The 72,089-nt window shown below is 40.3% G+C and overlaps 3 gene segments (V, D, J or C); all 3 read right to left on the bottom strand.

Annotated features, from left to right (window-relative positions):
* LOC110564703 (Ig kappa chain V-V region L7-like) overlaps nt 1-1,411 on the bottom strand; it is a 7,006-nt gene extending 5,595 nt beyond the window's left edge. The window contains 1 exon segment of the V gene segment in view: nt 1,348-1,411. Within this exon segment, the coding sequence occupies nt 1,348-1,396 (49 nt within the window).
* A 596-nt stretch (nt 1,412-2,007) lies between these two features.
* On the bottom strand, nt 2,008-9,745 carry LOC110564706 (immunoglobulin kappa variable 4-1-like). The segment is given in 3 exon segments: nt 2,008-2,059; nt 9,102-9,411; nt 9,598-9,745. Coding segments are annotated over 3 exon segments (411 nt in total).
* Nucleotides 9,746-39,500: 29,755 nt separating this feature from the next.
* Nucleotides 39,501-61,342, bottom strand: LOC110566533 (immunoglobulin kappa variable 1D-17-like). The segment is given in 3 exon segments: nt 39,501-39,710; nt 61,005-61,099; nt 61,284-61,342. Coding segments are annotated over 3 exon segments (351 nt in total).
* Between the last annotated feature and the right edge of the window lie 10,747 nt (nt 61,343-72,089).

Below are 72,089 nucleotides of genomic sequence, written 5' to 3'. Positions count from 1 at the left end.
ATAATAAAAAAATCAGATGCATTTTTACAGTAGACACAGACATATATACCAAAGCATATCATATGAGCAGTTAGTTGCCCAGAGTTCCTCATCTTTCTGAATGCTGATAATGCATCAGGGTCTTTCATATTTATATAGCCATCTATAATTGCAGTAATTAACTGCTTATTATATAAAAACAATTCAGAGAATCAATGAAACCAAGACCTGGTTCTTTGAAAAAATCAACAAGGTAGACAAACCCTTAGCCAAACTAACTAAAAGGCAGAGAAAAACTATACAAAACAAAATCAGAAACAAAAAGGGAGGTAAAATGACAGACACTGAGGAAATTCAAAGACTTATTAGGTCTGACTTCAAAATTATATACACCACAAAATTTGAAAATCTAAATGAAATAGGCAATTTTCTTGATAGATTGTTTACCAAAATTTGAGGATTATTAATCTAAACTAATAACTCATGATGATGTATTCTTTGTAAATGATTTTAAATTATATCTTATTTTTTAACAGATTCATCATACCCTGAAGGCATAACAAAGAGATATCTAAACCCAGCATGACACTGTAAACTTCACTGATGCTTCTTGCTTGTACTCTATCCTCTCAGTTCAGTGCAACACCACAACTTCTAAATCTCTTAACTTAGTTTCTTACCTTTTATCTATACACACCAGTGTTGCTAAAACTATGGAAGAATGGAGGCCATCTCTTAATTAATTTTCTACTGGTGGTTGCATCAATTAGTTATACATAGCAGATCTCAGGCAGAAGGGGGAAGTGTGCAGGCCAAGGGCTGTGTGTGCTGTAGGCAGCTGGTAAGACTCTCAAGGAGGTTTGTGTTGGAGGATGAAGCACTGTGGGAGGATTGCTGTCATACTGCAGACAGTAATAAACTGCCAGGTCTTCAGCCTGCACAATGCTGATGCTGAGAGTGAAATCTGTCCCAGATCCACTGCCTGTGAAGCAATCAGGGACCCCAGTGTATCAATTGGATGCATAGTAGATTAGCTTTTTAGGAGGCTGCCCTGGTTTCTGTTGGTACCAATTTACAAAGCTACCCACACTCTGACTGGACTTGCAGCTTAGGGTGATCCTGTCTCTGACAGATGAGGACATAATTTTGGGAGACTGAGTAATCATAATGTTCCCCTCAGCACCTGCAACCAGAAATGGACAATGGGTATTCACATATACACACAAAAAGTTCTTTATACAAATTTTGGGATCAAAAATGCCTTTTCTAATGGCATTGCCTGCTTACTGTTAGATTTCTATTGTAACTAGCTGTTTTTTCTACAAATGAATTATTTTCATGATATTCCAATAGTCTTTAATGTCTCACCAGATATCCATAGGAGCAGGAATATGAAGAACTGGGTCTGTGACTCCATCTTCGTGTCACTGCCTGTCTGATGTTTTTCAGTTCTTGCTGCAAAGGCCTGGTTTATAAAATATGAGCAGATGGGCTGGCTTGTAGGGACCTATGCAAAGTAGTCATCAAATAAGAAAGGAAATAGCCTGGGGTCTGCAGTGTGAGAGTATCCAGGTTAAATCTACAGACAAAACTATCATCCAAGAAAATAAGCAATCATGGGGGCAGGGGGAGTCAAGATAGAAGCTCAAGGACCAACTTAGAGCTCTCAAACTGCAAATAGTGAGATAAAATTATGACAGTCTTCCATTAAAAACCAAAGACCTTAAGAACAAGTGAATTTGACAGAAATAATACTAGAAAACTTTTGAAAACAATCCTAAGGAATTAATAAATATTCTGATCAACAACAGCAGAAAAAAAAAGTCCTTAACCAACATTTCGTTATTCACAAAGTAAAACACTTAATTATCTTTTAATATTATATTAAATAGCATTCATCTGAATTATGAATTTGGGGGTACCCCTTTAAGCAACCAAAGAAAATTCCTTGGCAGGAAATTGATGTTTGGAGAAGTCATGGAATTCGCCTAATGTCACACACAATCCAAAAGATGCAAAATCAAGATTCTAATCCGGTGCCTGAATTGTGGTTTTGTTCATCATCCATGGCCTCTTACATCTAGAAAAACATGCATCAGAAAATGCTACTGAAAACATACTCCTTATTAGATTTCTGGGTATGAATAAGGACATTAGCATGTGGGTGGCATGCGGATGAGTCCATTCCAGTCTGAAGGCAGTATCAAGGTGCTTAAGAACACACAAGCCTACAGTATGATCTTGACTGTGTGAATTTGCCAAGACTGATCCCTAAGAGGTCACTTTTTGCTAACATACAGCCTGGCCTGTGTGCTCCCCTGATTATACACCAGCCTGGCTAGCTGTCTGACTCTGCGCACGATCACTACTTTTATAACCAAGAGGTGTGTTGATAAAGCTGACTTAGATAGGGTTACTATTGCTATGATGAAACTTCATGAACAAGGAAAATAGAAGAAAGCATTTAACTGAGGGCTTGCTCAGAGTTTCAGAGGGTTAGTCCATGGCCATCATGGCCAGAGAATGGTGGAAGGCAGGCAGGAAAGGTTGCTAAGAATGTAATCTGATTCACAGTCAACAGGCCAAGAGAGATATTCTGGGTATGACAGTGGGTTTTTGAAACTGCAAAACCCACTCCAAATGGCACATCTCTTCTAACAAGGCCACAACTCTTCTCAAAGTCACACCTCATAATCCTTCCTACACAATCCACCAAGTGCAAAACAAGACAATTCATACATATGAGCCTACTGGGGAGGGGGGTATCTCATTCAAATCACTCAAATTCTTTTATATTTTCCATGAAATTATTGTGATGGCTCCTGGTTGGTTTGTGCAGACACTTAAGGTCTTCTTCTGGTTCTCTCATTTAAAAATACTTTCCTTGTTGGGATCAGTAACCAAGCATTTCTAAGGCCAGCTCCAAGGGACCTGACAAACCAGTTATCAGGCATTTGCAAAGCCACCAATACCACCAGTTGACCACCCAGAACTACCTGCACATGATCTGGGTCACCTTATAAGAGAACTATCAGAGCCTCTCCCCTCTCTCTTTCTCTTTCACCTCGTCTCTCTGAGACCCCATTTCCCTTCCCCTAATAAACCTCCCACATGTAACCAGTCTCGGGGTGTTATTTATGAACCCGCCGTGTAACCTTCACAGCCACACGTTTCCTAACATTCCTCATGCCCCTTCACATAGCAACCTCAAGTTTGTCTTGGAGATTGTTATCCTGCAAGCAGTAATCAATAAATCATTTGATTATAACTGAACTGAGTCTGCTGTCTTGTACCAAGGATCAGAAACCCTGTAATACTGTTACATAGAATAGTGCCCACTGATCATCTCCCATGAGATGTCTCACAGAAAAAAAATAACTTTAAATTTTATGCTAGGAAGTTCTCTAATGAAACCTGGAAGCTGGAAATTCCCCCATAAGAAATTTATGACTTAACATATTAACTTCTTTGAATTGGCCTCCAGAGTTCACTTTCATATTCAATCACAATTTTTTTTAATATATTTTTCTGAGCGAATAAGGTAGAAATCAGGAAGAATACTATTTTGTAAGCCAGGCTGGCCTCAAACATGCATTCTCCTGCTCAGCTTCTCAAAAGTTGGGGTTACAGGTATGCACCTTTATGTCCTACTAAAAAACAAAACCACCTTGTAAAGTATATAAGTCTATGTGTTTGGAAAAGTGTGTTGCTATGTATCCAAAACTGTATTCAATATATAAGCCATAGGACCTGTCCCAGGATGGCGACAACCAGCACACACTGTATCTGAAAGGCAAAGGAAGCAAAACTCCATCCTTTGCCCTGAGAGGCAGCTGACGTGAGAACATCAGCACTGAGGCTTTCTGGGGCGGGGGGGGGGGGAGACAACTCGTGAACTGGACCAGTTTGGAACTATGAGTTCATGGACATCGCCAGAGACTGAAAGTGGTGAATATTCAACACCACTGCACTTTCCCTTGCCCCAAGAACAGGTCTCCCTGTTCAGAAGAGGTGGGCCTCCCTGCTCAGCTGAGCCTCAGTGGGTGCCCCAAGCACGATGATCTCCCATGCTCAGTGACTGAATCACTGAAATGGCACAGGCAGGCCTCCCAGGGCTGCAGCTGCAGCAGGATGGCAGCTAGTTCAAGCACGAACCTTGCACTCTGGCACTCCATGACTGAAACAGCACAGATGGGCCTCCCAGAGGTGTGGCTCTGGCAGGGCAGCTGATATTCCAAGCATGAACCTCTGCACTTGCTGACAGAGACTACAGAGGCAGCTACCCCAAGTACAGGCCTCCCTGCCCGAAGACAAAACAGTGGACACCAATGAGCCCATGGATCTTCTACACTCTCATTTGCCCCTGTAGACCCAAATCTGAGAGTAGAGAACAGGGGGATCCTCTGTGAACCTTTAAGTGAGTGCTTGCAGAACCCCAGATCCAGGGTCTCTCTATGATAGCAGCCAGACATCGTATCCCTCCCACCCATCCACCCACTATGGGCAACATAGGGATCACTGAGACAGCATTCTAAACACTAAAGTCCCTGTTCCATGGGTCTGCAAGTAGAATCCAGGCAAACCAGTAAAATCAGAAAAGTCCCAATCACAAAACATCCAAGAAATCAAGGATGCCATGAAAAGACATTTTTTTTGCTTTTTTATTAATTACAATTTATTTACTTTGTATCCCCCCATAAACCTCTCTCTTCTCCCCTCCTAGTCCTACCATACCTTCCCCTTCTCCATGCATGCCCCTCCCCAAGTCCACTGATAGGGGAAGTCTTCCTCTTCTTCCTTCTGATCTTAGTTTATCAAACTCATTCTATGAAGCACAATCACTTAATATCTAAACCACACAAACCCAACAAAGATAACTTCAGATCTCTCTCTCTTTCATGAACATTGATGCAAAAAAAATCAATAAAATACTTGCAAACCGAATCCAAGAACATATAAAAGATATAATCCACGATGACCAATAGGCTTCAACCCAGGCATACAGGGGTGGTTCAGTATACAGAAATCCATCAATGTAATCCACCATATAAACAAACTGAAAGAGAAAAACCACATGATCCACTTCTTAGATGACAAAAAAGCATTTGAGAAATTGCAACACCCATTCATGTTTAAAGACTTGGAGAGATCAGGGATACAAAGCACATACATAAATATAGTAAAGACAGTATAGAGCAAGCCTATAGCCAACATCAAACTAAATGGAGAGACACTTAAATCACTCTAAATGAAATCACAGACAAGGAAAGGCTCCCCACTCTCTCTGCATCTCTTCAACATAGTACTTGAAGTTCTATCGAGAGCAATAAGACAAATAAAAGAGTTCAAGAGGCTACAAATCAGAAAGGAAGAAGTCAAAATATTATTATTTGCAGATAACATGATAATGTACATTAGTGATGCCAAAAATTCAACCATAAGGATAGAAGTTTCATAAGAACCAAATATATCTGGGCACAGGGGCCTTTTCTGAGACTGACACTCCACCAAGGACCATGTATGGATATAACCTAGAACCTCTGCTTGGATGTAGCCCATGGTAGGTCAACAACCAATTGGTTTTCCATAGTAAAAGGAACAGGGACTATTTCTGACAGGAACTCAATGGCAGGTTCTTTGACCTCTCCATTCCCCAGTCCTACTAGGCCACAGAGGAGGACTTTGCAGCCAGTCCTGAAGATACCTGATAAAACAGTGTCAGATGAAAGGGGAGGAGGTCCTCCCAAATCAGTGGACTTGAACGGGGCAGGGAGGAGATGAGGGAGGGAGGATGGGATTGGGGGAGAATGAGGGAGGGGCATACAGCTGGGATACAGAGTTAATAAAATGTAACTAATAATAAAAAATACATAAATAAATAAAAAAATTCAACCATAGAACTCCTTAGCTGATAAACACTTTCAGCAAACTGGCTGCATAAAAAATTAACTAAAAAAAAAAAAAAATCAGTAGCCCTCCTGTATACAAAAGGCAAAAGGGCTGAAAATTAAATTAGGGATACTACACCTTTCTCAGTAACCACAAATAACATAAACTACTTTGGTGCGACTCTAAACAAGCAAGTAAAAGACCTGTTTGAAAAAAACCTTCCAGTCTCTGAAAAAAGAAATAGAAGAGGATATCAGAAGATGGTAAGATCTCCCATACTCATGAATCGATAGTATTAATGTAATGAAAATAACCATCCTGCCAAAAGAAATCTACACATTCAATGCAATTTTCATGAATACCAACAAAATTCCTTACAGAACTTGAAAGAAGAAATCTCAATTTCATATGGAAAAACAAACAAACAAACAAAAACCCACAATTGATTTTAAAATCCTGTACAACAATAGATTCTGAGGAGGTAGCACCATCCCTGATCTCTAGCAGTACTACAGAACAGTAATAAAAAAAGAAAAACTGTACATTACTGGCATAGTAACAGAATGATAGATCCTTGAATCAAATTGAACACCCAGATATAAATCCATAAACCAACTGATACTGATTTTTGACAAAGATGCAAAAACCACAAAATGGAAAAAAAAAAAAAAAAACTACAACAAATGATGCTGGTCTAACAGGAGATCTAATAGAGACATATTAATCACCCTGAACAAAACTAAAGTCCAAGTGGATCAAAGACCACAACATAAAATCAGGTACACTAAATCTGTTAGAAAAAAATTGGGGAAGTGCATGGAACTCATTGGCAAGAGACAACTTCTTGAACAGAACACCAACAGCACAGGCTCTAAGAACAACAATCAATAAATGGGACCTCAAGAAACTGAAAAGCTCTTTAAAGCAAAGGACACTGTCATCAAAACTAAGAGATAACCTACAGACTGGGAAAGGGTATTTGACAAACCTACAATGGCAGGGGGCTAATCTCCAGAACATATAAAGAAGTTAAAAAGCAATAAATTGAGTAATCCAATTTTAAAACAGAGTACAGAGCTGAACAGGATTCTCTATACAAGAATATCGAATGGCAGAGAAACACATAAAGAAATGCTCAACGTCCTTGGTCATCAGGGAAATGCAAATCAAATTGTCCCTGAGATTTCACCTTACAACCAAAAGAATGACTAAGAACAAAAATTCAAGAGAAAACACTTGCTGGAGAGGGTGTGGAGAAAGGGAAATCCTCCACCACAGCTTATGGGAATGTAAACTTGAACAACTACTTTGGAAAACATTCTGACACTTTTCTGAGAAATTAAGAACAGTGCTTCCTCAAGATTCAACTTTAGCACTCCTAGGCATATACCTAAAATATGCTCAAGCACACAACAAGTACATTTGCTCAACCATGTTCATAGCAGCTTTATTTGTAATAGGTAGAATCTGGAAACATCCCAGATGTCCCTCAACTGAGGAATGGATACAGAAATTGTGGTACATTTACACAATGGAATTAAAAAAAAAAGTTAAAACAAGGAAATCATGACATGTGCATGCAAATGGTGGGAACTAGAAAAGATGATCCTGAGTGAGGTATCCCAAAAGCAGAAAGACTTATATGGTATACACAAACTCATAAGTGTATATTAGACTAATAATATAACATAAACATATTAAAATCTAAGGAAGCTAAGCAAGAATGAGGACCCAGGTTAAGCTGATGAATCCTCACTCAGAATGGCAAACAGTACAGACATCAGAAGAGGAAGAAAACAGGGAACAGGACAGGAGACTACCACAGAGAGCCTCTGAAAGACTCTACTCAGAAGGGTATCAAAACATTTCCTGAGATTCATAGCCAAACTTTGGGAGGAGTGCAGGGAATCTTATGAAAGAATGGGATATAGTAAGACTAGGAAGGGACAGGAACTCCACAAGGAGAAAAACAAAACCAAAAAATCTGGGCACAGGAAATTTACTGAGACTGACTCTCCAATCAAGGTTCATGCATGGAGATAACATACATGCATAGATGTAGCCCATGTCAGCTCAGTCTGTAAGTGGGTCACCTCATAAGGGGAACAGGAGGTATCTCTAAAATAAAAACAGTGGCTGACACTTTGATCACCTTCCCCTGATGACAAAGCATTCATACCAGACCACAGAGTAAGACAAAGCAACCAGTCCAGATGAGACCTGATTAGTTAGGGTCATATGGAAGGGGAGGAGGTCCAAACCTATCAGTGGACTGAGGGAGGGGCATGGGAGGAAGAGAGAAAAAGAGAGTGAGATTTGGAAGAGACAAGGAAGTAGAACATAGCTCAGATAAAAAATGAATGAATTGTAAAAAATTAATAAAAATCAGATGCATATATGCAATAGACATATAGACCAAACAGACATATAGACCAAAGCATACAACATGGGCAGTTGCCCAGAGTTCCTCATCTTTCTGTGTGCTGATAATGCAAACTGGGTCTTTCAAATTTATACAGCCTTCTATAATTGTAGCATTAAACTATTTATTACATGAAAAAAAAATTCAGACATTCAAAAGAAACCAAGAGCTGGTTCTTTGAGAAAATCAACAAGATAGACAAACCCTTAGCCAAACTAACTAAAAGGCTGAGAGAAACTATACAAATCAACAAAATTAGAAACAAAAAGGAGGCCATAATGACAGACACTGAAGAAATTCAAAGACTCATTAGGTCTAACTTCAAAAGTCAATACACAATAAAATTTGAAAATCGAAATGAAATGGGCAATTTTCTTGATAGATAATTTACCAAAGGTGGAGGATTCTTAATCAAAAATAATAATATCAGGATGATGTATTCTTTGTAAATAATTTTAAAATCTGTCTTATTTTATACAGATTCATCATGGTCTAAAGCCATAACAAAGAGATATCTAAAGTCAGGATGACACTATAAACTTAACTGATGCTTCTTGCTTGTACTATATCCTTTCAGTGCAACACCACAACTTCTAAATCTCATAACTTAGCTTCTCCCTTTTGTCTATACACACCAGTGTTGCCAAAAATATGGAAGAAAGGAGGCTATCTCTTAATCAATTTTCTACAGAAGGTTGCATCAATTAGTCATGCATAGCACATCTCAGGCAGAAGGGGGAAGTGTGCAGGCCCAGGGCCGTGTGTGGTACAGGCAGCTGGTGAGACTCTCAAGGAGGTTTGTGTTGGAGGCTGAAGCACTGTGGGAGGATAGCTGTAACCCTGCTGACAGTAATAAACTGCCAGGTCTTCAGCCTGCACACTGCTGATGCTGAGAGTGTAATCTGTCCCAGATCCACTGCCTGAGAAGCGATCAGGGACCCCAGTGTATCTATTGGATGCACCATAGATTAGCAGTTTAGGAGGCTGCCCTGGTTTCTGCTGGTACCAAGCTACCCAACCACTCACACTCTGACTAGACTTGCAGCTTAAGGTAATTCTCTCTCCAACAGATGTGGACATGAATTCAGGAGTCTGGGTCATCACAATGTTCCCCTCAGCTCCTGCAACCAGAAATACACAATGAGTATACACAAAAGGAGTTCCCCATAAAAAATAATGGCATCCAAAATGCCTTTTCTAATGGCATTGCCTGCATAAACTTGGTTTCCTATAGTAAACAGCTGTTTTTTCTACAAATGAACTATATTGATGATATTCTAATACTCTAATACTCTTTAATGTCTCACCAGACAACCAGAGGAGCAGGAATATGAAGATCTGGGTGTGTGACTCCATCTTGGTTGCCCAGGCTGTCTGATGCTTTTCAGTTCTAACTGCAAAGGCCTGGTTTATAAATTATGGGCAGCTGGGCTGTCTTGTAGGGACTTATGCAAAACAGTCATTACATGAGGAAGTAAATAACCAGGGTACTGGGTTGTGAAAATATAAAGGTTAAATCTTCAGCCAAAAATATCATCAAAGTGAGTAACCAATCACTGGGGGAAAAGTCAACATTGAAGCTCAGGGACCAACTTTGAGACCAACAATCTGAAAATATCGAGATGCACTCATGACAGGCTTCCATTAAAATCGAAAACATTTAAATAAAGTGAGTTTAATAGACATTTACTAGAAAACCTTTGATTACAATCCTCAGGAAACAATAAATATCCTAATCAACAACAGCAGAAAGAAACAGGAGAAGCAAGAAGAAGAAAGGAAAAAAAAGGGGGGAGTAGAAGAGTAGGTGAGAGAAAGGAAAGAAAAGAGAGGATGGAGAGGAGAGGGAAATCTGGATTGGAGAGGGATTGAAATGTCGAGAGGAGAGAAAAGTTGATCAGATAAAGGAAATACATATTAAAACGGAAAGGTTTGGGAATAGAGTCAGATCAGCAGTTATGAGCATTTCAACTCTTATAAAACACTCATGTTTGATTCCAACGAATTGTTTGATGATTCTCAGTCATCTGTAATTCCAGTTATAGCACACACAAGGTACACATACATACATGCATACATACATACATACATACATACATACACATGTAAATAGGTACATAGATTTTGAGATGTGAGCCATGAGCTTCTGCTCCAGCTAAAACAAGGTCTGCCACCTGCAGCCTTCAACTGCTATCACGGATTCTAGTTCTCTGAAAGCGCCAATAAACACTTTTTTGAAAAGTGGCTTTGGTCATGTTTTTTTTTAATTAAATTTTTATTTTTTACATTAATTATATTTTATTTGCTTTGTATCCCAGCTGTACCCCTCCCACATCCCCTCCCAATCTCACTCACCCTCTCTCCTTCATCTTTTCCCATGCCCCTCTCTAAGTCCACCAATAGGGGAGGTCCACCTCCCCTTCAATCTGAACCTAGCTATTCAGATCTCATCAAGACTGGCTGCATTGTCCTCCTCTGTGGCCTGGTAAGGCTGCTCCTCCCTCAGGGATGTAGAGAGGGGGGTCAAAGAGACAGCCATTCAGTCCATGTCAGAGACAATCCCTCTTACCCTTACTAGGGAACCCATTTGGATACTGAGTTTCCATAGACTGCATCTGTGCAGGGTTCTAGGTTACAGCCATGAATGGACCTTCATTAGGGCATCAGTCTCAAAAAATGCACCTGAGCCAAGATATTTTGGTTCTGTTGCTCGCCTAGTGAAGCTCCTGTACCCTCCAGGTCTTACTAACTACCTCTTCTTTCATATGATTCCCTGCACTCTGCCCAAAGTTTGGTTATGAGTTTCAGAATCTGCTTTGACACACTGCTAGGAAGACACTTTCAGAAGCCCTCAGTGGTAGGTCCCTGTCCTGTTTCTTCTTTTCTCCTTCTTCCAATGTCCATTCTATTCGTCTTTATAAGTGAGATTGATCCTCTTAGCCTGGGTCCTCCTTCTTGTTTAACTTCTTTAGGTGTACAGATTTTAGTATGTTTATCCTATCTTATAGGTCTAGTATCCACATGTAAGTGAGTATATTTCCTTGTTTTTAATTGCTGAGTAGTACTCCACTATGTAAATGTACCACAATTTCTGTATCCATTCTTCCGTTGATGGTCACCTGGGTTGTTTCTAGGTTCTGGCTATTACAAATAAAGCTGCTACAACCATGGTTGAACAAATGTCATTGTTGTGGACTTGAGCAACTTTTGGATATATACCTATGAGTGCTATAGCTGGATCTTGAGGAAGTGCTTTTTCTATGTGTCTGAGAAATGGCCTCATGTGTTATCACTTGAGTTTTCAATCTTAGCCATTGTGAAAGGTGCAAGGTGAAAACTCAAGGTTGTTTTGATTTGCATCTCCCTGAAGACTAAGGACATTGAGCATTTCTTTAAGTATTTCTCTGCCATTCAATATTCTTCTATTGAGAATTCTCTGTTTAGCTCTGTACACCATTTTTTCTTTTTTTTTAATTAATTGCACTTTATTCACTTGTATCCTGCATAATCCCCTCCAGATCCCATCTTCCCTCTCCCTTCTTCATGCATGCCCCTCCCCAAGTCCATTGATAGGGGAGGTCCCCCTCTCCATCCTTCTGATCTTAGTCTATCAGATCTCATCAGGAATGGCTGCATTGTCATCTTTCAATAAATGGGACCTCATGAAAATGAAAAGCTTCTGTTAAGCAAAGGATACTGTCATCAAAACAAAATGACTGCCTACAGATTGGGAAAGAATCTTCACCAACCTTTATCTGACAGAGGACTAATATACAGTACATACAAAGAACTAAAGAAGCTGAAAAGCAGTAAACAAAGTAATCCAATTAAAAAAATGGGGAACAGAGCTAAACAAAGAATTCTCTGTGGAGGAATATACAATGGCAGAGAAACACTTAAAGAAATGTTCAACATCATTAGCCATTAGGGAAATGCAAATCAAACCAACTCTGAGATTTCACCTTATACCCATCAGAATAGCCAAGATGAAAAACTTGAGTGACAACACATGTACCCCATACCCCATTTTTTCTTTGGATTTTTTTTTTTAGCCAATACAGTATTTATTTAATTTTTTTGAATTTTATTTTTTTCTTATCAGTTACATTTTATTAACTCTGTATCCCAGCCGTGTCCCAGTCCCTCATTCCCTCCCTGTCCCTCCCTCCCTCCCTCATCTCCACAGTGCCCCTTTCCAAGTCCACTGATGGGGGGGACCTCCTCCCCATTCATCTGATCCTGTTTTATCAGGTATCTTCAGGACTGGCTGCAAAGCCCTCCTCTGTGGCCTAACAGGACTGCTACTCCCTTCGGGGGTGGGGAGGCCAAAGAGCCAGTCATTGAGTTCCTGTTAGAAATAGTCCTTGTTCTCCTCACTTTGGGAAACCAATTGCTTACTGAGCTACCACAGGCTACATCTGAGTGGGGGTTCTAGGTTATATCCATACATGGTCCTTGGTTGAATGTCAGTCTCAGAAAAGACCCTGTGCCCAGATATATTTGTGGAGCTCCTATCTTTTCCCCATCAGACTATCTCCCCTTCTTTCTTATGATTCCCTGTACTCTGCCAAAGGTTTGGTCATGAGTCTTTGCTTTGAAAACACTGCTAGTTAGAGTCTTTCAGATGCACTCAGTAGACTCCTGTCATACGTTCAATGCACATCCCATCTGTCTTTCTAAACAAGGATTGATCATCTTACCCCATGTCCACTCTCTTGATTATCTTTTTTAGGTGTAAAGATTTCATTATGTTTATCATATCTTATAGGTCTATATAAGTGAGTATATCCCATGTTTGTCTTTCTCCTTCTGTGATATTTCACTCAGAATGATCTTTTCTAGATCCCACCATTTGCCTGCAAATTTCATGATTTCCTCCTTTTTGATTGCTGAGTAGTATTCCATTGTGTAGAAATACAACAATTTCTGAACACATTCCTCCGTTGATGGACATCTGTGTTGATGGACATTTCCAGGTTCTGGCTATTACAAATAAAGCTGCTATGAACATGGTTGAGCAAGTATCCCTTTTGTGTACTTGAGCGAACTTTGGGTATATACCTAGGAGTGGTATAGCTGGGTCTTGAGATAGCACTACTCCTATTGTCTGAGAAAGCACCAGATTGACTTCCAAAGTGGTTGTACCAGTTTACATTCCCACCAGCAATGGAGGACTTTTCCCCTTTCACCACAACCTCTCCAGCATGTGTTGTCACTTGAGTTTTTCATCTTGGCCATTCTGATGGGTATAAGGTGAAATCTCAGGGTCGTTTTGATTTGCATTTCCCTAATGGCTAATGAGGTCGAGCATTTCTTTAAGTGTTTTTCTGCCATTCGATATTCCTCTGTCGAGAATTCTCTGTTTAGCTCTGTTCCCCATTCTTTAATTGGATTACTTGGTTTTCTGCTTTTCAGCTTCTTTAGTTCTTTGTATATACTGGATATTAGTCCTCTGTCAGATAAAGGGTTAGTGAAGATTCTTTCCCAATCTGTAGGCAGTCGTTTTGTTTTGATGATGGTGTCCTTTGCTTTGCAGGAACTTTTCAGTTTCATGAGGTCTCATTTATTGATTGTTGCTCTTAGAGCCTGTACTGTTGGTGTTCTGTTCAGGAAGTTGTCTCCTGTGCCAGTGAGTTCTAAGCTGTTCCCCACTTTTTTTTCCAATTGATTTAGAGTATCTGGTTTTATGTTAAGGTCCTTGATCCACTTTGCCTTTAGTTTTGTGCACGGTGACAAATATGGATCTATTTTCATTTTTCTGCATGTAGACATCCAGTTGGTCCAGCACCATTTGTTGAAGATGCTGTCTTTTTTCCATTGAATGGATTTGGCTTCTTTGTCAAATATCGAGTATTCATAGGTGTGTAGGTTTATTTCTCGGTCTTCTATGCAGTTCCATTGATCCTCCTTTCTGTTTTTATGCCAATACCATGCCGTTTTTATTACTGTTGCCCTGTAGTACAGCTTGAGATCAGGGATGGAGATGCCTCCAGATGATCTGTTGTTGTACAGGATCGTTTTGGAGATTCTGGGTTTTTTGTTTCTCCATATGAAGCTGAGAATCTTTTTTTCAAGGTCTGTAAAGAATTGAGTTGGTATTTTGATGGGAATTGCATTGAATCTGTAGATTGCTTTTGGCAGGATGGCCATTTTCACAATGTTAATCCTACCAATCCTTGAGCACGGGAGATCTTTCCATCTTCTGATATCTTCTTCGATTTCTTTCTTCAGAGACTTGAAGTTTTTCTCACACAGGTCTTCACTTGCTTGGTTAGAGTCACACCAAGGTACTTTATGTTATTAGTGGCTATTGTGAAGGGTGTTGTTTCCCTAATTTCTTTCTCAGCCTTTTTGTCTTTGGTATATAGGAGGGCTTCTGATTTTTTTGAGTTGATTTTGTATCCTGCCACTTTGCTGAAGGTGTTTATCAGCTGAAGGAGTTCTCTGGTTGAATTTTTGGGGTCGCTCATGTATACTATCATATCATCTGCAAATAGTGACACTTTGATCTCTTCCTTCCCAATTTGTATCCCCTTGATCTCCTTTAGTTGTCTTATTGCTCTGGCTAGGACTTCAAGTACTATGTTGAAGAGATATGGGGACAATGGGCAGCCTTGTCTTGTCCCCGATTTCAGTGGGATTGATTTAAGTTTCTCTCCATTGAGTTTGATGTTAGCTATAGGCTTGCTGTATATTGCCTTTACTATCTTTAGGTATGTGCCTTGTATCCCTGTTCTCTCCAAGACTTTAAACATGAATGGGTGTTGGACTTTGTCAAATGCTTTTTTGGCATCTAAGGAGATGATCATGTGGGTTTTCTCCTTCAGTTTGTTTATGTAGTGGATTACATTGATGGATTTCCTTATGTTGAACCACCCTTGCATGCCTGGGATGAAGCCTACTTGGTCATGGTAGATGGTATTTTTGATATGTTCTTGGATTTGGTTTGCAAGTATTTTATTGAGTATTTTTGCGTCAATGTTCATAAGAGAGATAGGCCTAAAGTTCTGTTTTTTTTTTTGTTGGGTCTTTGTGTTGTTTAGGTATCAAGGTGACTGTGGCTTCATAGAATGAGTTTGGTAGTGTTCCTTCTGTTTCTATTTTGTGGAATAGCTTGAGGAGAATTGTAGTTAGCACTTCTTTGAAGGTCTTGTAGAATTCTGCGCTGAAGCCATCTGGTCCAGGGCTTTTTTTGGAGGGGAGACTGTTAATGACTGCTTCGATTTCCTTGGGAGATATAGGGCTATTCAGTCTTTCTACCTGATCTTGACTTAGTTTTGGTAGATGGAATCTTTCAAGAAAATTATCCATTTCATTTAGATTTTCAAATTTTGTGGCATATAGGCTTTTGTAGTATGACCTAATAATTGTTTGGATTTCCTCAGTGTCTGTGGTTATGTCCCCATTTTCATTTCTGATTTTGCTGATCTGGATAGTTTCTCTCTGCTTTTTAGTTAGTTTGGCTAAGGGTTTGTCTATCTTGTTGATTTTCTCAAAGAACCAGCTTTTTGTTTCATTGATTCTTTGGATAGTTTTATTTGTTTCTAGTTGATTGATTTCAGCCCTTAGTTTGATTATTTCCAGCCGTCTGCTCCTCTTGGGTGTATCTGCTTCTTTTTTTTTTCTTGGGCTTTCAGTTGGGCCATTAAGTTGTTTGTATGAGATGTTACGAATTTCTTCTTGCAGGCACTTAGTGCTATAAATTTTCCTCTGAGCACTGCTTTCAATGTGTCCCATAAATTTGGGTATGTTGTGCCTTCCTTTTCATTGAATTCTAGGAAGTCTTTAATTTCTTTCTTTATTTCTTCCTTAACCCAGCTGTCATTGAGTAGTAAGTTGTTCAGTTTCCATGTGCGTGTCGGCTTTTTGTTGTTCCTGTTGTTGTTGATGTCTAGCTTTAGTCCATGATGGTCAGATAGTATACAAGGCATTATTTCAATCCTTTTGTATCTGTTGAGGCTTGCTTTGTGACCCACTATATGGTCTATTTTGGAAAAGGTTCCATGCGGTGCTGAAAAGAAGGTGTACTCTTTTGAGTTTGGGTGAAATGATCTGTATATGTCTATTAGGTCCATTTGATTTAGGGATTCTGTGAGTGCTTTTATTTCCCTATTTGGTGTCTCTAGTTGATCTGTCCCTTGGTGAGAGTGGAGTGTTGAAGTCTCCCACTATTAAGGTATTAGGATCAATGTATGATTTAAGCTTTAATAATGTTTCATTTACGAATGTTGGTGCTTTTGTATTTGGGGCATAGATTTTCAAGATTGTGATGTCCTCTTTGTGGATTTTTCCTTTGATGAGAATATAGTGGCCCTCCTTATCTTTTTTGCTTAACTTAGGTTGAAAGTCTATTTTATTAGATATTAGGATGGCTACTCCAGCTTGTTTTCTGGAACCATTTGCTTGAAAAACAATTTTCCAGCCTTTTACTCTGAGGTAGTGTTTATCTTTGTTGCATAGGTGTGTTTCTTGGATGCAACAGAATGTTGGATCCTGTTTCCTTAACCCTTCTGTTAGCCTGTGTCTTTTTATTGGTGAGTTGAGTCCATTGATATTGATAGATAATAGTGACCAATGCATGTTAATTCCTTTTGTAATGGAGTTGGTGATCTAACCCTGTTTCATTGCTTGTTTTCTTTTCATTTTTGTTGGGATATTATCTGTATGCCCTGTTTTCTTGGGTGAATTTGTTTTCATTGGATTGGAGTTTTCCTTCTAGTATCTTCTGTAGGGATGGTTTGCTGTGTAGATATTGTGTAAATTTAGTTTTGTCATGGAATATTTTGTTTTCTCCATCTATGTTGATTGAAAGCTTTGCAGGGTATAGTAGTCTGGGTTGACATTTGTGATCTCTTAGAGTCTCCATGATACTTGCCCAGGCCCTTCTGGCTTTCATAGTTTCTGATGAGAAGTCCGGTGTGATTCTGATAGGTCTACCTTCATATGTTACTTGGCCTTTTTCCCTTGCTGCTTTTAATATCTTTTCTTTGTTCTGTAGATTTAGTGTTTTGACTATGATGTGACGTGATGTGTTTCTTTTCTGGTCTAGTCTATTTGGAGTTCTGTAGGCCTCTTGTATATTTATGGACATCTCTTTCTTTAAGTTGGGAAAATTTTCTTCTATGATTTTCTTGAAAATATTTTCTGGACCTTGGAGTCTGGAGTCTTCTTTTTTGTGAATTCCTATTATTCTTAGATTTTGTCTTTTCATAGCATCCTTGATTTCTTGGATATTTTGTGATTGGAACTTTTCTGATTTTCCTTTTTCTTTGAGAGAAGTATCCATTTCTGCAAGTGTGTCTTCAGCTCCAGAGATTCTCTCTTCCATCTCTTGTATTCTGTTGGTGATGCTTACTTTTGTGATTCCTGATCTTTTCTCCAAGTTCTCCAGCTCAAGGGTTTTCTCATTTTGTGTTTTCTTTATTGATTCTAATTCTGTTTTCATGCCTTGCACCATTTCTTTCATGTGTTTGAATTTGGATTCCTGTCTCTCTACGATGGTCTCTATTTCTTTTTTCATTTCCTTCTTATATGCCACTAATTTTTCCTCTACATGTGTATCTATTTGTTTGGCTATGTTTGCCTGTGTTTCTTTAAGGATATTGTCTATTTCTTCTTTCTTTGCCTCCAATTGACTGGTCATCTCTTTGAAAGACTTGTTCATTTCCTCCTTATGAGCCTCAAATAATTGGGCGAGCATGGCTTTAAAATCATTTTCCTGTGCTTCTGCTGAATTGGAGTATCCATCGATTTTGGGGTTTGCTGGTGAAGTCATGATATCCTGATTTATGTTGGAAGTGTTCTTTCGCCTACTCCTGGCCATTGGCTTATCTGAAACCTTCCCTGTTTGTTTTTGGATTCTGCAGATCAGACTGGTGCTGTCTCTCTCTGGTGTCTGGAGAGTTCTTCAGGAAGCTGAGCACTCTCAGCGTGTGCTGAGGACTAGCTGTACAGGCAGGTCTCTTGGCAGAGATCTTGGTATCCGGGGCTCTCTGCTCTCTGGTTTGGCCCTGCTTCTTTGATGTGTTCCACCAGTTCTGTGCTGCTGTCACTGCCAGGTTCTGAGGTCTTACTGCAGCTGGAGATTTCAGGGTGGTCACTTCAGCAGGGATGGGGTAACCAGGCTCTCTGTTCTCTGGTTTGGCCCTGGTTAGTCTTAAACTGGAGGAATGTGGTGCCCCGCCAGTTCAGTGCTGCTCCACCACCACGTCCCGCTGTAACTGGAGACTCTTTTCTTTGGATTTTTAATTGGGTTAGTGAAGATCCTTTTCCAGTCTGTAGGCTGTTGTTTTGTTCTGAAGACAGTAGCTTTTGCTTTACAGAAGTGTTTCAGTTTCATGAGGTCCTATTTATTGATTGTTGCTCTTAGATGACATTTGTTGCATATTGTTGACATGGGTGTTATGGGTTTCCAATTTGTAATGTTAAATTTACTCATAAATATGAGATAAAAGTCTGGAAGGTAAAGTCTATCAAGACATAGTCATACTTCTTTAGTATAGAGTGAGGTTTCCAGGTGTCTATATTTGAGAGCAGTTTGGGAGAATTCAGAGTGGTATGTGACCCATGAGGAAGAGGTAGAGGTGGACATGTAGCTTAGAAACAAAATTATTACATGTACAATCTCATTTACAAATCTTCTATTTTAAACATGAACATTTAAACATGAATTCACCTTTAGTGAACATTTGGAAGGGGAACTACGTGAGGGAAAGAAACTTGTAGTCAATGAAACATGGAAAAGAGAGAAAGAGGAGGGTAAAGGGTGTGTCTTTTTAAGAATTATTATGGCTATGATAAAACCTCATGACCAAAAGCAACATAAAAGGATGAGAAATTTTGTTTTTCTTATACTTCCAGGTAACAGTGCATCACTGAGGGAAGTCAGGGCTGGGATTCAAACAGAGAAAGAACCCAGAGGCAGGAGCTGAACACAGGCCATAGAGGAGAGATGCTTACTGGATTCCTCCTCATAGCTTGCTCAATTTCCTTTGTTGGGGAACCCAGTTTCACCATCAATGGCTGGAGTCACCTACAATGGACTGCATCATTCCCCCATCAAATAGTGAATAAGAAATTGCCCTACAAACTTGCCCTACAAAAAAGCCCAGTACTACTAAGGCTTTTTCTCTATTGAAGTTTTTTCTTCTCAGATGATTTTAATTTGTATCTACTTGTCATAAAATCTCATCAGTATTTGGTATAAATATGATTATAAACATAATCTTGAAAGTAGATTGCTTTTATAGAATACAACTTTATGTATAATATGTATATACCAATACATTTAATTTTTCAACAATGACAGGATAAGGAGCAGGGTGGCAAGTCACCCTGAGTCTCTGCTTTCTGAGTCTCTGCTGCTGCCCATGTGTTTTCTGTCCATATGTAGAACACATGGAGACTGTGGAATTTAGACAGGTGAATGCACATAGCTTTCATTGTGTACATATTTAGTGTCTGCCAGATATTTGATATATTCCTGTCTTGCTGTAGTGTTTGTTTACGTAACATAATTCCTCATGATATATGTAAGTACTTTCATTTTCACTAAATAACTAGAACAGAACCTAATTTAATACATAGATAATATCAGAAATTTAATAAAGAAAAATAATGTCAGTACTGGAATTTAAAGATTATCCATTTTAAAGATAAGGATGATTAATATGAAAAGAAATGTAATTATTTCTAAAATACTTATTCTGCTAATCAACACAGCCATAAAAATGAGAATTTTTTTGTCAAATCACCTTTAAAATCATGCTATCAAGAAAGGCAAAAGTAGTGGAAAATATTTATTTAATCTTCACTCAAAGTAGTATCTCCCATAAAAGATTAAAGGACACATTGGCCCTTGTATGCTCTCCTAGACATTCAGTTTGTATTTTACTAGGGCAAGGATGTCTAACTGACCATTGTACAGATAGAAGAGAGATTACTAGGCTATATAAAGATTAAAAAATGATGCTTCAGACACTGGATGTCCGGCTGAGCTGTAAAGGTGTCTGTATTACAAGCCAATGCACTGAGGAGGAAGCTAAAACACTCTTCATAAAAATAACCTGTAACCTAAAATCTGTGCATCTAAAGAAACTAAGCAAGAGAGAGGACCCTAACTAAAATGGTCAATCCCAATCCTGAAAGGCAAAGAGGATGGACATCAGAAGAAGAAGAAAACAGGAAACAACCTAGGAACCTTCTACAGAGGGCTTCTGAAAGCCAGAAGAAGAAAACAGGAAACAAACTAGGAACCTACCACAGAGGGCCTCTGAAAGCCTCTGCCCTGCAGATTATCAAAGCAGATGCTGAGCCTGATAGCCAAATGTTGGGCAGAGTGAATGGAATTTTATATAAGAAGAGGGAAATAGTAAGAGCTGGAGAGGACAGGGTCTCCACAGGAGAGCAACAGAACAAGAAAATTTGAACACAGGGAACTTTCCAGAGACTCATAATCCAACCAAGGACTATTAATGGAGATAACCTAGAATCCCTGCACAGATGTAGCCCACAGCAGTTCAGTGTCCAAGTGAGTTACATAGTAATGGGAAGAGGGACTGCCTCTGACATAATCTGATTGGCCTGCTCTTTGATCACCTCCCCCTGAGGGGGAAGCAGCCTTACCAGGCCACAGAAGAAGAGATTGGAACCACTCCTGATGTGTTCTGAAAGACTAAGATCAGAAGGAAGAAGAGGACCTCCCCTATCAGTGAACTTGGGGAGGGGCATGAGTGAAGGAGGAGGGAGGGTAGGATCTGGAGGGGAGGAAGGAGGGGCTTATGGGGGGATACAAAGTGAATAAAGTGTAATTAATAAAGAATTTAAAAAGAATAACCTGTAACATCTTCAGTCTGAATGCTCATGGTGATGAAAGCGAACTCTGTCCTAGATCTAGGAGCAGTCAAGATGCCTGGGAGTTACTGAGGTGTAATTCTCTGCTTTTGGTGGAATCAGGCTAAATAGGTGGTTCTGAGAGCTGTGCAGATACCACTGATCTTGCAGCTGGTGGTGACCCTCTATGCTGGAGACATGGCCAGGGAGGATCTCTATTAGACCAGGTTCCCCCACAAACAACTTCTCTCTAGTCTCCCCCAAACTAAGCCTCCAGTTGAAGCTCCTCCTAGAGGTAACCAGTGGAAATTATGTTAGCTCCATGCTCTGTTACACTGCTTTAATTTATGTGCACAATCAATAGTATAGTTAGAATTCCACTACTTATAGTATTAGATGGGGCTGTGAGTTACAATCACTTCCAATCTTATTAGGGTTTACTAGAAGGATGGCTGGTGGTGGTGAGACATGTGAAAAAAATGTTTTGGTTGGCAATCCTAGCCATCTTGCTAAGATATTACCCCTGCACCATTATTGGACTTAATCTGCCACATATGATGGCTTTAAGAGTCATACCTGTGCCCAGCTTGGTTGACAAGTGCTTATATTCTAAGAATTTAGGTTGCTGGCAGAAGAGAAACAGGCATATGCCAAAAACATATGATAAATAGTTTATTGACACAGAAACACAGCTAGACATCATTTCTTATGTATGTATGTACATACTATCTCCCATTGCACAGTGTTTCATTAACATGTACATATGTTGTCATTCAATGGAAGTTAACATGTAAATTTCCTATTTATTTACATTGAGAAGACAGTAGTTAGTACTGTTAGTCAGAAAAAAAAAATACTAAGGTGATAGATGATAAGATGAAAAGTGAATGAACTGGTGGGAGATGCAACAGAAATAAAGGGAGAGGAATGCCTTCTTCAGAAGCAGGTATTTGAGAGCAGGCCTGATGGAAGCGATTTGTCTGTTCAAAGTGCAGAGTGGAGCCATTTACCCATGCTTAGGGCTCTGTTTTCATGAAAGGCAGAAGGTCTTAAATGCACAGAGCCTGGGAAAGCTCCTCCTTGTGGAAACAAATAAAATGGCTTATTCATAGAGGCCAGCATATAACTGAGACTGCCTGACATGGGAAGTCTCTGGGTAATTTTGAGGTTAATGCTAAGGGCAATGAGAGCCTGTGAGACAATGGTCACAGTGAGGACATGTTTTCCCTGGAAACATTTTAGTCAATGTTGTGTTGACACACAAAGGAGAAGAAAATGTGGAGACTGTTATCATTTTTGTGTGGAGATAGAAAAGCTGCTATTTCAGACACTGGCTGACAGGCTGAGCTCTAGAGGGGGGTTGTATTGCAGTCTGACACACTTAGGACTCTAGAGATTAACTTTTAGAAAGTATTTCCCATCCTTACATGGGGAAACATAGGGAATGAAATTAATGATAATGACTAGAAATGAAAACATTTTCAAGAAACTATATAGGTGATGGTCTTTGAACCAAGAAAAAAAAGCTACCATTGTTTGTTTTATATTGTTTTCTGAATGGACATGCATCAAACTGCTTTCACATCCTTATATTTGAGCACATAGAATTGTGCTATTCTTAGCATTCATCCTAAAACCCTCTTCTTACAGTACAAAGATGGTAAGACAGAAGCTCACAATTGGTTAAAGTACAGAGAATATATAACTGTGGAATAGTCATATTAAAGAGAATGTCTCTGACCCCAAGTCTTGGGGATGTTCATGGAGAATAAACAGAATCCACACATAGAACAGACACTAAAAAGGGGCTGCAAGACAGCGCCTTTTTATATATTTTTATTAATTACAGTTTATTCACTTTGTACTCCATCTGTAGCTCAGTCCCTCTTCCCCTCCCAATCCCACCCTTCCTCTGTCTTCTCCACCCATGCCTCTCCCCTACTCCACTGTTAGGAGAGGTCCTCCTCCTCTCCCATCTGATCCTACTATATCATGTCTCATCAGTAGTGGCTGCATTGTCTTCCTCAAAGGCCTGGTAAGACTGCAAATCCCTGAGGTTTGGGGTAATCAAAAAGTAGGCCAAACAGTTAATTTCAGAGACAGTGCATGTTCCCATTACTAGGGAAACAAATTGGACACCGAACTACCATGGGCTACATCTGTGCAGGGGTTCTAGGTTTTCTCCATGAATGGTCCTTGGTTAGAATATCAGTCTCAGAAAACACCCTTTGAGTCCAGATGTTTTTGTTCTGGTGCTCTCCTTGAAGCTCCTGTCCATTTCAGGTATTTCTATCTCCCGTTTATTTCATAATATTCTCTGCACTCAGCCAAAAGTTTGGCTATGAGTCTCAGCACCCATTTGAGTACCCTGCAGGGTAGTCTTTCAGAGGCCCTCTGTGGTAGGCTCCTGTCCTGTTCCAATTTTCTTGCTCTTCTGGTGCCAGTCCCATTTGCCTTTCTGAATGAAGACTGAACATCTTACCCAGAGTCCTCCTTCTTGATTAGCTTAAGTATACAGATTTTAGAAAGGTTATTCTATGTTATATGTCGAATATCCACTTATGAGTGAGTATATAACCTGTGTGTCTTTCTGCTTCTGGGATACCTCACTCAGGATGAACTTCTCTAGTTCCCACAATTTGCCTGCAAAAGTTGGTGATTTCCTTCTTTTTAATTACAGAGTAGTATTCCATTGTGTAAACATACCACAATTTTTGTATCTATTCCTCAACTGAGGGTCATCTGGGTTATTTCCAGCTTCTGGCTATTACAAATAAACTGCTACAAACATGTTAGAGCCAATGTTCTTCTTGTATACTTGAGCACCACTTGGATATGAGCCTAGGAGTGGTATAGCTGAATATTGAGTTAGTGCTATACCTAATTATCTGAGATGAGAAAGTGCCAGATTGATTTACAAAGTGGTTGTAAAAGTTCACATTCCCACCAGCAATGGAGGAAGGTTCCCCGTTATACACATCTGCTCTAGCATGTGTTGTCACTTGAGTTTTTCATCTTAGCAATTCTGTTGGTTGTAAGGTGAAACTCAGGGTTTTTTTGATTTGCATTTCCCTGATGATTAACGATGTTGAGCATTCCTTTAAGTGTTTATCTGACAGTCAATATTCCTATATTGAGAATTCTCTGTTTAACTCTGTACCCCATTTTCTAATTGGATTACTTGATTAGTTGCTTCTTGAGTTCTTTATATAATCTGGATATCAGCCCTCTATCATATAGAGGGCTGGTGAAGATCCTTTCCCAATCTGTAGCCCGTCATTTTGTTCTGACAATAGTGTCCTTTGCTTTACAGAATCTTTTGAGTTTCATGAGATTCCATTTATTGATTGTTGCTCTTAAAGCCTGTTCTGTTGTTATTCTGTTTAGGAACTTGTCTCTTGTGGCAATTCCCCACTTTTTCTTCTAACAGGTTGAGTGTGTCTGGTTTTATATTGAGGTCTATGATCTACTTGGGCTTTAGTTTTATGCAGGGTGATAAGTATGAAACTATTTCTATTTTTCTACATGTAGACATCCAGTAAAGCCTGCACCATTTGTTGAAGATACTGTCTTTTTTCCATTGTATGGATTTGGCAACTTTGTCAAAAATAATGTATCCATCACTGTGTAGGTTTATTGCAGGGTCTTCTATTTAATTAATTCTACTGACTCACCATTAGGTTTCTATGCCAATACCATGCATTTTTTACTACTATTGCTCTATACTACAGCTTGAGATCAGGGATGGAGGTATCTCCAAAAGACCTTTTATCAAAGAGGATTGTTTTTGCGATTCTGGTATTCTTTTTTTTTTAATTTTATTTTTTTCTTATCAGTTACATTTTATTAACTCTGCATCCCAGCCATATCTCGATCCCTCATTCCCTCCCAGTCCCACCCTCCCTCCCTCATCTCCACCGTGCCCCTTTCCAAGTCCACTGATAGGGGGGGACCTCCTCCCCATTCATCTGATTTATCATCCTGTTTTATCAGGTATCTTCAGGACTGGCTGCAAAGCCCTCCTCTGTGGCCTAACAGGACTACTCCTCCCTTGGGGGATGGGGAGGCCAAAGAGACAGTCATTGAGTTCCTGTTAGAAATAGTCCTTGTTGCCCTCACTTTGGGAAACCAATTGGTTACTGAGCTACCACAGGCTACATCTGAGCGGAGTTTCTAGGTTATATCCATACATGGTCCTTGGTTGAATGTCAGTCTCAGAAAAGACCCTGTGCCCAGATATATTTGTGGAGCTCCTATCTTTTCCCCATCAGACTATCTCCCCTTCTTTCTTATGATTCCCTATACTCTGCCGAAGGTTTGGTCATGAGTCTTTGCTTTGAAAACACTGCTAGAGTCTTTCAGATGCGCTCAGTAGACTCATGTCATACGTTCAATGCACATCCCATCTGTCTTTCTAAACAAGGATTGATCATCTTACCCCATGTCCACTCTCTTAATCATCTTTTTTAGGTGTAAAGATTTCATTATGTTTATCATATCTTATAGGTCTATATAAGTGAGTATATACCGTGTTTCTCTTTCTCCTTCTGTGATATTTCATTCAGAATGATCTTTTCTAGATCCCACCATTTGCCTGCAAATTTCATGATTTCCTCCTTTTTGATTGCTGAGTAGTATTCCATTGTGTAAAAATACAACAATTTCTGAACAAATTCCTCCGTTGATAGACATGTGGGTTATTTCCAGGTTCTGGCTGTTACAAATAAAGCTGCTATAAACATGGTTATGCAAGTATCCCTTTTGTGTACTTGATCAAGCTTTGGGTATATACCTAGCAGTGATATAGCTGGTTCTTGAGGAAGCACTATTCCTAATTGTCTTTGAAATTGCCAGATAGTTTTCCAGAGTGGTTGTACCAGTTTACATTCCCACCAGCAGCGGGGGAGGGTTCCCCTTTCTCCACAACCTCTCCAGCATGTGTTGTCACTTGAGTTTTTCATCTTGGCCATTCTGATGGATCTAAGGTGATATCTCAGGGTCGTTTTGATTTGCATTTCCCTGATGGCTAATGAGGTTGAGCATTTCTTTAAGTGTTTCTCTGCCATTCGATATTCCTCTGTCTAGAATTCTCTGTTTAGCTCTGTTCCCCATTCTTTAATTGGATTACTTGGTTTGCTGCTTTTCAGCTTCTTTAGTTCTTTGTATATACTGAATATTAGTCCTCTGTCAGATAAAGGGTTAGTGAAGATTCTTTCCCAATCTGTAGGCAGTCGTTTTGTTTTGATGACGGTGTCCTTTGCTTTACAGAAGCTTTTCAGTTTCATGAGGTCCCATTTATTGATTGTTGCTCTTAGAGCCTGTGCTGTTGGTGTTCTGTTCAGGAAGTTGTCTCCTGTGCCAATGAGTTCTAGGCTGTTCCCCACTTTTTCTTCTAACAGATTTAGAGTATCTGGTTTTATGCCGAGGTCTTTGATCCACTTGGACTTTAGTTTTCTGCAGGGTGATAAATATAGATCTATTTTCATTTTTATGCATATGGACATCCAGTTGGACCAGCACCATTTGTTGAAGATGCTGTCTTTTTTCCATTGAATGGTTTTGGTTTCTTTGTCAAAAATCGATTTTTCATTGGTGTGTGGGTTTATATCTGGGTCTTCTATGCAGTTCCATTGATCCTCCTTTCTGTTTTTATGCTAATACCATGCAGTTTTTATTACTATTGCTCTGTAGTATAACTTGAGATTGGGGATGGAGATACCTCCAGATGATCTGTTGTTGTACAAGATTGTTTTGGAGATTCTGGGTTTTTTGTTTCTCCATATGAAGCTGAGAATCTTTTTTTTCAAGGTCTGTAAAGAATTGAGTTGGTATTTTGATGGGAATTGCATTGAATCTGTAGATTGCTTTTGGCAGGATGGCCATTTTCACAATGTTAATCCTACCAATCCTTGAACAGGGGAGATCTTTCCATCTTCTGATATCTTCTTCAATTTCTTTCTTTAGAGACTTGAAGTTTTTCTCAAACAGGTCTTTGACTTGCTTGGTTAGTGTCACCCCAAGGTACTTTATGTTATTATTGGCTATTGTGAAGGGTGTTGTTTCCCAAATTTCTTTCTCGGCCCTTTTGTCTTTGGTATACAGGAGGGCTTCTGATTTTTTTGAGTTGATTTTGTATCTTGACACTTTGCTGAAGGTGTTCATCAGCTGGAGGAATTCTCTGGTTGAATTTTTGGGGTCAATCATATATACTATCATATCATCTGCAAATAGTGACACTTTGACCTCTTCCTTTCTGATTTGTATCCCCTTGATCTCCTTTAGTTGTCATATTGCTCTGGCTAGGATTTCAAGTACTATGTTGAAGAGATATGGAGACAATGGGCAGCCTTGTCTTGTCCCTGATTTCAGTGGGATTGATTTAAGTTTCTCTCCATTGTGTTTGATGTTGGCTATAGGCTTGCTGTATATTGCCTTTACTATGTTTAGATATGTGCCTTGTATCCGTGATCTCTCCCAGACTTTAAACATGAATGGGTGTTGGACTTTGTCAAATGCTTTTTCAGCATCTAAGGAGATGATCATGTGGTTTTTCTGCTTTAGTTTGTTTATGTGGTGGATTACATTGATGGATTTCTGTATGTTGAACCACTCTTGCATGCCTGGGATGAAGCCTACTTAGTCGTGATGAATGAAATCTTTGATGTGTTCTTGTAAGTATTTTATTGAGTATTTTTGCATCGATGTTCATAAGAGAGATAAGTCTGAAGTTCTGTTTTTTTGTTGGGTCTTTGTGTGGTTTAGGTATCAGGGTGACTGTCGCTTCAAAGAATGAGTTTGGTAATGTACCTTCTGTTTCTATTTTGTGGAATAGTTTGAGAAGAATTGGTGTTAGCACTTCTTTGAAGGTCTAGTAGAATTCCACGCTGAAACTATCTGGCTCAGGGCTTTTTTAGGAGGGGAGACTGTGAATGACTGCTTCAATTTTCTTGGGGGATATAGGGCTATTCAGTCTTTCTACCTGATCTTGACTTAATGTTGGAAGATGGAATCTATCAAGAAAATTGTCCATTTCATTTAAGTTTTCAAATTTTGTGCCATATAGGTGCCACAGACCGGCCCAGTCGGGCTCCAGTCATCCGTGGGAGAACAAGGCTTCAGACAGGAAGACACGGTTTCGGTGAAGAATTGACAGACAGAGACAACTTGTTGGTTTTGACTCTGCTGAAACTTTACTGAAATCAAGCTAGTATTTTTATAATGATTTCACAAAAGGCACCTTAAAATTGGCATACTTCCCAGAACATTCAGACTTTTATTTACCAAGAATACAAAGTTTACATTTTAACTCAAAATGCAGTCAGACATAAAGTAGTACCCATGAATAATCTTGGCCTAAAAACTTTTTGAGCAGAGCAAACAAAGGAACAAAACCTCAAATATACTTTCATTATTGCTAACCAATGAAGAGGAAAGTCAGAAGCTAAGTCAGATGCCTGCCAAAGTCCCTCTCTATATCAAAATCTAACTTCACCTTTGTTAACCATCCTCCCATATGTCCTGCTTAAGATTTATAATCTTCCTTAGGAACAAGGCACTGAAGGGAGGGGGAAACTCCCGCCAGCTGCACCTCTCATGCTATTATTTCTTAAGAAGGAGCCTATTATTATTTCACTATTCTTAATGCCTATTAATACTAAATCTAATTCATTACTTTCCTTAAACTTATTTTTATTAAAGCCTTTAACAATCTACTAATGATAAATTTCTTTATAAAGTTAGTTGTGCTGTTTCAGGTGTCACAGAGAAAGATCAAAGAATTCATTATTCCAGCCCCAGAGCCACAACTGAAGAAGCGTAGAAATCTCAGAACACTTCTCTTTTCCAAGTGGGATGAGATTGCCAGGGACCTTCCAGGGGGCTTAATTCCAGGGAAATCATATCCCCCGCTCTGTAGCTTATGCTGCTATGGCGACACTGGCGTGGGTGTGGCATCTCCCCCTTTCTTGTTTTTAAGACGCAATTCAAACAAATCTCGCTCTACAGTGCGGATGGAGTGGAGCAGTAATTTAAAAAGACAAGGAAACAGGAGCACAACCAATAAAAATAATAAAATCAGGGTCCCTATCATCACTAAATAATGAATCCAATTTAAAGGATTTAAACTTCTAATTCCTGACTCTAAATCAGAAGCTAAAGAACTCAAACTTGCTTCATCCAAATGAGCCTTACTAATAGCTGCTATATTCTTTTGCAAACTATCTAAATCATGAGTAATATCTGTATCTTTTTAAACTCCTTGAAAATGATTTTTTATCTTTTTCCATTGGTCAGAAGCATTGTATGGTAAAGATGTAACACAAACATATGAGAAGGCAGCATGGCATCGAGTTTTCATCCTTGTCCTAATATTAACCGTATCTTGTCCCAAGGCTAAAACTGCTTCCTCCAGCGCATTTATCTTGGATTCTAACTTTTTATCTATAATAAATTGTTCTAAAAGGGCTAAAGAAATATTTTTATTCATCTCATTAATAAAATCTGCTGTATGTATCTCTTTTTTTTTTCTCCTTTAAGAATTTTATTTTATATATTTAATCTTTTTTTTTTCAATGCAGTTTATTCAGGAACATTGAACAATCCTCAGACCCCGGGGAAAGCCAGCCCACAGCTTAAATAGCCTCTGGGTAGCCAACCCAGGCGTGCAACGGGGGCAATGCAGATAGGTCCACATACATGGAAGCAAGCCAGATCCTCGGCCTTAGCCAAATGTGGAGTTGTTCGTGACAGAGAGCACTCACCATCGGGAAGGTGGAAGGCGGAAACCAGCTCCATCTTTAAGGCATAGCATTCCGCAGCTCTCTACAGTTCCCCCTTTTTGTTTTAGACGCATCAGGCAAGAGTAGAGGTCTGATCTCTGATATTAGAAATAAATTGGGACTTTGTCCCGATGTTCATTAAGGTGTCATCCACCCAAAGAGCATCAGACCCGTCCGATACCTTTTTCTCAGAGGCGGGACCTGGGGCATCAACCTGCATGCAATCAGACATGCTCTTCTCTGAGTCCAAAGCGGCTGACCCTGAGTGCAGTGCTTAGCCTCGCATCCTGAGCGTATCATTTTAGCTCTTTATGGTATCCAACCATGCTTGGGGAGAATGTCCTGCTTCAATGGCTGTAAAGGCCTGAATGATCATGGCTGCATCACACTGTTGTGAGACTCTAATCTTGCATATATACCACAGGCAAACCAAGGAGACCAACACCAGAAGGCCTGCTAACACTCCCATGCCCGCCCATTCCTTCAGATGATTCATGGCTGCAGCAACCCATGTTGATAATCCTGTGGCTAGTCCTGTGTCCACTCTGGTAGAATTTACTGTGACAATGGCCACTCTCAGCTGCTCCATCGTAGTATCGATTTCTCCAGTCCAATTACCTAAAAAATAGCTCAACAATTGTTTAGACAGATTTGCAGCACAGGAAAAATTCTCATGTTGTATGCTAGTGACACAAAGTCCAGCATACTTTTATTGACAGCCAGGTTGAGCGATTTGCCATAGGGTATCAATTTGCTCCAGGAAGAGGTCAATCCTCTGATTGAACACCATCAAGCTTCCTTTTAGTTGAGCATTAATTCCTTTATGTACAACTAAGGCATGAGCTACATTGGCTAAATGATTATTCAGGGTCTGAGCAGTCTGCCCAGTATGACTCATGGCTAATGCCCTGGTGGTAGCTCCAACAGCCGCCAATGAGATGGTAGTAACAATGGTGGCTGTAGTTCCAAGATCCCTTTTCTGTCTGAAGAGAGTCATAGCGTGAGGGGCATCAATGGGCACAGGCACCCAGTGAGGCATGCGAGTAACCAGGGCATACCTAAATTTACTAGCATTCCAGCATTGGGCAAAAAAGCAAGTATCATTACCACAATTACTTGGCTCTATCTGGCTAATAATGAATAAAAATGGGGGATATAGACAAACATGTGTGGGCTTATAGGAAATATTATGAGAAGCCTTAACCCCTCGTTGGAACATCCTGCGTCAGTTCTAGAACTAGCAGTGGTGGTGTCCAAGGTCTGAGTAGGTTCAGGAGACCATTGCCCCCAGGGGCAAGACGTGCTTCATGCCAATTGACTAACTCCATGTTTTCCTCCAATTTTGAAAGTCATTTAAGGTTCTTAAATTATTTTTTTTCCTTTTTTCTTAAATTTTTCATCAATTACACTTTATTCATTCTGCATCCCCCCATAAGCCCCTCCCTCCTCCCCTCCCAATCCCACCCTCCCTCCTCCCTCTGCTTGCATGCCACTCCCCAAGTCCACTAATAGGGGAGGTTCTCCTCTCCTTTCTGATCTTAGTCTGTTAGTTCACATCAAAAGTGGCTGTATTGTCCTCTACTGTGGCCTGGCAAGGCTGTTCCCCCCCCAGAGTGAGGTGATCAAAGAGCAGGCCAATCAGATTATGTCAGAGGCAGTCCCTCTTCACATTACTATGTAACCCAATTGGACTCTGAACTGCCCTGGGCTACATCTGTGCAGGGGTTCTAGTTTATCTCCATGAATAGTCCTTGGTTGGAGTATGAGTCTCTGGGAAGTTCCCTATGTTCAAATTTTCTTGTTCTGTTGCTCTCCCTGTGGAGACCCTGTCCTCTCCAGCTCTTACTATTTCCCAGTTCTTACCTAAAATTCCGTTCACCTGCCCAACAGTTGCCCATCCGGCTCAGCATCTGCTTTGATAGTCTGAAGGGCAGAGGCTTTCAGAGGCCCTCTGTGGTAGGTTCCTAGGTTGTCTCCTGTTTTCTTCTTCTTCTGATGTCCATCCTCTTTGCTTTTCTGGATGGGGATTGGACGTTTTAGTTAGGGTCCTCTCTCTTGCTTAGTTTCTTTAGATGCACAGGTTTTAGTGGGTTTGTCCTATGTTGTATGTCTATATGAGTGAGTATATACCATGTGTGTCTTTTTGCTTCTAGGACAACTCACTCAGGATGATCCTTTCCAGATCCCACCATTTACCTGCAAATTTCATGATTTCCTTATTTTTCATTGCTGAGTAATATTCCATTGTGTAGATGTACCACAATTTCTGCATCCATTCTTCAGTTGAGGGGCATCTGGGTTGTTTCCAGCTTCTGGCTATTACAAATAAAGCTGCTACAAACATGGTTGAGCAAATGTCCTTTTTGTGTACTTGAGCCTCTTTTGGATATATGCCCAGTAGTGGTATGGCTGGATCTTAAGGAAGCGCTATTCCTAGTTGTCTGAGAAAGCGCCAGATTGATTTCCAGAGTGGGTGTACAAGTTTACATTCCCACCAGCAGTGGAGAAGGGTTCCCCTTTCTCCACAACCTCTCCAGCATGTGTTGTCACTTGAGTTTTTGATCTTGGCCATTCTCATGGGTGTAAGGTGAAATCTCAGGGTTGTTTTGATTTGCATTTCCCTAATGGCTAGTGAGGTTGAGCATTTCTTTAAGTGCTTCTCTGCCATTCGGTATTCCTCTACAGAGAATTCTCTGTTTAGCTCTGTTCCCCATTTTTTAAGTGGATTACTTGGTTTGCTGCTTTTCAGCTTCTTTAGTTCTTTATATATACTGGATATGAGTCCTCTGTCAGATAAAGGGTTGGTGAAGATTCTTTCCCAATCTGTAGGTGGTCGCTTTGTTTTGATGACGGTGTCCTTTGCTTTACAGAAGCTTTTATGTTTCATGAGGTCCCATTTATTGGTTGTTGCTCTTAGAGCCTGTGCTGTTGGTGTTCTGTTCAGGAAGTTTTCCCCTGTACCAATGAGTTCTAGGGTATTTCCCACTTTTTTTTTCAAGCCTATTTAATGTGTCTGGTTTTATGTTGAGGTCTTTGATCCACTTGGACTTCAGTTTTGTGCAGGGTGTCAAGTATGGATCTATTTTCATTTTTCTACATGTAGACATCCAGTTAGACCAGCACCATTTGTTGAAGATGCTATCTTTTTTCCATTGTATGGTTTTGGCATCTTTGTCAAAGATCAGGTGTCCATAAGTGTGTGGGTTTATTTCTGGGTCCTCTGTTCAGTTCCATTGATCCACCATTCTGTTTCTATGCCAGTACCATGCAGTTTTTAAAACTGTTGCTCTATAGTACAACTTAAGATCAGGGATGGAGATACCTCCGGAAGATCTTTTATTGTAGAGGATTGTTTTAGCAATTCTGGGTTTCTTGTTATTCCATATGAAGTTGAGAATTTTCCTTTCCAGGTCTGTAAAGAATTGTGTTGGTAATTTGATGGGCATTGCATTGAATCTGTAGATTGCTTTTGGTAAGATGGCCATTTTTACTATGTTAATCCTACCAAGTCATGAGCATGGGAGATCTTTCCATCTTCTCATATCTTCTTCTAATTCTTTCTTCAGAGATTTGAAATTATTTTCATACAAGTCTTTGACTTCCTTGGTTAGGGTTACTCCGAGGTACCTTATGTCATTTGTGGCTATTGTGAAGGGTGTTGTTTCCTTAATTTCTTTCTCAGCCCTTTTGTCTTTTGTATACAGGAGGGCTACTGATTTTTTTGAGTTAATTTTGTATCCTGCCACTTTGCTGAAGGTGTTTATCAGCTGTAGGAGTTCCCTGGTAGAGTTTTTGGGGTCACTCACGTATACTATCATATCATCTGCAAATAGTGATAATTTGACTTCTTCCTTTCCAATTTGTATCCCCTTGATCTCCTTCAACTGTCTTATTTCTCTAGCAAGGACTTCCAACACTATGTTGAAGAGATATGGAGAGAGAGGGCAGGCTTGTCTTGTGCCTGATTTCAGTGGGATTGCTTTAAGTTTCTCTCCATTCAGTTTGATGTTGGCTATAGGCTTGCTGTATATCGCCTTTACTATGTTTAGATATGTGCCTTGTATCCCTGATCTCTCCAATACTTTGAACATGAATGGATGTTGGATTTTGTCAAAGGCTTTTTCAGCATCTAGGGAGATTATCATGTGGTTTTTTTCTTTCAGTTTGTTAATATGGTGGATCACATTGATGGTTTCCCTATATTGAACCACCCCTGCATACCTGGGATTAAGCCTACTTGGTCATAGTGGATAATATCTTTGATGTGTTCTTGGATTCGGTTTGCAAGTATTTTATTAAGTATTTTTGCATCAATGTTCATAAGGGAGATTGGCCGGAAATTCTCTTTCTTTGTTGAGTCTTTGTGAGGTTTAGGTACCAAGGTGACTGTGGCTTCATAGAATGAATCTGGTAATATTCCTTCTGTTTCTATTTTGTGGAATAGTTTGAAGAGAATTGGTGTTAGCTCTTCTTTGAAGGTCTGGTAGAATTATGCGCTGAAGCCATCTGGTCCTGGGCTTTTTTTGGATGGGAGACTTTTGATGACCGCTTCTATTTCTTTGGGGGATATAGGTCTATTTAGTTGTTTTACCTGGTCCTGGTTCAGCTTTGGTAAGTCAAATCGATCAAGAAAATTGTCCATTTCATTTAGATTTTCAAATTTTGTGGCATATAGAATTTTGAAGTAAGTCCTAATGATTGTTTGGATTTCCTCAGTGTCTGTAGTTATATCCCCCTTTTCATTTCTGATTTTGTTGATTTGGGTGGTGTCTCTCTGCCTTTTAGTTAGCCTGGCTAAGGGTTTGTCAATCTTGTTGATTTTCTCAAAGAACCAGCTCTTGGTTTCATTGATTCTTTGAATTGTTTTATTTGTTTCCAATTGATTGATTTCAGCCCTGAGTTTGATTATTTCCAGCCGTCTACTCCTTCTTGGTGTGTCTGCTTCTTCTTTTTCTAGGGTTTTTAAGTGAGCCATTAGGGTGCTTGAATGAGCTGTCTCGAATTTCTTCTTGAAGGCACTTAGTGCTATGAACTTTCCTCTTAGCACTGCTTTCATTGTGTCCCACAAGTTCGGGTATGTTGTGTCTTCATTTTCATTGATTTCTAGAAAGACTTTAATTTCTTTCTTTATTTCTTCCCTGACCCAGCTGTCATTTAGTAATAAGTTGTTCAGTTTCCATGTGTGTGTAGGCTTTTTGTTATTTCTGTTATTGTTGAGGTCCAGCTTTATTCCATGGTGATCAGACAAGATACATGGGATTCTTTCAATCTTCTTGTATCTGTTGAGGCTTGCTTTGTGACCCACTATGTGGTCTATTTTGGAGGAGGTTCCATGAGGTGCTGAGAAGAAGGTAAATTCTTTTGTGTTTGGGTGTAAAGTTCTGTAAATGTCTGTTAGGTCCATTTGATTCATGACCTCTGTCAGAGACATTGTTTCTTTGTTTAATTTCTGTTTGGTTGACCTGTCCTTTGTTGAGAGTGGGGTGTTGAAGTCTCCCACTATTAATGTGTGTGGATCTATATGTGCTTTAAATTTTATCAATATTTCTTTCACAAATGTGGGTGCCCTTGTATTTGGGGCATAGATGTTCAGGATTGTGATGTCTTCCTGGTGGAATTTTCCCTTGATGAGTATGAAGTGTCCTTCCCCATCTCTTTTGATTAATTTTGGTTGAAAGTCTATTGTATCAGATATTAGAATGGCTACTCCTGCTTGCTTCTTGGGTCCGTTTGCTTGGAAAGTCGTCCTCCAACCCTTTACCCTCAGGTAATGTCTATCTTTGTGTCTTAGGTGAGTTTCTTGTATTCAACAGATTGCTGGGTTTTGTTTACGTATCCATTCTGTTAATCTGTGTCTTTTTATTGGAGAGTTGAGTCCATTGATGTTGAGAGAGATTAATGACCAGTGGCTGTTAGATCTCTTGACTTTGATGTTGGCTGTGGTCATCAGGTTGTGTGCTTGGTTGCTTTTTGTTTTACTGAAGTGAGGTTATTTATTTCCTGTGTTTTCTTGAATGTAGCTAGCTTTCTTGGGTTGTATTTTCCCTTCCAGTGTCTTCTGTAATGCTGGATTTGTTTGTAGGTATTGTTGAAATTTGTTTTTGTCATTGAATATCTTGTTTTCTCCATCTATGAGGACTGAGAGTTTTGCTGGGTATAGTAGCCTGGGCTGACATCTGGGTTCTCTTAGGGTCTGCATGATATCCGTCCAGGCCCTTCTGGCTTTCATAGTCTCTGTTGAAAAGTCAGGTGTGATTCTAATGGGTTTGCCATTATATGTTACTTGGCCTTTTTCACTTGCAGCTTTTAGTATTTTTTCTTTGTTCTGTATACTTACTGTTTTGATTATTATGTGGCGGGAGGATTTTCTTTTCTGGTCAAATTTGTTGGGTGTTCTGTAGGCCTCATGTATTCTAATTGGCCTCTCCTTAAGCTTGGGGAAATTTTCTTCAATGATTTTGTTGAAAATATTTTCTGGGCCTTGGAGAAGGGAGTCTTCTTTTTCCTCTTTACCTATTATTCTTAGGTTTTGTCTTTTTATATTGTCTTGCATTTCTTGGACGGTCTGTGTCAGGAATTTTTCGGATTTAACATTTTCTTTGACAGATACATCGATTTCTTCCATTGTATCTTCTACACCTGAGATTCTTTCTTCCATCTCTTTTAGTCTGTTGGTTATGCTTACCTCTGTAGTTCCTGTTTTCTTCCCTAGATACTTCCTTTCCATTATTTCTTCCATTTGTGTTTTCTTTAATTTTTCCAATTCTATCTTCAGGTCTTGAGTTGTTTTGTTTACTTCCTTCACCTGTCTGATTGTACTTTCCTGTTTTTCTCTTATTTCCTTCAACTCTGTTTCTATCATTTCATTCAGTGTTTTAAGCATTTCCTTTCTAAAGGCCATAAACTGTTTGGCTGCAGCTTCCTCTATTTCTTTACGGATGGCAATATTCTGTTTGAGTTTATATTCCTCTATGTCTTTACGAATCTTATTTGTTTCCTCTGTTATCATCTTCATGAGCATACTTGTTAGGTCATCTCCTTGGATTTCAGTTATGATGGGGTGTCCAGGGCTACTTGCCACTGGGTAACTGGGTTCTGGAGATGCCATATTGCTCTGTCTTTTGCTGCTTGAGCTTTTACGCTGGCCTCTACCCATTGTGTTACCTTAGGAGTTTGTGGTTATTTTCTGGTGGTTCCTGGGGATCCTGTGGTGGAGAGAATCCCCTTTGCAGAAAGCTGGTTTTTCCTGAAGGATGTCTTCTCAGCTTTTTGGGTATAGTCCCTGGATGGCTGGTGTTTTTTCAGGAGTTGCTCACCTCAGGGATATAGACCTGAGTGGTAACTGTGGTCTTTGTTAGTCGAGAGGGTTCTCCTCTCACCCAGGGAAGTCCTGAGGGCAGCTGCCCTGTTTCTGGGTTTCTTGTTGCAAATTTAATGATCAGCTGCTGTGACCCAATTGGACATCAGGCATGCCTCAACTGTTTGTGCTTGTGTCTGGAGCACAGCTGAGTGCTGGCGCCTTGGCCCCACTAGACTGCTAGACTTTTTCTAGGGAAGGATTGGGTGAATTAGATCAGTACAGTTTTCTTCCTTCCCCGTGGATTCTCTGGAGACATAGACTCCTAGTGTCTTTTTTTGCCCTGGTGCACACTGCTAAGTGTCCGCCAGCTGGCTGGCCACAGAAATTTGCCTGTGCCTGGAGCACAGCAGTGTGATGGCAGCTGGCTCAGTCTCTGCCAGCTGTCTGGTGTACAGAAACTGCCTGTGTCTGCCTTTGCGGCTTTTGGGAGCCTGAGTGGCTCCCTAAGCTGGGTAATTTTCCGGGGACCTTTTCAGGTTGGGGGTGAGCTGAATGCTCTGAGATTAGACCCGCCATTTCTATCTCTGGCGGCAAATCAGGCGCGCAGGCAGGCAGGGCTCTGTGCAGGAACCTGGGTCCCCGGCTCTGGCTCCCGGCTGGCTCCTGGGGTGCCCATGGAACCCGCCCGAGTCTTTTCCAGGGGATGTCTGGGTGACCTAAGGCAGGTCCCAATCGTTTTCTGTACCCTGGGGTTATATCTCGACTGAAAATTCCAGTCTCTGATAGTGTGGTGCCCAAGGTTCAGTCTGGGACTGTGACCAGAGACACTGGCTTGTGGCTCTGGGCTGGGGCTGGGGCTGGTGGCCGGCAGCCAAGCCTCTGGCAGAACCGGGATCTCTTCCGTGGTTTAGCCAGGTGAGTTAAAACCTGATTGAATCCCCCACCGTGGGGTATCCTCTCACCTGGGAAACACAATGACTGTGTTTTATGGCCGAGAGTTCTGATTGCTGTTCACTGTGCTGATCCTGCTGTGCTGCTGCTCAGAATGAGAGTCCTCCGGGCGCCGCCATCTTGCCCCTCCTCCCTGGATGTATCTCTTGAACTAACGCTGTAGTAGCAATAGCAAAGTTGGTCAAAATTGCAATTAATGCTGAAATTCCTAAAATAAGTGCTGCAACAAATCTCTTAGGCCTAATAAATTCACTTAGCTTTTCTAAAGTCTTTAAAGCAGTATTTTTATACCATTCTTTTTCCTGTAAATCAACAGGAAGCATAACATAAGCAGGTCTCTTAACTAAAATCATAACAGCAATGTTCTTATCCAAACTAGAATCAATACAATTAGTAACCCTGCAAGCTACACAATGAATTTTATAAGAATTTCCAACATGAGTTATATTAATTTGAGAAGTATATCCCATAAGAAGAGCAAAAGGATAAGCAACACATGCCCTGGTTGCCAAAGGCACAGAATTTTTCCTTTTAGGCCTTTTTTGTAAAATCATATTGGCACTAGCTGCCAATCTAAACAACTCATGATGTGAAACTGTAGCATTGGTCTTAGGATCTCTAGAGACCCAAATAGGTTCCACATGACCAGGTGAAAACCATCTTTGTACTTTTTGTCCCAATCCTGGAGGGATATATCCATTGAACTTATCTGAATTATTTTTTAAATATTCAATATAATCATAATTACCTGAAACAACTGAAAAATCCCAAACCTCCATATGGGTCCCTACAGGCACATATTTATCTGCAGCCTGAGGGAAGCCACATTCTAACCATTTAGGGGCACCTGTAAGGCTACTTTCCAAAAATTGATCTTTATCTCTAAATTTCTCTGCAGAGAGAGGGAGAGGCATAAAAGGAGCCTTTTCAAAAGTTACATTATAATTAAGGTACCCCAAAGTAGAAATTTGAAGCTCCCACATTAATCTTTTATCATTTTTTTCTTCTGCCTTTAACTGTCAAGTCAGGAGCATCTGTAAGAAAAGTTTGATAATTTATAGGCAGACAACCATATGGTGGAGATCCTTTTAGGGCAATGCAAATGGGGAGTGAATCAGTTCTGCCCTCAAAATTTAAATAAGCTGAGCTATTTATTCTTCCCTCATAATCCTGGAAACCTCCGAGAAGTCCAGTATTATTAGTTAGTACTTTCACATAATCTGGATCCATCCAACCCATAGGGTGTATAAGGGGTGGTTTTGGTATATAAGCCAAATAACTTTTACTATGCACAACAGCATTCTGACACATAAGTAATGACAATACAGCCAGAAATATAAATTCAGGGGTTTTAGGCTTTTGTTGAGCCTTCACCAATTCCTCTGTTTCTCTCATCAGGTGTTTCAGTTGTGTCCATGTTGTTATTTTCTTGGGCATCAACGAGAGCTTCTGCAGCTTTGCTTCCATTGTTTTCCTTTTTTGCTTTAGTCTTTTTTGTTGCCGTCTCGATATTAGCCGGCTGGATGAGTCTATCTGGGATCCAGATGGGGGAGTCGGCATCCTGTGGAAACACACATGCATATCCCCTTCCAGAGGATATTAGAGCATCCGGTCCCTTCCAGGATCTGGTTAACAAATCCTTCCAATATACTTGTGGAAGCTGTTCATCTTTAAGCCCAGACCAATGTTTCATAGCAGGAGTATTGCCCTGCTCATCAGTATTTAAATGGTTTAATGCAAACAATGAATGGCTCAGCAAATGACCAGGCAAGAAATAAGTGTGAGCTTGTTTAAGTCTGATAATTTAATTTTTTAATATTTGATGTGTTCTTTCAATAATTGCCTGTCCTCGGGGATTATATGATATACCTGTCACATGCTCTATGTTCCAGCTCTGTAAGAATACTGCAAGGGCTTTTGATGTATATGCTGGAGCATTATCAGTTTTTATTCTTTTTGGACATCCCATAGTTGTAAAGCATTGGATTAGATGTTGAATGATGTCCTTAACTGTCTCTCCTGTTCTTGCTGAGGCAAATATCATATGAGAATATGTGTCCACAGTAACATGGACATATGCTAATTTTCCAAACTCTGGAACATGAGTAACATCCATTTGCCATAGTGATAGAGCTTTAAGTCCTCTAGGATTAACCCCCATTTTTAATGGATGGTACACCTGAGGACAATCACCACAATTTTTTACAATTTGTCTTGCCTGTTGTCTTGTAATATGAAATAGCCTTTTAAGGGCTAATGCATTTTGATGATGTAAAGCATGGCTTTCTTGAGCTTCTAATATATTCATTACTATTCCTCTTGTTAAGGCATCTGCCATATAGTTTCCTTGACTTAAAGGACCAGGTAATTTTGAGTGCCCTCTAATGTGGCCTATAAAAAATTTTTCTGTCCTATTTTTAATTAAAATTCGTAAATCCTGAAGCAAATGAATAATTTGAGAATGCCCCGACAAAAGAGCAGTTTCTATTATGGGAAAAAAGCTAGCTACATATCTTGAATGTGTATAATGATTAAATTTTTCTGAGAAGGTTTGAAAAGCCAAAATAACCTCTTTAATCTCTGCCTTCTGAGCAGAAGTCTGTACATCTTGTCTTACTAGCGGTTCTCTGCCTGGGACATAAACTGCAAACCTTCCAACTAGAGGAACCTTTGGGAAAATGCAAAGAGCGCCATCTATAGGCTGTAAAGAACATTTTCTTGGAAAAATTACCTCTGTTTCTTTGAAAAATTCTATTGAGGGATGTCGGGGGTAGTGATATTTAATTTGTCCTGAATAACCCTGTAACGCTATTCCCCAGTCTTCATCTTTTATTAATAATATATCTGTTTGTTTTTTATTAAATGGAATAATTATATTATGCATTTCTTTTGCAAATAATTCTTTTGATCTCATCCTTTCTTTGCTCATAATTAAGGAACACATATATGAATAGGAAGCAAGCATTTTTGCTTGAGTATGGGGTAAATGCACCCATTCTAAAATTCCATTTTGCCATAAACATCCTGTAGGAGTATATGGTGTTTTGAAAATAATTAAATCCCATTCTTGATTATAAGCTATCTGTTTAACCTTTGCTTTATTTAATTGTTCTTCCACTAAAGCCAAGGCTTTAATAGCCTCCTCCCATATGTCCTGCTTAAGATTTATAATCTTCCTTAGGAACAAGGCACTGAAGGGAGGGGGAAACTCCCACCAGCTGCACCTCTCATGCTATTATTTCTTAAGAAGGAGCCTATTATTATTTCACTATTTTTAATGCCTATTAATACTAAATCTAATTCATTACTTTCCTTAAACTTATTTTTATTAAAGCCTTTAACAATCTACTAATGATAAATTTCTTTATAAAGTTAACTGTGCTGTTTCAGGAGTCACAAAAAAAAGATCAAAGAATTCATTATTCCAGCCCCAGAACCACAACTAAAAAAGCGTAAAAATCTCAAAACACATCTCTTTTCCAAGTGGGATGAGTTTGCCAGGGACGTTCCAGGGGGCATATTTCCGGGGAAATCATATCCCCTGCCCTGTAGCTTATGCTACTATGGCGACACTGGCGTGGGTGTGGCATATAGGCTTTTGTAGTGTGACCTAATGATTGTTTAAATTTCCTCAGTGTCTGTAGTTATGTCACCCTTTTCATCTCTGATTTTGTTGATTTGGATAGATTCTCTCTGCTTTTTAGTTAGTTTGATTCTGATAGGTCTACCTTCATATGTTACTTGGCCTTTTTCCCGTGCTGCTTTTAGAATTTTTTCTTTGTTCTGTAGGTTCAGTGTTTTGACTATGATGTGAAGTGAAGAATTTCTTTTCTGGTCTAGTCTACTTGGTGTTCTTTAGGCCTCCTTTATGTTTATGGCCATCTCCTTCTTTAACTTGGGAAAGTTTTCTTCTATAATGTTCTTGAAAATATTTTCTGGACCTTTGAGCCTGATGTCTTCTTTTTCTTCTACTCCTATTATTCTTAGGTTTTGTCTTTTCATGGTGTCCTTGATTTCTTGGATGTTTTGTGTTTGGAACTTTTTTGATTTTATTTTTTCTTTGAGAGAAGTGTCAATTTCCGCAAGTGTATCTTCAGCTCCTGAGATTCTTTCTTCCATCTCTTGTATTCTGTTGGTGATGCTTACCTTTGTAGTTCCCCATCTTTTCTCTATGTTCTCCAGCTCCTGGCTTTTCTCTATTTGTGTTTTCTTTATTGATTCTAATTCTGTTTTCATGTTTTGCACCATTTCCTTCATCTGTTTGAATGTGGAGCCCTGCTTTTCAATGATGGCTTCTATTTTTTTTCCGTTTCCTCTCTATGTATCACTAATTGTGCCTCTACTTCTTTGGGTATAATTGCCTGTATTTCTATGAGAGCTTTGTTTATTTCTTCATTTGCCTTCATTTGTGTGGACATTTCTTTGAGAGCTTTGTGCATTTCTTCTTTGTTTGCTTCAATTGTCCTGGTCATTTCTCTGAGAGCACGATTTGTTTCCTCTTGGTTAGTCTCGATTTCTTAGGTTATTTCTCTGAGGGCTTTGTTCATTTAATCTTTATGGGCCTCTAATAGCTGGAGAAACATAGTTTTGAGGTAGTTTTCTTGTATATTCAGTGAATTGAAGTGTCCATTGTTTTGTGAGGTTGCTGGTGAGGTCATTATGTCCTGATTTTTGTTGGGAGTGTTCTTACGTCTGCCTCTAGCCATCTAGTTATTTATAATCCTCACTGTTTGTCCCTTGAGATTGTACTTTGGGCTATGATCATCTCTTTATGTTTTCTGGACTGTTTTTTTCAGGAAGATGAGAGAGGTTCACTGGTTTGGGAGTGTGCGGTGTGGTTTCAGTTTTTCGTAAGTAAGGAATGTGATGCTGGCGCTATTTGCGTGCGCTTTTAGCAGGCGCAGTGTGCATGTGCGGATTCTCTGACTATTGCAGTGGCCTGCAGGCCACTATTATGCAGTTCTGTCTGAGATCCAGGGATTGTTTGCTTGGATTAAACTGGTGGACCCGCAAGACAGAGGCTTCAACATTGGGGTCGCTATCCCAAGAATCCCTATGATGCCCACACTAGGGGTGTGGGTGGCAGGGATCTCGTCTGGTTGCTTCTGTAGAGAGGCACTGGGTCTGGGACAAACTCTCCCTAGAAGGCTCACTCACTCTCTTGCAGGACCAGTTGGAATGCACAGGGGTTTCCCTTTGCTCTCTACTCTCTGATTTGGTCCTGCTGTGGCAAGTGTGCGGGTAGGCTAACAGCTCTTTGACACTGGCCGCAGGACTCGGTGTCCACCTTTCCTGTGTGCTGCCTCTCTGTCTTTTCCCTTTGCCAGGAGGGGTTATGTTGACTGGTTCCGGGGTGGCATGGGAAAGAGTTAGGTTTAGTGTTCTCAATCCCAGATCCCGGGCCCAGATCTCTCTGCCAGAAGCAGCCTGGAGGTAGAACCTATGTTTGCTGATCCCAAGAGAGTACCAGGTAGGGTTGAGTGTCCTCAGATCCAGAGCTTGGGTTTCTCTGCTAGGGGCCATGGGGTGAGCTGGAGAGAGGGTGCTGTGTCCTTGGCAGGCTGCCTCTCTGTCCTTCCCCTCTGACCTTCCCCTCCGCTAAAGCAAGCTTATGGAGGTGCTCTCAGGGGAGTGCCAGAAGGGGTTGGGGATTCTCAGTCCGATCCTGAGCCTGGGGTTTCTCTGCCAGGGGTCGGGGAGGGGGGCGCTGGTGATAGAACTTGCTGCTAGACCTTATTGCGCTAGAAGCAGGAGAATCTCAAGACGTGTAGAATGACCACAGTCCCACATCTCGAGCTGAAGTTTGTTTGCTAGGAGCCCCCTGCAGCACTGGAGTTCTGGCACTGTGAAGCCGCTGTGTGCCTCATAATCCTTCCACTCTGTTGCAGCAGGGTTATGGGAGCATTTGGGGGAGTGCCCGAAAGGATTGGGTTTTCTCAGCCCCAATCTCAGGTTGGGGTACAGACAATGTGGTCTGTGGCAGATTCTGCTGGATGCCTCCTGCCTCCTCTGAAGAGGGAGTAGGGATTTTGAGCTGGGTGTGCAGCTGCTCTCCGCAAGCTGCAGGAGCTCAGTTGTGATGGTGGCGGGTACCCTCGGTCAGCGAGACCTTCCAGGGAAAGACTGGGTGACCCGTGATCAGTCTTGCAACTTTCCTTCCCCGTGGGTTTTTTTTGGGGGGGATTGGGACTCCCAGTCTCTGGCACCATTGTGCCCACCAATCAGCCTGGGAAAGTGATCGGGACACGCAGCCTTACGGCACCAACCCAGAGACCCAAAGCCAGCATTACCCTGGATTTCTTCCAGGTTTTGGCTGGGCAGCTGAGTGTGGACCTGACCAATTCCCACACCGTGGGAGACTCCGCTCACCTGGGAAACACGATAGCTGTTGTTTTAGGGCCCAGAGTTAAGTCTCCTGGTTGCTGCATGGAGTGTGTTGTTCCGCTTCTCAGACACAATATTCTCCCAGCGTGTCCATCTTGGCTGCCCCCCCCCCCATTCTGGTATTCTTATTGTTTCATATGAAGTTAAGAATTTTTCTTTCAAGGTCTGTAAAAAATTGTTTTGGTAATTTGCTGGGAATTGCATTGAATTTGTAGATTGCTTTTAGTAAGATGGTCATTTTTACTATGTTAATCTTGCCAAGGAATGAGCATGGGAAATGTTTCCATCTTCTGATATCTTCTACTATTTCTTTCTTTAGAGACTGGAATTTTTTTTTCATACAAGTTTTTGACTTCCTTGGTGTTGGTATAATGTTCTTTTGAAATGTATACACCTTACCTTTGTTCATTCAAATGCTGATTTCTCCTCCCCAACCACTCTCTGGTTTCAATCTGGATATTGCATTGTGATACTCATTCTAAGCATCTTATCTCAACTCTGTGTAAACAGGCTAAAATAAAGCAACTACACACAATGTTGAGCTGGGATGAGCCAGAAGACAGGAAAGATGGGAGGAGTGAGAGGGCAGGAAAGGAGTGGGAGGAGAAAGGGTGAGGAGAGTTAGGAGAGAGAGAGGGAGGACAGATCTTAGAACTACATGGAGAGATGGACTGGACCTAAGATATCACTAAAAGCAAGTATAATGTGGGAAATCTAAATGTTAGGAAACTATGATGGCTTGGAGGTTTAGGATGGAGTAACTATTGCCCAGTAGTGTGTTCTAGGTTAACTAAATAAACCCAGAGTCTGTGTGGTGATTTCAGTATACAGCTGTTTAGGATTAACAGCAAGCTTTACCAGAAGATAAATTAATAGTAAATATGAATCACTATTTTACAATAATTGGTACCCAACTAATCTAAGTATCCACATCCTTTAAATCATACTTTTAATTTGGTGGGGGGAATGAGCTCCAGTGATAAAACTTAAACTTAAAAAAACTAAAAATTCCTAGGTCAATTACTGTCGCTTTAAGGGAGACTCTTAACGTACCCCAGGGGCAAAAGACAGCCTCTGGTGGGCAGACCTGAAATAACAAAACTGGCTGCTGCTGCAGTTTAACTGAGGGATTAACAAGCATGGCATCTTTTATACTGTGGCTGGCTCAACTGGCTCAGCTCCATAGTCATGGCAGGAAAGAAAGGAACTGGAGGCAGAGAAACCACTAGACAGAGTTTGGCCTAAACTGCTTCAAAAATAAAAAAAAAAAGGCCATGGCAGAGGGTGTTTAATTCCTTTTAGCTTCATTTGGGCTGTCATATTCATGGATCTGGTTGCACTATGTTTAATGGTGTTGGTTCTTCTCCATACCTTCTCCAAGAAAGTTGAAAAAGAAAATGTGAAAATAACCAAGGATTGGAATACTGAGTTACAGACAAGAAAAAGGGTATTCTTCCTAATAATTAGATTAATAATGGCTAAAATTCAAAGCTATCTAGCTACAAGATACTTGTCAGCGCTTTCTGGTAAGGGACCACCAATTCACTGAAACATCAACTTAAAATAACCAACTAGAGGGACAAGATGGCATCACCAGGAGAACACTGCATCTGAGGAGCAGGACAACATTTTCCATACAGCAATTAAGAGACTGAACTTTAGGACTGAACAACAGCAATCCTGTTTCCCAGGTGAGAGGAAATCCACAGGGTGTGGGAATCAGTCGGGTCCACTCTCAGGTCACACAGACAGAACCCAGAAGGGATCCCGAGTCGTGCAGGCACTAGGTTGCCAGACTAGAGCCACACGCCTATGTGTCCTGATCATCTTCCCAGGCTGAATGGTGGGCATAAAAACATCAAAGATTGGGAGTCCCCGTTTCGAGAAAAACCCACAGGGAAGGAAGGCAACAGGGCTGGCCACGGGTCACCCAGTCTTTTCCTTGAAAAAGTCTCGCAGACCAGCGGGTACAAGCTGCCATCACAGAACTGGACTCCAGCCACAAGCACAGACAGTTGCTGTGTGCCCAGCTCTCTGGCACAGATGGTGCTGTGTGCCCCAGGCACCAGAAACTGGTAGATGCTATCAGAAGAAATTCTCACAGGGAACGAAGCAAAGGAGATGGACTTAGGGCACCCACTTTATCTATGGAAAAGGTAATGCAAAACCGCCAAACCCAGAGACCTGCAGTGCATCAGATAGCCTGATGTTACCAGGAGAGCGGTACCCGCCCCCCCCCCCCCAGCCACAGATTAGAGCTTGGGCACTGGGGGAAAGAGCCCCAACCTCAGACCTGAAAAAGCTCAGAATCCCTGAGATCAACCCCCAGATACTGCTCCAAGGGCAACCAGTTATCCCTAACAAAACTGACAAAACCACGAGACACACAGTTTACAGCAGCAGATCACTAAATTTACAGCAAGAAACCCAGAAGCAGGGCAGCTGTCTTCAAGATTTCTCCTGGTGAGAAGAGAGCCCTCTCAACTAATGAGGAACACAGTTACCACTCAGGTCTCTCTGTGTGAGGTAAGCTGTGGCAACTCCTGAAAAACACCAGCCATACAGTGACTATACCCAAAAGGTGACAAGGCTTCCTTCAGGAAAAACCATCTTTCCTGTCAAGGGAATTCTCTCCATTACAGGATTCCAGGAACCACTAGAAACTAACTCCAAACATCTAAGATAGCCCAATGGGTATAGGCCAATGTAAAAGCTCAATCAACAAAAGACAGAGCAATATAGCATCTCCAGAAACCATTATCCAGGGGCAAGTAGCCCTGAACATGCCAGCATAATTGAAATTCAAGAAGATGACCTAACATCTATGTTCATGAAGAGGATAAAAGAGGAAACAAAATTCATAAAGACCTAGAGGAAGATAAGCTCAAACAGATTATGGCCATCCATAAAGAAATAGAAGGAGATAAAAACAGATTATGGACATCGGTAAAGTTGCAGCAAAACAGTTTGTGGCCTTTAGAAAGGAAATGCTTAAAGCACTGAATGAAATAAAAGAAACAGAGGATTGTTCAAACAAACAGATGACTGAATTGAAGGAAAATACTGTCAGAGAGGTGAAGGAAATCAACAAAATGGCTGAATATCTGAAGATAGAATTGGAAAAATTAAAGAAAACACAAATGGAGGAAATTGAAGGGAGAAAGAACTTAGGGAAGAAAACAGGAAATACAGAGATAAGCATAAACAACAGCATAACCAAGAGATGGAAGAAAGAATCTCAGGTGTGGAAGATACAATGGAAGAAATTGATGTATCCGTCAAAGAAAATGTTAAATCTGAAAAATTCCTGACACAGACCATCTAAGAAAAATCAAGACAACATAAAAAGACAAAACCTAAGAATAATAGGTATAGAGAAAAAAGAAGATTCCCTCCTCCAAGGCCCAGAAAATATTTTCAACAAAATCATTGAAGAAAATTTCCCCAACTTTAAAGAGAGCCCAATAAGAACACAAGAGGTCTATAGAACACCCAATAAATTAGATCAGAAAAGAAAATCCTCCCACCACCTAATAATCAGAACAGTAAGTATACAGAACAAAGAAAAAAAATACTAAAAACTGGAAGGGAAAAAGGTCAAGTAACATATAATGGCAAGCCCATTAGAAACACACCTGACTTTTCAACAGAGACTGTGAAAGCCGGAAGGGCCTGGATGGATATCATGCAGACCCTAAGAGAACACAGATGTCAGCTGAGGCTACTGTACACAGTAAAACTCTCAGTCCTCATAGATGGAGAAAACAAGATATTCAATGACAAAAAACAAATTTCAACAATACCAACACACAAATCCAGCATTACAGAAGACAGCAGAAGGGAAATTACAACCCAAGAAAACTAGCTACTTTCAAGAAAACACAGGAAATAACCTCAATACAGTAAAACAAAAAGCAACCAAGCACACAAACTTATGACCACAGCCACCATCAAAATCAAAGGATCTAACAGCCACTGGTCATTAATCTCTCTCAACATCAATGGACTCAATTCTCCAATAAAAAGACAGACTAAGAGAATGGATGCATTAACAAAACCCAGCAATCTGTTGCATACAAGAAACACAACTAAGTCACAAAGATAGATATTGCCTGGGGTAAAAGGTTGGAAGAAGGCTTCCCAAGCAAATGAACCCAAGAAGCAATCAGGAGTTGCCATTCTAATATCTGATAAAATAGACTTTCAACCAAAATTAATGAAAACAGATAAAGGACACTTCATACTCCTCAAAAAAAAAATTCCATCAGGAAGACATCACAATCCTGAACATCTATGCCCCAAATACAAGGGCACCCACATTTGTAAAAGAAATATTGATAAAACTTAAACCATACATAGATCCCCACACATTAATAGTGGGGGAATTCATCACCCCACTCTCAACAAAGAACAGGTCAACAAAACAGAAATTAAACAACGAAACAATGTCTCTAACAAAGATCATGAATCAAATGGACCTCACAGACATTTACAGAAACTTACACCCAAACACAAAAGAATTTACCTTCTTCTCAGCACCTCATGGAACATTCTCCAAAACAGATCATATAGTTGGTCACAAAGCAAGCCTCAACAGATACAAGAAGATTGAAATAATCCTTGTATCCTATCTGATCACCATGGACTAAAGCTGTACCTCAACAACAACAGAAATAGCAAAAAGCCTACACACACATGGAAATGAAAAACTTGCTACTCAATGACAGCTGGAATAAATAAAAAAAGAAATTAAAGTCTTCCTAGAACTCAATGAAAATGAAGGCTCAACATAACCAAAATTGTGGGACACAATGAAAGCAGTGCCAAGAGGAAAGCTCATAGCACTAAGTGCCTTCAAGAAGAAATTCGACAGAGTTCATTCAAGCAACATAACAGCTCACTTAAAAACTGTAGAAAAAGAAGAAGCAGACAGAGCAAAAAGGAGTAGACAGCTGGAAATAATCAAACTCAGGGCTGAAATCAATCAAATAGAAACAAATAAAACAATTCAAAGAATCAATGAAACCAAGAGCTGGTTCTTTAAGAAAATCAACAAGATAGACAAACCCTTAGCCAACCTAACTAAAATGCACACCATCCAAATCAAGGAAATCAGAAAGGAAAAGCTGGGCATAAAAACAGACACTGAGGAAATCCAAACCATCATTAGGACTTACTTCAAAAGTATATATGCCACAAAATTTGAAAATCTAAATGAAATGGACAGTTTTCTTGGATGATTCTACTTACCAAAGCTGAATCAGGACCAGGTAAATCAATTAAATACTCATATATCCCCCAAGGAAATAGAAGCAGTCATCGAAAGTCTCCCATTCAAAAAGGCCCAGAATCAGGTGTTTTCAGTGCAGAATGCTACCAGACCTTCAAAGAAGAGCTAACACCAATTCTCTTCAAAATATTCCACAAAATAGAAACAGAAGGAACATTACTAAACTCATTCTATGAAGCCACAGTCACCTTTGTACCTAAACCTCACAAAGACCCAACAAAGAAATAGAATTTCAGGCCAATCTCCCTTATGAACACTGATACAAAAATACTCAACAAAATACTTGCAAACCGAATACAAGATCACATCAAAGCTATCATCCACTATGACCAAGTAGGCTTCATCCCAGGTATGCAGGTGGGTTTCAATGTATGGAAAACCATCAATATGATTCACCGTATTAACAAACTGAAGGAAAAAAAAAAAAACACATGATAATTTTCCAAGATGCTGAAAAAGCATTTGACAAAATCCAACATCCATTCATGTTTAAAGTTTTGGAGAGATCAGGGATACAGGGCACATACCTAACATAGTAAAGGCAATATAAAGCAAGCCTATAGCCAACATCAAACTAAACAGAGACAAACTTAAAGCAATCCCACTAAAATCAGGGAAAAGGCAAGGCTGCCCACTTTCTCCATATGTCTTCAACATAGTTCTGGAAGTCCTTGCTAGAGCAATTAGAGAGTTGAAGGAGATCCAGGGGATACAAATTGGAAAGGAAGAAGTCAACTTATGACTATTTGGAGACGAAATGATAGTATTCGTGAGTGACCCCAAAAACATTACCAGGGAAATCCTAGAGCTGATAAACACCTTCAGCAACTAAAAAAAAAAAATCATTACCTTCCTGTATACAAAAGACAAAAGGGTTGAGAAAAAAAATTAGGGAAACAATGCCCTTCACAATACCCACAAATGCCATAAAGTATCTTGGTATGAGCCTAACCAAGCAAGTCAAAGACTTGTATGAAAAAAAATTTCAAGACTGTGAAGAAAGAATTAGAAGATATGAGAAGATGGAAAGATCTCCCATGCTCATGGCTTGACAGGATTAACATAGTAAAAATGGTCATCTTACTAAAAGCAGTCTACAGATTCAATGCAATCCCTGTCAAATTACCAACACAATTCTTTACAGACCTAGAAAGAAAAAGTCTCAACTTGTTTTGCAATAACAAGAAACCCAGAATTGCTGAAACAATCCTCTACAATAAAAGATCTTCCGGAGGTATCTCCATCCCTGATCTTAAGCTGTATTATAGAGCAACACTTATAAGAACTGCATGGTCCTGGCATAGAAACAGAATGGTGGATCAATGGAACTGAACAGAAGACCAAGAAATAAACCCATACACTTATGGACTCCTGATCTTTGACAAAGATGACAAAACCATACAATGGAGAAAAGACAGCATCTTCAACAAATGGGGCTGGTCTAACTGCATGTCTACATGTAGAAAAATACAAATAGATTAATACTTATCTCCCTGCATAAACCTAAAGTCCAAGTGGATCAGAGACCTCAACATAAAACCAGACACATTAAATTGGTTAGAAGAAAAAATGGGGAGTACCCTAGAACTAATTGGTACAGGAGACAACTTCCTGAACAGAACACCAACAGCACAGGCTCTAAGAGCAACAATCAATAAAAGGGACCCCATCAAACTGAAAAGCTTCCATAAAGCAAAAGACACCGTCATCAAAACAAAACAATGGCCTACAGATTGGGTAAGAATCTTCACCAACCCTTTATCTGACAGAGGATTAATATCCACTATATATAAAGAACAAACGAAGCTGAAAAGCAGCAAAACAAGTAATTCAATTTAAAAATGGGGAATAGAGCTAAACAGAGAATTCTCTGTAGGATAATATCGAATGGCAGAGAAACACTTAAAGAAATGCTCAATGTCATTAGCCATTAGGGAAATGCAAATCAAAACAACCCTGAGATTTCATCTTACACCCATCTGAATGGCCAAGATGAAAATCTCAAGTGATAACACATGCTGGAGAGGTTGTGGAGAAAGGTTAACCCTCCTCCACTGCTGGTGGGAATATAAACTTGTACAACCACTCTGGAAATCAATATTGCACTTTGTCAGTGAACTAGGAACAGCGCTTCCTCAAGATCTACCCATACCACTCCTAGGCATATATCAAAAAGAGGTTCATGTACACAATAAGGACATTTGTTCAACTATGTTTGTAGCAGCTTTATTTATAATATCCAGAAGCTGGAAACAGCCCAGATGCCCCTCAACTGAAGAATGGATGCAGAAATTGTGGTACATTTACACAATGGAATATTACACAGCAAAGAAAAATAAGGAAATCATGAAATTTGCAGGTAAATGGTGGGATCTTGAAAGGATCATCCTGAATGAGTTATCCCAGAAGCAGAAAGACACAAACGGCATATACTCACTCATATAGACATATAACATAGGATAAACCAAGTAAAATCTTTACATCTAAATAAACTAATCAAGAGAGAGTACCTGACTAAAACGATCAATCCCCATCCTGAAAGGCAAAGAGGTTGGACATCAGAAGAGGAAGAAAAGAGGAAACAACTTAGGAACCTGCCACAGAGGGCCTCTGAAAGCCTCTCTTCTGCAGACTATCAAAGCAGATGCTGAGACTTATGATTAAATTTGGGCAGAGTAATCTTATGTAAGATGTGGGAAATTGTAAGAGCTGGAGAGGATGGGAAACCCACAAGGAGAGCAACAGACCAGAAAACTTGGACACAGGGAAATTCCCAGAGACTCATTCTCCAACCAAGGACTATTAATGGAGATAACCTAGAACCCCTGCACAGAAGTAGCACATGGCAGTTCAGTGCCCAAGTGGGTTACATAGTAATAAGAAGAGGGACTGCCTCTGACATAATCTGATTGGTTTGCTCTTTGATCACCTCCCCTTGAGGGGAAAGCAGCCTTAGCAGGCCACAGAAGACGACATTGGAGCCACTCCTGATGTGATCTGATAGACTAAGATAAGAAGGAAGGAGAAGAGGACCTCCCCTATCAGTGGAATTGGGGAGGGACATGCGTGAAGAAGGGGGAGGGAGGGTGGGATTTGGAGGGGAAGAGAAAGGGGCCTATGGGGGGATACAAAGTGAATAAAGTATAATTGATAAAAAAAGAAAAAAGAAAAATTAGGGAAGAGCCTTGATCTCCTTGTCACATTCATAAAAACAACACTAACAACTCAGGAATTAAAACCAACAATAAATGGAACCTCATGAAGCTGAAAAGCTTCTACAAGGCAAAGGAAACTGTCAAAAAGGTAGCTACCAGAATGGGCAAACATCTTCACCAACCCTTTATCCAAAAGGAAGTTAATATATAAAATGTATAATGAAATGAAAAAATTAAAAACCAACAAACAAAGTAATTCAGTTAAAATCGTGGTACCGAAATAAACAGAGAATTCTCAACAGAGGAATGCCTAATGCTGAGAAACACATAAAGAACTCTTCAGCATCCTTAGTTATCAGGGGAATGCAAATAAAGATGACTCTGAGACTCCATCTTACACCCATCAGAATGACTAAGATCAAAAACCAAAGTGACCCAAGATGGCAGCAAACAATGCACACTGTTTTGGAGAGGCAGAGGATGTGAATCTCCAAAATTGGTGAGTGGAGTGACAATCGAAACCAGAATATAGACGTTTTGGCTTTCTGAAAGAGAGGGAACACCAGAGAAGCAGAGAACACTTATAGATTCAGATCAGGCTCAGACTTCTCTGGGAATGGAGAGGGGCACTTTGCTTGTCCGGGCCTCCCTCCATCTCTACACACAGCACCAGTGAGCTGAGCACAAAACTTACTTGTGGCCTGGTGAGTGAGAAGCAGAAACAGGGCTTTTAGCTCCTCAGCTGTGGTGGGGTGCCCGCAGAACACCATCCCAAGTCTAGGAGCAGCAGTGCTGACTCCACAGGGCCTCCCAGCGAGTGACTGCACCAGCCATCCAACCCCTCAGTGGCAGATAGCCAGTTGAACTGCTACCAAAATCCTGAAGACCTGCAAAAACAATCCGCGCCCACAATCATCAACAGCACTTGTAATATCTTAAATGCCTGCGACTCCCTTGGTGCCTGCAAGACACCCCTCACTCACACTGAAAGCCTCTACATTCTCTAACATCTTGTCTCACAGGGCACACTTCCATGCAAACACGCTCACACACTACCCCACATTTGCCCTTCTGCACCTGTGGACCTGCCTCCCACAGATACAGCTGAATCAACAATGCACAAGCTGAAACCACTGGAAGTCTCTCATTTCCCTGAAGAATTCTCCAGACACCAGAGAAAGACCAGTCTGATCTGTAGAATCCAGGAACAAACAGTGAACACCATGGATAACCAAATGACCAGGGGTTGGCAAAAAAAAAAAAAAAAAAAAAAACACGCCCAACATAAATCAAGACATCATGGCTTCACCGGCAACCCCCAAAATTAATGGATACTCCAACTCATCGGAAACACAAGAAAATGACTTTAAAGCTATGATTATCCAGTTATTAGAGGCACATAAATAGGAAAAAAAACAAATCTCGCAGAGTAATAAAAACTGGATGGTATTGGCATAGAAACAGAATGGTGGATCAGTGGAACTCAATAGAAGACCCTGAAATAAACTCAAACACATATGAATACTTGATTTTTTACAAAGAAGCCAAAACCATTCAATGGAAAAAAGACAGCATCTTCAACAAAACGTGCTGGTCCAACTGGATGTCTACACACAGAAAAATTAAAATAGATCTATATTTATCTAAAACTAAAGTCCAAGTGGGTCAAAGAGCTCAATATAAAACCAGATACACTAAATCAGTTAGAAGAAAAAGTGGGGAAGAGCCTAGGACTCATTGGCACAGGAGACAACTTTTTGTAGAGAACACCATCAGCACAGGCTCGAAGAGCAACAATCAATAAATGGGACCTCCTGAAACTGAAAACTACTGTAAAGCAAAGGACATGGTTGTCAGTACAAAACAACAGCCTACAGATTGAGAAAGTATGTTCAACACCCTATATCTGACAGAGGGCTGATATCCAGAATATATAAAATACTAAAGTTAAAAGGCAATTATTCAAGCAACCAAAATAAAAAAAAATGGGGTATGGAGCTAAATAGAGAATTCTCTGTAGAGGAATATAGAATGGTCCACCCAGACAGAACTGTGTGCCCCAGGGCAGCAGAGACTGGGTTTCCCTGTCATGAGAAAACCCTACAGTGAGGGAAACATCAGGTCCCAGCTTGGAGCACTCAGCTGACACCCTCAACACACACACACACACACACACACACACACACACACAAGGAAAAGTTCCCAGGCCCCTGCAGGCTCCCAGGAGCCAGCTTGGAGCCACCACTTGCCTTTGCCTGTGAACTCTACACGCCATCCCAGATGGAACTTTGGAACCTAAAACACCACAGACTTGGTCTCGCTGTTGGAAGGAAGCCCATGGTGGGGGCAGGGGTGCATCTGGTCCCATCTCAGGACACCCAGCTCTGGAAAAGTTTCTGGGTCCTCACAGGTTCTAGCCTCTAGATTCCTGCTGCACACTTGAGAACTGTACTCATATGACACTGATTACTGCTTGGGTACTGTGGAACAGAGCTCCAACCTCAGAACTACAGAAGCCTGGGATCCCTGAGATCAGCCCCAAAGATACTGCTCTAAGGGACAACCCATTATTCCTAAGTAAACTGACGAAATAGCAGGGCGCCCAGGTACTTAAAGAGGGCTGTTCCTAGAAAACAATATAAGTACAACAGCATCAGTTCACTAAATTCAAATCAAGAAACAGCAGCAAGGAAGCTATCTCCAGGAATTCTCCAGGAGAGAGGAGAGTCCTCATGACTAACAAAGAAGATAATTACTGCTCAGGTCTACATTCCTGAGGTGAGCTGTGGCAATTCCTGAGAAACACAGCCATTCAGTGACCATACCCAAAAAGCTGAGGAGGCCTCCTTCAGTAAAAATCAATGTTCTGCCAAGGGGATTCTCCCCACACCAGGATTCAATGAAGCACCAGAAACTAACATCCAATATCTAAGTTAGCCCAATGGGTAGAGTAGAGCATAAAATCTCAACCAACAGAATACAGAGCAATATGGCATCTTCAAAACCCACTTATCCAGGAACAAGCATCCCTGGACGCACCAGCATTAATGAAATTCAAGAAGAAGAACTTACATCTATGCTTATGAAGAGGAAAATAGAGGAAACAAATAAAATGCATAAAAGATTAGAGGAAGATAAAGTAAAACAGATTATGGCCATCCATAAAGAAATAGAGGAAGATAAAAGACAAACAGATTGTGGCCATCTGTAAAGAAATACGGGAAGATGCAGCCAAACATTTTGTGGCCTTCAGAGAAGAAATAAATATTTTAATTTTTATTTTTTTATATTAATCACAGGTTATTGACTTTGTATCCCAGCCATAGCCTCCTCCTTCATTCCCTGCCAAACCCAGCCTCCCTCCATCATCTCCTCACTGACCCACTCTAAATCCACTGCTAGGATCTGAAAGAATCTCAGGTGTGGAAGATACAATGTAAGAAATTGATGTATCCATCAAAGAAAATGTTAAATCTGAAATTTTTTCTGACACAGACGGTCCCAGAAATCCAAGAAAACGTGAAGGAACAAAACTGAACAATAATATGAATAGAGGAAAAAGAATATTCTCTCCTCCAAAGCCCAAAAAAGATTTTCAACAAAATCATAGAAGAAAATTTTTCCAACTTAAAGGAGAGGCCTAGAAAAACACAAGAGGCCCACAGAACACTTAGTAACTTAGACCAGAAAAGAAAATACTCCTGCCACATAATATTCAAAACAGTAAGTATACAAAACAAAATAATAATAATAATAACAGCTGCAAGGGAAAAAGGCCAAGTAACATGTAATGGCAAACCTCAGAATCACATCTGACTTTTCAACAGAGACTATGAAAGCCAGAAGGGCCTGGACAGATATCATGCAGACACTAAGAGAACATTGATGTCAGACCAGCAAAACTCTCAGTACTCATAGATGAAGAAAACAAGATATTCAATGAAAAAAAAAAAAAAAAACAAACAAATTTAAACAATACCTACCCACAAATCCAGAGTTACAGAAAATGCTAGAAGGAAAAATACAACCCAGGAAAGCTAACTACATTCAGAAAAACACAGGAAACGAATGGCCTCACTACAGAAAAACTGAAAGTAGGCAAGAACACAAACACACTACCACAGTCAACATCAATAAGAAAGGATCTAACAGACACTGGTCATTAATCTTCCTCAACATCAATGGACTCAGCTCTTTAATAAAAAGACACAGACTAAAAGAATGGATACATAAACAAGATCCAAAAATCTGTTTCATACAAGAAACACACCTAAGTCACAAAGATAGACATTACCTGAGAGTAAAGGGCTGGAAGACAGTTTTCCAAGCAAACGGACCCAAGAAGCAAGCAGGAATAGCCATTCTAATATCTAATAAAATATATTTTCAAAGGGGAGGGAGGGTGGGATCAGGAGGAGAGGAGGGAGGAGCTTATGGGGGGCTATAAAATGAATAAAGTATAATTAATAAAAGTTAAATAAAAAATTAAAAAATATATATATTTTCAATGAAAATTAATCAAAAGTGAAGGGGAAGGTCATTCATATTCATCAAAGGAAAATTCCACCAAGAAGACATCACAGTTCTCAACATCTATACCCCAAATACAAGAGCACCACATTTGTAAAAGAAACATTAAAAAATTGAAGCCACCCATAGATCTCCACTCATTAATAGTGGGAGAGGTCAACAGCCCGTTCTCTACAAAGGACAGGTCACCCCAAAACTATACCAGGGAAATCTTACAGATGGAAAACACCTTCAGCAAAGTGGCTGTACACAAAATTAAGTCAAAATATGAAATGCAATCCTGTATACAAAAGACCAATGGGCTGAGAAAGAAATTAGGGAAAAAACATCCTTCAGAAAGGACACAAAAGACATAGAGTATCCTGGTTTAACTCTAACAAAGCAAATCAAAATAACTTCAAGTCTCTGAAGAAAGAAACTGAAGAACTGATCAGAAGATGGATGAATTCCCATGCTCATGGCTTAGCAGAATTAACTTAGTAAAAATTGCCATCTTACCAAAAGTAGTCTACAGATTCAATGCAAGTTCCATCAAATTACCAACACAATTGTTTACAGACCTTGAAAGAAAAATTCTCAAATTTATGGGGAATAACAAGAAACCCAGAATAGCTAACACAAATCTGTACAATAAAAGAACCTCGGGAGGTATCTCTATTCTTGATCTCAAGCTGTACTATAGACCAGCCTAATAAAAACTGCATAGTACTGGTATAAAAACAGAATGGTGGATCAATGTAATTGAATAGAAGACCCTGAAATAAACCCACATATCGATGGACATCTGATTTTGGACAAAGGATAACAAAACATACCATGGAAAAAAAAGATAGAATCTTCAACAAATTCTGATGTTCTAACTGGATATCTACATATAGAAGAATGCAAATAGATGCATACTCATCACCCTGCACAAAATTAAACTCCAAATGGTTCAAAGACCTCAACAGAACACCAGACACACTAAACCTGCTGGAAGAAAAAGTGCAGAACAAGAGAACCAAAAACTCATACTAAGCAAAAGAGAGGACCCTAACTAAAATGTTCAATCCCCATCCTGAAAGGCAAAGAGGATGGATACCAGAAGAAAAAGAAAACAGGAAACAACCTAGGAACCTGCTACACAGAGCCTCTGAAAGCCAGAAGAAGAAAACAGGAAACAACCTTGGAACCTGCCACAGAAGGCCTCGGAAAGCCTCTGCCATGCAGAATATGAAAGCAGATGCTGAGCCTGATGGCCAACTGACCCACTCAACCTCTGGAAATTGGAAAATCTACTGGGTTCCAGCAGGCACTAAGTCATCAACACAGAGCCACACACGTGTGCTCACTACTCAACATCCCAGACAAAACTGTGGGTCCCAAAACACCAGAGACTGTGTTTCCCAGGTGAGAGGAAATCCCACAGTGAAGGAAGCAATCAGGTCCAAGCTTAAGTCACTCAGCCAACCCCCCAAGAAAAGTTCTCAGTTTTCTGCAGTCAGTCACTCACCAGTGCACAGCAACACACCTGTACCTGCACCTGCGCCTGCTCCTATGCCTACAAACGCTACTCACCACACCAGGCTGAATTGTGGATCCCGAAACACCACAGACTGGATCTCCCAGATGTGAGAAAACACCACAGTGAGGGAAACATCAGGTCTGGCCTCAAGGAACCCAGTAATTCACAGAAAAGTTCCTGGGTTCCTTCAAGTTCAGGGACTCTAGAATCCACCTGCATAACTGTGTGCTGTGCTCATTGGCAACTGATTACCTTGGGTACTGGGGCCGAGAGGTACAACTTCTGACCTGCTGATGCCTAGAACCCACCGGATCAGCCCTAGATGCTGCTCCAAAGTCCAACCTGTCTTCCTACAGAAACCAACCAAACCTCAGGTCTCCCAGGATCATGAAAAGAGTTGTGCCCATCAAAATGTATATAAGCAGCAGCAGCTCACTAAATTCAGAAAAAGAAAGCCAGAGACAGGGCACCTGTCTTCAAGAATTCTCCTGGTAAGAAGAGAGGCCCAGGGTTCCCAAAGAGCCCAGTGAACCCACAGGACAATACACCCACAACAGATCGGTGGCAATTCCCTGAAAACCATCAGTCATTAGGTGACAATACCCAAAAAGCTGTGGAGGAATCCTTCAGGAACATCCATCTTCCTCCAAGGGAATTTCATCCAACCCACTCCGTCAACTCCTCAGAATTCCAGCAGACACCAGAAACTAACAGCCAATACCTGAGACACAGAGATGAGCCATCTTGAAAGCACAATCAATAAAAGCCAAAGTAATATGGTACCTCCAGAACCCAGTTACCCTGGATACCCTAACATAAGAGAAGCTAAAGGAAATTACCTGAAATCTAGGCTTCTGGGGATGATAATGGAGGAAACAAAATTCATAAAGAAATAAGGAAAGACAAAGTCAAACATATTGTGACCATCTATAAAGAACTAGAGGAAGATACAGCCAAAGAGTTTGTGGCCTTTAGAGAAGAAATAATTAAATCACTGAAAGAAATGAAAGAAATACAGGCAAGTTCAAACAAACAGGTGATGGATTTGAAGGAAAAGCAGGAAAATATAAACAGGTAAAGGAAATCAACAAAACAGTTCAAGATCTAAAGATGGATATGGAAATATTAAAAAAAAAAAACACAAACTGAGGAAATCATGGAGAAAGACAATTTAGGGAAGAAAACAAGAACTACAGAGGTAAGTATATCCATCATATTACAAATGATGGAAGAAAGAATATCAGGGATTGAAGATACAATGGAAGAAATAGATGTATCTGTCAAAGAAAATATTAAATCTAAAATATCCCTGACACAAACCATCCAAGAAATCAAGGAAAACAAGAAAAGACAAAACCTAAGAATAATGGACATAGTGGAAAGAAAAACGATTCTCCAAATGCCCAGAAAATATTTTCAACAAAATCATATTTCCACAATTTAAAGAACAGGCCTATAAGCACACAAATTTATCATAGCCTGAAAGCATAACAAAAAGATGTTGAAAGCCACCATGACCCCGTAAACTTCTCTGATGCTTCTAGCATGTACTATATGCTCTTAGTGAAACACCAAAACTTGTAAATTCTTAACTTAGCTTCTCCTTTTAATCTATACACACCAGTGCTGACAATTCTATGGAAGAATGGAGACTATCTCTCAATTATTAATCAGTCATGCATAACAAATCCCAGGCAGAAAGAGGAAGTATGTAGCCCCAGGGCTGTGTGTGGTGCAGGCAGCCAGTGAGACTCTCAAGGAGGTTTGTGTTGGAGGATGATGCACTGTGGGAGGATAGCTGTAAACCTGCTGACAGTAATAAACTGCCAGGTCTTCTGCCTGCACACTGTTGATTGTGAGAGTGAAATCTGTCCCAGATCGACTGCCTGTGAAGCGATCAGGGACCCCAGAGGGGCGATTGGATACCCTGTACATCAGGAGTTTAGGAGGCTGCCCTGATTTCTGTTGGTACCAATGTACAGCATTACTCACACTCTGACTGGACTTGCAGCCTAGAGTGATCCTGTCTCCTACAGATGTGGACATTAATTCAGGAGACTGGGTCATCACAATGTTCCCCTCAGCACCTGCAATCAGAAATAGACAATGAGTATTCACATATACACACAAAGAGTTCCTGGTACAAATATTGGGATCTAAAATGCCTTTCCTAATGGCATTGCCTGAATACCATTGGATTCCTATAGAAAATAGCAGTTTCTCTACAAAGGAATTAATTTGATGATATTCTAATACTCTTTAATGCCTCACCAGACATCCAGAGGAGCAGGAAGACGAAGACCTGGTGTGACTCCATCTTGGTGCCACAGGCTCTCTGATGCTTTTCAGTTCTCACTGCAAGGGCCTTGTTTATAAATTATGGCCAGCTGGGCTGGCTTGTAGGAAGTTATGCAAAGTAGTCATCAAATGAGAAAGTAAATAGCCAGGGTACTGTGTTGTGAGAGAATACAGGTTAAAGCTACAGCCAAAACTATTATCAAAATTATTAACCAATCACTAGGGGAAAAAGTCAACATAGAAGCTCAAGGAGCAACTTAGAGCTCTCAATCTGAAAATATCAAGATACACTTATGACAGGCTTCTATTAAAAATCAAAAACATTTAAAGCAAGTATGTTTAATAGAAATAATACCAGAAAAACTTTGATTACAATCATGAGGAAACAATATTGTGATAAACAACAGCAGAAAGAAACAGGAGAAGGAGAAAGGAAAGAAAGAAGGGGAAAGTAGAAGAGTAGATGAGAAAAAGGAAAGGACAGGATGTAGAAAAGGAGAGGGAAATCTGGATTTTATATATAGGTAAAATTTATTCATACGTAAAATCAGAAGTTCAATAAAGAAAAATAAGGTCATTTCTGGAATTTAAAGATTATCTATTTAAAGAATATGGATTGCTAATATGAAAAGAAAAATGTCATTTCTAAACTACTTATTCTGCTAATGATCACAGCCATAAAAAATGAGAATATTTTGTGTCAAATCACCTTTAAAATCGTACTATCAAAATAGAGAAAAGAAGTGGAAAATAATTATTTAATCTTGACATGAAATAGTACCTCCCATAAATGATTAAAGGACATATTTGCCCTTGAATGCATTCCTAGACTTTCTTTTAAAACTAAAAGGGACCATTTACAATTTACAGGTGAAAATCATTGGCCAATAAAATGCATAGAATCTGTTAGTATTGAAGATACAGGTGAAAGAAGAAGGTTGAATTCAAATATTATCGTCAAATACTATTAAGTGCTATTTTGCAAAGGATAGCAACACTAATTTTTTATTTCATTCTTTGGTTTTAAGTAGAATTTCAGTTGGCATAAATGTCTAAATTTTTCTTGTCAGTTCTTTAGTCATATTTTATTTAATTAGGATTTTTTTTCTTTATTAATTACACTTTATTCACTTTGTATCCCCCCTGTGGTTCTCTCCCTCCTCCCGGCCCAATCCTTCCCTTCCTCCACTCTCTGCATGCATGGCCCTCCCCAAGTACACTGATAGGGGAGGACGTCTTTTCCTTCCTTCTGATCCTAGTCAATTAGGTCTCATCAGGAGTGGCTGCATTGTCTTCTTCTGTGGTCTGGTAATGCTGCTTCCCCCTCAGGGGGAGGTAATTAAAGAGCAGGCCATTCAGTTCATATCACAGACAGTCCCTGTTCCTATTACATTGGAACCCACTTGGATAGTGAAATGCCATGGGCTACATATGTGCAGGAATTTTAGGTTATCTCCATTCATTGTCCTTGGTTGGAATATCAGTCTCAGGACAAGGCCTGTGTTCAGATTTTTTGGTTCTGTTGCTCTCCTTGTGGAGTTCCTGTCTTCTCCAGATCTTACTGTTTCCCACTTCTTTCCTAAGATACCCTGCACTCTGCCCAAAGGTTGCCCATAAGTCTCAGCATCTACATTGATAGTCTTCAACGCAGAGCATTTCAGAGGTCCTCTGTGTCAGGCTCCTGACTTGTTCACTCTTTTCTCCTTCTTCTGATGTCCAGTCTCTTTGCCTTTCTGGAAAGGAACTGATCATTTTAGCAAGAGTCCTCCCTCTTGATTAGTTTCTTTAGGTGTACAGATTTTAGTAGGTTTATCCTATATTATATGTCTATATGAGTGAGTATATACCCTGTGCATTTTTCTGTTTCTGGGATAGATCACTCAGGATGATCTTTTCAGATCCTACCATTTACCTGCAAATTTCATGTTTTCCTTGTTTTTTATTGCTGAGTAATATTCCATTGTGTAGATATACCACAATTTGTGCATCCATGCCTCCACTGAGGGGCATCTAGGTTGTTTCCAACTTCTGGCTATTACAAATAAGGCTGCTACAAACATGGTTGAGCAAATGTTCTTATTGTGTACTTGAGAAACTTTTGTATATATGCCTTGGAGTGGTATAGCTGGATCTTGATGAAGTGCTATTCTTTGTTGTCTGAGAAAGCGCCAGATTGATTTCCAGAGTGGGTGTACAAGTTTACATTCTCTCCAGCAGTGGAGGAGAGTTCCCCTTTCTCCACAACCTCTCCAGCATGTGTTTTCTCTTCAGTTTTTCATCTTGGCCATTGTGATGGGTGTAAGATGAAATCTCAGGGTTATTTCGATTTTCATTAACCTGATGGCTAATGAGGTTGAGCATTTCTTTAAGTGTTTCTCTGCCATTCGATATTATTCTACAGAGAATTCTCTGTTTAGCTCTGTTCCCCATTTTTTAATTGGATTACTTGGTTTGCTGCTTTTCAACTTATTCAGTTCTTTATATATACTGGATATTAGCCCTCTGTCAGATAAAGGGTTGGTGAAGATTCTTTCCCAATCTGTAGGCATTCTTTTTGTTCTGATGACAGTGTCCTTTGCTTCACAGAAGCTTTTCAGTTTCATGAAGTCCCACTTATTGATTGTTGCTCTTAGAGACTGTGCTGTTTGTGTTCTGTACAGGAAGGTGTCTCCTGTACCAATGAGTTCTCGGGTCTTCCCCACTTTTTCTTTTAACCGATTTAATGTGTCTGTTTTTATGCTTGTTTTCTTTTGGTTTTGCTGTTGTGAAGTTATCTATATCCTGTGTTTTCCTGGATGTAATTGACCTCATTGGGTTGGAGTTTTCTTTATTCTATCATCTGTAGAGTTGTGTTCGTTCACAGATATTGTTCAAATTTAGTTTGTGATGGAATATCTTTTCTCCATCTATGGTGATTGAAAGGTTTACTGAATATGGTTGTCTGCATTGGCACATGTGGTCTCTTAGTGTCTGCATGATATCTTCCTAGGTCCTTCTGGCTTTCACAGTCTCTATTGAGAAGTCATATGTGATTCTGATAAGTCTACCTTTAGAAGTTATTTGACCTTTTTCCCTTGGCGATTCTCATATTCTTTCTTTAATCTGTAGATTTAGTCTTTTGATTATTATGTGGTGGGAGGAATTTCTCTTCTGGTCTAATGTGTTTGGTGTTCGGTAAGCCTCCTGTTTGTATGTTCTATAAGTTTTTTGTGTGCATCTCTTTTTTTATGTTGGGGAAATTTTCTTATCTGATTTTCTTGAAAATATTTTCTGGAACATGGAGTCTGGAATCTTCATTTTTCATCTTTTTTATGTCTTTTTATGGTGTCCTTGAATTCTTGGATATTTTGTGTCAGAAACTTTTCTGACTTAATGATTTTTTTAGAAATGTGTCGATTTCTTCAGTTGTATGTTCACCTGAGATTCTCCCCTCCATCTCTTGCACTGTTTTTTATGCTTACCTTTGTAGTTCCTGATCTCTTCTCTAAGTTTTCCATGTTCAGGGTTTTCTAGTTTGTTTTCTTTATTTATTCTAATTCTTTTTTCAGTTCCTGAACTGTTTTATACATTTCCTTCACCTGTTTGGTTGTGATTTTCTGTATGTTTTGTCAGAGACTATTTCTTTGGGTATACTTTTTTGTCTCTCTTTGAGACATTTATTTGTTTCTTACTTATATGACTCTAATAACTACATAATCATAGATATAAGCTCATTTTCCTGTGTTTCAGCTGCATTAAAATATCCATTGTTTTTTCAAATCCTAATTTGTGTGAACTGTGTTCTTACACTGCAATTTAGCTGTCCATAGCCTTACTTGTTTCTTACTTGAACCTGAGCTATGATTGCATCTTCCTGTCTCTGGTGTCTGGAATAAAATTCATGATGACAAGAGAGGTCCAGGAAAACACAAACAGGTGCTGGTATTTTGGAAGCAACCATGCTGGGGTGGTTGTTTCTTGAGGCAGTGCTCTCAGGCATGGGTGCATTTAAGGGCAGAGCTCAGGTGTCTCAGGTTGTAGCTGAGAGGGTACTGGTGCCTCAAGTAGAAGCAGCAGTGAGGTTCTCAGGTTGCAAATGCAGGGGATTTGGTGACTCAGAGGCAGTTGAGCTGCAGCTTACAGGCCAACAAGACATTGTACCCAGTTCTGAGGTTACACCAGCTGCTTACTGTGCAGCCACAGTCTGGGACAGTAATTTGTAGTGAGGTAACCCATTCCTGGCATGGAGATTCTTCTTTAACATCCCATGTTGTCTTTGAGCGGTCTAGCTCACTAAATCTTGAAAACTCCAATTTAACATACATTTTAATTAATGTGCAAACTATTAAGGTTAGTGTTTTCAATGACTCAACACTACTACTCCTTCCCTAACACTTCTTTTCTCATTTCCACTTAAACATTCATCTGCCAGTATTTCCCCATCCTTGAGGTTTTTTTTTTTTTTTTTTTTTTTTTTTTTTTTTCAATGCAGTTTATTCAGAAACCTTGAACAATCCTCGGACCCTGGGGAAAGCCAGCCCACAGCTTAAATAGCCTCTGGGTAGCCAACCCAGGCGTGCCACGTGGCCAATGCAGATAGGTCCACATACATGGAAGCAAGCCAGATCCTCAGCCTTAGCCAAAAGTGGAATTGTTCGTGACAGAGAGCACTCACCATCGGGAAGGTGGAAGGCGGAAACCAGCTCCATCTTTAAGGCATAGCATTCCGCAGCTCTCTACAGTTCCCCCTTTTTGTTTTAGATGCATCAGGCAAGAGTAGAGGTCTGATCTCTGATATTAGAAATCAATTGGGACTTTGTACAGATGTTCGTTTAGGTGTCATCCACCCAAAGAGCATCAGACCCGTCCCATACCTTTTTCTCAGAGGCGGGACCTGGGGCATCAACCCGCATGCAACCAGACATGATCTTCTCTGGGTCCAAAGTGGCTGACCCTGAGTGCAGTGCTTAGCCTCGCATCCTGAGCATAACATTTTAGCTTTTTATGCTATCCAACCATGCTTGGGGAGAATGTCCTGCTTCAATGGCTGTAAAGGCCTGAATGATCAAGGCTGCATTACGCTGTTTTGAGACTCTAATCTTGCATATATACCACAGGCAAACCAAGGAGACCAACACCAGAAGGCCTGTTAACGCTCCCATGCCCGCCCATTCCTTCAGATGATTCATGGCTGCAGCAATCCATGATGATAATCCTGTGGCTAGTCCTGCGTCCACTCTGGTAGAATTTACTGTGACAATGGCCACTCTCAGCTGCTCCATCATAGTATCGAATTCTCTAGTCCAATTACCTAAAATATAGCTCGACAATTGTTTAGACAGATTTGCAGCACAGGAAAAATTCTCATGTTGTATGCTAGTGACACAAAGTCCAGCATACTTTCATTGACAGCCAAGTTGAGCGATTTGCCATAGGGTATCAATTTGCTCCTGCACGAGGTCAATCATCTGATTGAACACCATCAAGCTTCCTTTTAGTTGAGCATTAATTCCTTTATGTACAACTAAGGCATGAGCTACATTGGCTAAATGATTGTTCAGGGTCTGAGCAGTCTGCCCAGTATGACTCATGGCTAATGCCCCGGTGGTAGCTCCAACAGCCGCCAATGAGATGGTAGTAACAATGGTGGCTGTAGTTCCAAGATCCCTTTTCTGTCTGAAGAGAGTCATAGCATGAGGGGCATCAACGGGCACAGGCACGCAGTGAGGCATGCGAGTAACCAGGGCATATCTAAATTTACTAGCATTCCATCATTGGGCAAAAAAGCAAGTATCATCACCACAATTACTTGGCTCTATCTGGCTACTTTTGATGTGAACTGACAGACTAAGATCAGAAAGGAGAGGAGAACCTCCCCTATTAGTGGACTTGGGGAGTGGCATGCAAGCAGAGGGAGGAGGGAGGGTGGGATTGGGAGGGGAGGAGGGAGGGGCTTATGGGGGGATGCAGAATGAATAAAGTGTAATTGATGAAAAATTTTAAAAAAAGGGAAAAAAATAATTTAAGAACCTTAAATGACTTTCAAAATTGGAGGAAACTTGGAGTTAGTCAATTGGCATGGAGCACGTCTCGCCCCTGGGGGCAATGGTCTCCTGAACCTACTCAGACCTTGGACACCACCACTGCTAGTTCTAGAACTGACGCAGGATGTTCCAATGAGGGGTTAAGGCTTCTCATAATATTTCCTATAAGCCCACACATGTTTGTCTATATCTCCCATCCTTGAGTTTTTATATCATGGGTCTTACATATTTCCTCATAGTTTTCTTTTTTAATTATTTTATTTTTATTAATAACAGTTTATTAACTTTGTATCCATCCTGTACCTCCCTCCTTCCTCTCTTCTCAATTCCAGTCTCCCTCAACCTCCCCACCCATACTCCTCCAGGAGTCTGCTGATAAGGTTGGTACTCTTCCCCTTCCCTCTGACCCTAGTCTATCAGGTCTCATCAGGTGTGTTTGCATTGTCTTCCTCCTGGTAAGGCCTCTATCCCCTCAGGGGCAGGTGATCAAAGAGCAGGCCAATCAGTTCCTGTCAGAGACAGTCCCTGTCCCCATTGCGAGGGAACACACTTGGGCACTGACTTTCCATGTGATACCTCTATGCAGGGGTTCCAGGCCATCTCCATGAGTAGTCCTTGCCTGGAGTATTAGTCTCTGAGAAGACCCCTGTGCCCAGAACTTTTGGATCTGTTGCTAAACTTATGGAGCTCCTGTCCTCTACCAAACTTACTATTTCTCCCTTCTTTCATAAGATTACCTGCAATCTTCCTAAAGAGTGTCTATGAGTCTCAGCATTTGCCTCAATACCCTGTAGGGTAGAGCCTTTCAGAAGCCTTCTGTGGTAGACTCCTGTTTCCTGTTTTTTCCCTCCTCCAATGTCCATCCTCTTTGCCTTTCCAAATGGGGATTGAACATCTTAGACAGAGTCCTCCTTCTTGAGTAGCTTCATTTAATGTACAGATTTTTGTATGTTTATCCTATATTATATGTCTAGTATCCACTTATGAGTGAGTATATACCCTGTGTGTCTTTCAGATTCTGGGATACCTCACTCAGGATGATCTTTTCTAGTTCCCAACTTTTACCTATCCTAGTATTTTTTAAGTTTAATTGTAAAATCACAGGTAGCTTCTCCATTTATACTTTGCTTGGAGTAAGCCTATGTCTGTCCCTTCATTTCCCCATTGCTTCCCTCTAATACTTATTAGAACCCTTCTGCCTCTACCATTGTCTTTTTATACTTTCATTCAACATATGCTAATTTTTTTCTTCCCTAAATGGATGCCCCACCAAAAGGCCATTTCTAGTTTTCAAGAAACTACATGTACTCCCAATTAACACAGAATATAGAAAGTTTGAAGCTAGGACCCTCATATGAGAGAATACATGTGGGACTTATTTTCTGGGATTTTGATGGACTCAACATGATTTTTTTTTTCATTTCATCCAATCATTTTAAAATTTATAATCTCATTTTACTTTATAGCTGAGTAAAAATGATGCTGCATTCTGAACATAACATGGCTATTGCATGCTTTAATTCATAGTAGCTGTTGTTACCTGCACATGATCAAGCCAGTCAAAATTCTTGTAAGATGATAAATTGGCAGTTGATGTCTTCTGAGAGAGCAAGAGTCACTCTCCTTTGGAGGAAGGCTTCTCATTCCTTCATGGGTGGTGACATGGCTATATGGACAGCACTAACAAGACTGGGGGAATTGTTAATAATGAACAAAAGGGGCAAGAAGCTGGAGAAGAATGGAACAGGGAAGAGTTGGAAGAAGGTAGTGGTATACAGATACGATCAGTACAATATATATTTAATGCCTGGAACCCTAAAAGAACTAAAGTACTATTTACAAAATTAATAAGGATATATTTCTAGGAGTGGTATACCTAGATGTTGAGGAAGAAGTGGAACCAATAATTATTTCCAGAGACTGGAGAGATGGCTCAATTGTTAAGAGCACTGACTGTTCTTCCAAAAGACCTGAGATCAGTTCTCAGCTTCTACATGGCAGCTAACAACTCTTTATAACTCCAGGTCCAGGAGCTCTAACATTGCTCACCCATACATACTAGCAGACAGTACACCAATGTACATAAAATAAAAGTAAATAAATAATTAAAAAAAAACAAACATTTCCAGTTATAATTCCTGTGAACCACAACAATGACCAATATAAATAATACTACAAAGGGTGGACTACTGCATACATACTCTGGTTGAACTTAAAGTCCATTAAACAAGGGGTAAACCAAACTTGGTTCTAAAAACCTATCCAACTGGGGATAATTAATTCATGGATATTGGAGGAGAACTTCCAGCCACCACTTCTCCTCACACTGGGAGGAGACTCAGGAAGTTGAATCCAGAAAATAGAAAGAACCATCTAATCATCCTCTTCCTCAGACAACCTGTGACATACAGGGATGCAGAGAGACAGAGTAAAGAGTAAGTGCTTTTGAGCAAGCCAGCATTACCAGAGGAGACTAGGAAACATGTAAATAACATTATTCAAGAGTTTCTCACAAAACTGAGTGATTTGCTAATTTCACCATAAAGGGGAAATAATTGGTCAGGTGGAAAAGATTCCCACAGGGAATTATGATGCTTATTTTGTGTGGTTCCACTTTATTACTTCATCTCACTAAATGAAAAACTTTACAGACCATGGCCAAAACCCATCCTGGGGATTAATTAAGAAAGAGTAGCCAGCTTCCTGAGTTGTCAGATTAGTTGTGTCTGGGTCACAGCTTAGCACATTCCCAGATAAAGGATGGGCACATCATTCCAGAACTGCAGAATCTATGCCCCACAGCCCCAAGAACAACTGAGCTTTGTGTGAGACCTCACCAGAGCAGCTTTGGGCCTTATATTTCAGTCACTGTTGCAGCTAAGAGGCTGCTGATGGCCCCACTCTGCAGAGGTGTTAATTCCTAAGAGCAATCTCCCTGGGCCCCAGACTGCTGTTTACCCTGGAGGTGGCAGTGGCTATCACATAATAAGCACAGTACCTGGGGCACTACCAGATCCTCAAGGATAAGGGTAAAGGCAGGCGGTAGATGGAAGGTTGAGGTTAACATCAGATGCAGGGTGACGACAGCCCTCCATACCCTTGCTCAGCCTTCATCCTCATTGAGTTTGCATTAACATATCTCACTGGCCCCTGGCTGTGATCAGGAATTACAAATGGAGCCTTTGTTGGGCCAGAGCATTCTCTGAAGCTTGAGAGGCAGCAAGAAGGTGGCAGCTCACCTCCTTCTCCTTCTACTCCTATGTGCCTCAAGTGAAATGACATGCCAAGATGACTTTGACCTCAAATATTCTTTGGAGATAGTTAAGGAGGAAAAAACATTTGCAGCACAGGTCTGGAAGGTCCTGGCCTCCTGATAGTGGGAACCTCTGCTCTAACATCTCACAAACTCTCTGTATCCCCTGAACCTCTGATCACAGCTTTTAATGGGCAGAACATGCTCACCCAGTCCGCAGATTCCCTTCAGGTTTCTTCAGGAGAGAAAGTCTCCATCATCTGCAGGGTAAGTCAGAGCCTCCTCTACACAAATGGTACCTGTCCTGGCACCAGCAGAGTCAAGGACAGACCATTGAGGCCCTTATTTACCACACTTCAGTCAAGATTAGCGCAGTACCCACCAGTTTCCTTCGGAGCAGATCTGGGACAAAATTCACCCTGTCATTATTGCAGACTTTCAGCCTGAGATTTATGCATTCTACCATGGTCTTGAAAGACTGAAGAGGTGTCCCACAGTGATTGATTCCTGAACAATAACTCTCCACAAACCTGCTTTGCCCACCTTCCCTGGACTCAGGAATTCCTCTGAGAGAAACAGCTGAGCACTTGGTGGGTGGACAGTGAAAAACAGCTTAACAGCACCAACACAGACTACTGCATGGAGTTGTCTTGTCTCCTTAGTCTCCTCTGTGGTCTTCAGTGTTTTTCACAGAAAAGAGATGTGATCAAAATCATTTAAAAAAATGAGAGAGAGAGAGAAGAAAAAAGCAGGTTGGATTAATTCACATTCATTCTCTTTCACTCTCTCCACCATTGTTCTGCTTCCTCTCCCACACATCTTTCTCTATTAATCCCCTCTGGACACTGGGACATCTCCACCTCACAGTCACTTTCCAACTTCTCTCAGGCCCTCACTTCAGGATAGGCCTTCTTTACCTGAGGCTATTGTCCTTCATGATGTAGCATCCTGATGGAAACCTGTAAAGTCACAACTCAGGAATAAGAAAACCATGTCCAGGATGCAGTATTCTCCAGATTAATAGAAACTCTGGTGTTCCCCTGAGTCTTCTACACAGTAAAGTACTCTAAAATAGAGAGGAGGGGTATCACAGGAATAGTATGTATTACTAGTAGCATAATAAAAGCTCAACAAAGGAGTCTACAATAGGAAATTCTACAAGGTTATCATCATGAGGAACAGCATGAACCGTTAGATTGATGATGAATTCAGTGAGACTGAGCCATGCCTGTTGACTTCACAATGTACTTATATATTTAGGGATACAGTTACTCTCTGTGCTATGTACTATTTAGTATTTTTCTTGTCAATTTGACACAAGCTGGGAAGAAGAACCTTAATTGAGGTATGGCTTCCATGAGATTGCACATACACAAATCATTTTTAATAAATGATCGTAGTGGAAGGGACCAGGACACCATAGGTGGGGCCATTCCTAATAGATGATGCTGACAGTTGGAAGAAAGCAAACTCAGCAAATCATGGAGAAGAGGCCAGTAAGTA

The sequence above is a fragment of the Meriones unguiculatus genome, chromosome 5, assembly GCF_030254825.1.
Source record: "Meriones unguiculatus strain TT.TT164.6M chromosome 5, Bangor_MerUng_6.1, whole genome shotgun sequence".
NCBI classification, from domain to species: Eukaryota; Metazoa; Chordata; class Mammalia; order Rodentia; family Muridae; genus Meriones; species Meriones unguiculatus.
This window is presented reverse-complemented; position numbering and strand designations above follow the sequence as displayed.